The 72,089-nt window shown below is 32.9% G+C and overlaps 4 protein-coding genes and 1 non-coding gene across 12 annotated transcripts; 2 read left to right on the top strand and 3 right to left on the bottom strand.

Moving 5' to 3' along the window:
• The first annotated feature begins 25,173 nt into the window (after window positions 1–25,173).
• TRNAK-CUU (transfer RNA lysine (anticodon CUU)) lies at window positions 25,174–25,246 on the top strand. Its single transcript has one exon. It is a non-coding gene; the product is annotated as a tRNA-Lys (tRNA).
• Window positions 25,247–25,338: 92 nt separating this feature from the next.
• Window positions 25,339–27,121, bottom strand: LOC112698278 (UMP-CMP kinase 3). The gene is made up of 6 exons (XM_025751594.3): window positions 26,984–27,121; window positions 26,782–26,899; window positions 26,213–26,369; window positions 26,030–26,110; window positions 25,819–25,926; window positions 25,339–25,724 (listed from the first exon to the last, which is right to left on the bottom strand). The coding sequence occupies exons 3-6, from the start codon at window positions 26,363–26,365 to the stop codon at window positions 25,656–25,658; spliced, it is 411 nt and encodes a 136-aa protein (XP_025607379.3). The 5' UTR covers window positions 26,366–26,369; window positions 26,782–26,899; window positions 26,984–27,121; the 3' UTR covers window positions 25,339–25,655.
• Window positions 27,122–37,454: 10,333 nt separating this feature from the next.
• LOC112697328 (SNF2 domain-containing protein CLASSY 4) lies at window positions 37,455–42,962 on the top strand. The gene is made up of 4 exons (XM_025750459.3): window positions 37,455–39,582; window positions 40,071–40,223; window positions 40,402–42,317; window positions 42,433–42,962. Exons 1-3 carry the CDS (start codon window positions 37,771–37,773, stop codon window positions 42,301–42,303), a joined length of 3,867 nt encoding a protein of 1,288 aa, XP_025606244.1. The 5' UTR covers window positions 37,455–37,770; the 3' UTR covers window positions 42,304–42,317; window positions 42,433–42,962.
• Window positions 42,963–43,896: 934 nt separating this feature from the next.
• On the bottom strand, window positions 43,897–52,785 carry LOC112697329 (nucleolar GTP-binding protein 1). Of its 8 annotated transcripts, none has more exons than XR_011862613.1 (15): window positions 52,465–52,626; window positions 52,134–52,292; window positions 51,777–51,901; window positions 50,850–50,970; window positions 50,702–50,766; window positions 50,462–50,575; window positions 50,223–50,297; window positions 48,868–48,906; window positions 48,719–48,790; window positions 48,036–48,149; window positions 47,569–47,640; window positions 47,452–47,488; window positions 45,974–46,086; window positions 44,475–44,798; window positions 43,897–44,396 (listed from the first exon to the last, which is right to left on the bottom strand). XR_011862613.1 is itself a non-coding variant. In XM_072197518.1 (15 exons), exons 2-15 carry the CDS (start codon window positions 52,204–52,206, stop codon window positions 44,283–44,285), a joined length of 1,284 nt encoding a protein of 427 aa, XP_072053619.1. In that variant the 5' UTR covers window positions 52,207–52,295; window positions 52,465–52,785; the 3' UTR covers window positions 43,897–44,282. The 8 variants fall into 8 exon arrangements, 6 of the variants coding, with proteins under 6 accessions (XP_072053619.1, XP_025606245.1, XP_025606246.1 ...); XR_011862614.1 differs by having other exon boundaries at window positions 52,442–52,615; XM_072197518.1 differs by having other exon boundaries at window positions 44,592–44,798; window positions 45,974–46,029; window positions 52,134–52,295; window positions 52,465–52,785.
• Window positions 52,786–54,178: 1,393 nt separating this feature from the next.
• Window positions 54,179–62,132, bottom strand: LOC112697327 (phragmoplastin DRP1E). The gene is made up of 15 exons (XM_025750458.3): window positions 61,716–62,132; window positions 61,406–61,469; window positions 61,168–61,275; window positions 60,568–60,669; window positions 57,918–57,968; window positions 57,766–57,827; window positions 57,041–57,131; window positions 56,444–56,508; window positions 56,130–56,324; window positions 55,925–56,044; window positions 55,765–55,835; window positions 55,356–55,581; window positions 55,217–55,267; window positions 54,759–55,127; window positions 54,179–54,607 (listed from the first exon to the last, which is right to left on the bottom strand). The coding sequence occupies exons 1-15, from the start codon at window positions 61,857–61,859 to the stop codon at window positions 54,479–54,481; spliced, it is 1,848 nt and encodes a 615-aa protein (XP_025606243.1). The 5' UTR covers window positions 61,860–62,132; the 3' UTR covers window positions 54,179–54,478.
• Window positions 62,133–72,089: the final 9,957 nt, after the last annotated feature.

Here is a 72,089-nt window from a genome sequence, read left to right as displayed (position 1 = left end):
CCATGACCTAAGAGTTCCACTAATAGGCTCGCCATCAATGGGTAGCCCTAACTGCATAGCCACATCTTCTATTGTTATGGTACACTCACCCCACGGGAGATGAAACATGTGCGTCTCGAGTCGCCATGTTCAACAAATGCACTTATCAACGGATTGTCATACTCAAAACGCCTTATTAACAACGAATAATAGAATCCTGCTCGTCGTAAATAAGGTTCAAGTCTCTGCCGTCTGAGATCCATGCTTGGATCCACCGGCTCCGACGTGAAAACATCAACAAGTGTGCCATGCGGCGTCAGAACACGTGCGGGCTGCAACATCGAAACCAAAATACCACACTTAAGTTTACACTACCAAATATTAAATAATGATAGAGACTAATAACAATATTAACCACACATGACACTTACCTTATGAATCAAATGCACGGCAATATGCACTTCGTCTAACCGATTCAAATTTTCTTCCACGTTCATGCCACTACCATCGCCCATGTCACACTTTTATATTCAACCCACAATACAAAAATATTAGCCAAAAGTCACTTTTTTTTCCAACTCTCTTCCACGGTTTACATTACCCAACCCTCTCTTCCATTATTTTTCCCTGCATGAAATACTTGGTCCCCAACCCCCCTTTAAATACACACACCAATTCATCAACCCCAACCTTGCCTCCCGAATCACCCAATGCATGCATGTACGGGGACTGTCGCACTGAAAGTTGCAGCCTTCACCAAAAACCCATGCATTTCGTGCCTGCCTCCATTGTATTGGCCATTTCATTGGCGCCGCAACCGAGGTGGTCCATTTCGCGTCTGCCACCTACGCCTTGGCTCATTTCATGGTCGCTTCACCTGGGATGACCATTTCGCTGCCGCCACCGTGGATATGACCCATTTCGTGGCTGTCATAGGTGAGATGGCCTGGCATGCAGATTCGTCAGTCTGTCTTCTTCCATTTCGTGGGCAGTGTGAGTGAAATGGTGGCAAAATCTATTTCGTGTGTGACTACCATGAAATGGAGCTGCGTAATCTGGTAAATAATTTCATGCATGCGTATTTGAGGAAATAAAGTATTTTTTTACTTATTTTAATAAAAAAACCATAGTTTGATCATTTAAATTTCAAAAATTCAAAATTCACATAATGCTTTAAATATAAATAACGTTTGATAAAAATGGTTGTCAAACTCGCGAGTTAACTCGTAAACTCGTACGAGTTTACGAGTTTAGGTAGTAGAATCGAGTTAACTCGGACACAAACTCATTTCTGGGTAGACTCGGATAGACTCGGGTAGACTCGAACAGAATCGGTCAAACTCGCGAGTTTGAGGGCGAGTCAGCGAGTTTGATTTGGGAGCCCATTTTTGCCAAAACGACGTCGTTTTGGGTAAAAAAAAAAAGGGAAATGGCTTCATTCATGTAAGGAAACCCTAATCCCAAACGGCCAAACCACACTAACACACAGAACAGAGAAACACTCTCTTCTCCAAGACTCCAAGCCCTCACTCTCTTCTCCAAGCCCATCGTGCCGCCATCCATCGTTGTCTGCGCCACCACGCCGAAGGCTGGACGGATCCCGCGCCATCTTCTTCCTCGTGGTGCAGCGCTGCCACCGTCGTTCATGTCCACTCCTCAGTCCTCACTTCGTCGATGAAGCTGAAGGCTGACGGCGACGCTGAAGGTTCCTCGATGCTTCACGGCACTTCTGTTCTTCCCCTCATTCCTCACCTTTGGTTTGCGTTCCGCGCCCTCTGTTCTGCACTTCTGTGGTTCTGCCTGAGCTGAAGGTTGCCTGAGCTGCCTCTCTTCTTCTTTGGTTCTGTCTGAGCTTCTTTCTCCAAGGTAATTTTTTTTCCCAAATTTAAATATCAATAATTTCGGTTCTGCCTGAGCTTCCATCGGTTCTGCCATTTTGGTTCTAACTTCTGATATTAATAGTTTAATTTTTTTTAGTTTAAATTCTAGTCATCTGGTATGATGAATGATGAAATTGATTATTGAAATTTGATGGAAAAAAATTAAACATGCTTTAATAAGTTAATAATGTATCAAAAATTAAACTGATGCTTTAATAGTTTAATTAGTGTTAGATACTTCGACTGGTAGTTATTTAATTAGTTATTTTTTGTTAAAGAATTTGAATATCTGAAACTGAAATACTGAAACTCTGAAATGTTAGGGTTAGTTTAGTTTGTTTTTAATAGCTGCTTCTTGTAATTTGTAATTTGTTACTTGTTTTTCGATGTTCATGTTGTAAAGTTGGCTCATGATTTTGAAAGCTTTGAGCTTTTCAATATTTTAACTTGTTTATTAGCTCTTAACCTTGTTGGGGTGTGCAAATTTGACTGTGCTTACACAATAGTCCTTCCAAATCCAATTGGTTGAGTTCTTAGATAATGTTTGTCTCATATTCCTTATCATTGCACTCATCATGCTTCTAGTTGCTGAATTTGCTTTGCTTTTATGGAAAATAGGTGGAAAGAAGAACTTTATTTGGAGGATGCATAGATTCGTGTTTAGAGTTTAGATGCCAGTTTGCTTTAAGTACAGTTGCTCAATCTTTTTACTTGTCATTACTCATTCCCAATCAAAGCATGTTTGTGTAACTCATATAACTGATTCTACGTAGAATCAGTTTTACAAAAGCATACTAAAATATGAAGGTTCACGTGCATTTATTTTCATATAAAATTTATAACTAAGAATTGTTAGATAATTTGACAAATTTAACTAAATTTTTATTTATTGATTCTCAATTATTAATTTCACATGAAAATAACTGTTTGTAAATTTCGACCTTAAAAATATACCAAGTTTTATATGACTTTGTTCCTTCTGTTATGGAATTTATTTATTTTTGAAGCTTCTCTTTTCTTTTTTCTTGTGAATTGATATGCTATGCTATGCTTGTATTGCAGGTTGTCAGTGCACATGCCTCACATAGATGCAGATGCTAATCCATATAAGCATCAATTGTTGGTAAATAGTTAATGATTGGAAGGAAGCTAACATGAATTGTATTATATTACAATACTTAAAAGAAATGAGATAATTTTAGCTAACATCAATTGTATTATATTTAATTTGTAGTTTAGTTTATTTTTAATAGCTATATTGGTTATAAATTTATCAACTTTGATAGTGCACTACTGGATAACTTGGCAATTGAATCCTGAAATCTAAATTTGTTATTTATCATTTATTCATTTTATCAATTTTGATAACTTTGCAACTGAATCTGAATGTTGATTTAGGAACAAAAATACAAAATGTCTTATGAAGATGGTGAAGGTGATGATGTTGATGCCATAAAAGATGAAGATGTTGGAGGATTTCAGTTTTAGTCTTTTATTTTATTAGAACATTTAATTGTTATTTTGTTATTTTCTTTTGTTTTTAGTTGTGTTATATGAAGTTTTAATTGTGTGATTGTGTGTTTTATGTTGAACTAGATGCATATTTATAATTTCTGAAGGATTTAAATGTATGATTTAGAGTACTTGTTATAAATTATAATTATAATATTATGTTAATTTATTATGTTTTTTTATGTTAAAATTGTTAAGTTTCGGTGCCTATATTTGAGTATATATATATATTTTATAAAAAATTTATAACAGGTAAACTCGTACGAGTCTACGAGTCGAGTCTAGGTCAGCTCCACGAGTTTATCTAGACTCGTGAGTTTGATAACCTTAGATAAAATATTCTAAAATATCTTTTTTAGTGTTTAGATTTTAGATTATTTTGTTAAATAATTTATCTTCAAATGAACACCAATATTTTTTTAAACTAATTAAATTGTCAATTTTAGAATATTTTAATCACTAAATTTATAGATTAACCTGCTCAAAGAAGAATTTATGTAATTAGGAAAGGCCACAGGTATCAGGAGAATTAGCTACACATTCTCAAATCATTCGCTAATCGCTATCAAACAAATATCAAAAGAAAGTTTTAGGTTTAGTGTGGTAAAATTTTTATTTTTTGAAAATAGTTTATAAAAGTTGTCTGTACTTCGTAAAATCAAACTAAAATTGATTTTTAATAAGTATAAATATTATAGTTGTGTTTGATAAAATAATATTTTAAAAAAAATTATAATAGACATATATAATAAAAAATAATTACTTTTTTATGCTAATAATTAATAAAAATAATTTTAAATATTTATTATTATAAATGTAGGATTATATTAGATTTTTTTATTTTAATATGTTTTTATATATTTTTAAAAGCACCTCTAACTTTTAAAAACTGTAAATATAAACACAAAAATTTTTAATTTATCAAACACAAAACAAAAAATACAAATATATCTCTCTAAAAAATATTACCAAACTAATCCTTAATTATTTATTTAAATTCGCTCTTACTTCTTTTTTCTTTTACCTTAATTTCTTCTGATGGTAATAAGGCAACGCGGATCACTAATAAATAATATTTATATTATTTTTATGGTATTTTAAGTGTATAATTTTTTACGTTAAAAAATAAATTGTTTTACATTATTCTTTTTTAATTTTTACTTAAAATACTAACAAAAAGTTATACATAAAAATAATGCATAATAAATATATGAGAAGTATTAGAAGATCAGCCGAATTTATAATATTTAGTCATCGATTAATTATCATCAATATTTTTAATAGTGTAAAATAATATCTAATAGTATAAGATTAATTATTTTTTATAATTAAATAATAATAGTATATGATTAATATTTTTTTATGATTAAATAATAACCATATTTCAACAAAAATACTGACCTTTAGAGTTTCTCTAAATACATAACATTCTTCTTTACGAGAATTGGTCCGTAAAGATTGAGCAACATGCAAGACTCTATATGATATTGTTGGATAAAATAAATCAATTTATATCTATTTTTATATTAAAACTATCAGAATGATTATAAGATAAATAAGTTGTTAAATTAAATAAAAATATAAAAAATTAAAAAATTTCATATATTGCCAAGTTATTAAAAGATTTAAAATTTTATAATTTTTATAATATTTTTTACAAAATTTTAAAAGATTAAAAAATAATACAAATTACTTATAATATATTAAAAGTGTTTAGAATGGAAAATCAAATATGAGTTATAAAGTTTAACTACATGCTAAAAATAGTTAATAATAGTGACTTAAACTTTCTATAAGTTTCATCATCTCCATTATAACTCATGTTTAGTTGTTCATAGCCAACAATAACCTTTTTTATTAGCAATTAAGTATGTTATCATACTTTACCTACATAAAGTATTAAAATTCATGTACTTTAATAATCTCTCCATATGAATAAAAAAATGTATTGAGTTTTTAGAAATTTTTTTCTTCTTTGTGAGTGTGTTGATGAGTTTAAAAGATAAAAAATATGATAGCACTATTAATGTGAGTGAGTGATCTTGAGACTAATAAAGTGGAGATATTATACTTACATTTGGTATCAGAACTGATTAATCCAACACCTCCTGGTGTCTAAGAGTTTATGAGGTGTGAGAGGGTTCTCACATAGTTGTTTGTTCATAGAGTCAGTATGGCAAGCACTTTCAATGTTGTGTGGTCCAGTCCCAAAATAGATGAAAAACTCGACAATAGTTATTGGGAGACTTTGATCTCTATCCATTTGAAGAATCAGAACCTGTAGAATTTTAATGAACCAGGTTTGCAGAAGGGGCTGATGCTGCCCAACAGAGGATAGATTAATTGGTACTGTCTCAAATTCACCAAGGTATAAATTATACGATGTTTGGCAAAATAGCAAATGCCAAAAGTACAAAAGAAGCATGGAATACGTTGAAGCTGTCATACAAAAGTATAGATAAAACCCAAAAAGTAAAGGTACAGCCTTTGCAAAGAGAATATGAAAGGTACGAAATATCTAGTTTAGAAACTGTTGAGCAATATTTTACTCGTGTTACAGATCTTGTCAATAAAATAAGAGTTTATGGAGAAGACATGTCTGACAGTAACGTGGTGGAGAAAATTTTTAGCACCATGCTAATAAAGTATGACCATGTGGTGATTATAATACTAGAGTTCCACGATATGAATATCATGACGATTGCAGAATTACAAGGAACAATGAAAATTTACATTAGCAGAATATTAGAGAAGTCAAAAAAATCAAATGAAGAAGCCCTGAAAAGGCAAATAAATTTAAACAATGTTGCATAATTAAAGGCAAGAAGGATGAGGTCGTTGTTTCAATTTTCAAAGTAGAGGTAGAGAAAGTTCTAGAGGTAGAAGTCATAAAAATTACAAACAAGAAAATTATAATAATCTTACACCATCTAATCAAGAAGAGGTGGAACAAATTTTAGATTTATCGACTGAGGAATAGGTCAAGACAATTTTTTATCAAGAAAGAATCAATTTCAACTATTTTCATTGTGAAAAATATGGACATAAAGTAGTAGACTGCATATTCAAAATGATGAATAATAATCAAGCAACGTTGCAAAAAATTAGCATCAAAATACTAATGATTATCCAAGTACTCAAACTTTATTTTTTATAAGTGATTCATGTGCTGAAGATGAAAATATATGGTATTTAGATAATACTTACAGTAATCATATGTCTCGTAGAAAAGAGTTATTTTCTTCACTAGATGATTTAGTTAAACTAGTATTAAAGTTTGAAAATATTACAAAGATCCCTGTTGAAGAAAAATGACGGATACCAATTAGAATGAAGGATAGCTCTCTGAGTTATATTTTTAATGTTTTTTATACTCTTGAACTTAATTAGAATTTACTGCGTATTAGGCAGTTATCTGACAAAGGATATAAGATGATAACTTATCGTGGATATTACATTGTGTTTGATAACAACAAAAAGTTCATAGATAAAGCAAAGATGACTTCAAACATAATGTTTTCATTGAAAATTCAACATGTTAATCCTTTTTACATGAGTTCTATGATACTTGATGATAGCTAGATATGACATATGCGGTTTGGATATTTTCATTTTTTGACCTAAACTACTTGTCAAGAAAAGGACTTGTTTCTAGTCTATCACAGGTACATATTTCCAATTGAGTTTGTAAAATTTGTCAACTGAAAAAGAAGCACAGAGATCTATTCCCTACAAGAAAGTCATGGAGATCCAGAAGATTACTTGAAATTGTGCATTCAGATCTTTGTTCTGTTGAGATTCCAAGCAACGGTGGTAGCAGGTACTTTATCACTTTTATTGATAATTTTAGTAGATATACATGGGTATACTTTCTGAAGTAAAAATCAGAAACATGTGATGTCTTTAAGATAGTCAAGGCGTTTGTCGAAAAATAAAGTAGTTGTAAAATCAAAATTCTCAGAACAACAGAAGAACAAAATATCTTAAATGTTCAAATTACTTTAAGCAACATGGAATTCAACATCAAATAACAATTAAATATACTCATCAACAACATAGAGTTGCTGAAAAAAAGATAGAACCATCATGGATATGATCAGATGCATGCTTAAGTCAAAACAAATGCCTAAAGAGTTTTGGACAAAAGCAGTCACAATAGTAGTTCATATTTTAAACAGGTGTCTAACAAAAAATGTTTCTAATAAAACTCTAGAAAAAGCTTGGAGTGAAAAGCGGCCTTCTATTCATCATTTCAAAGTCTTTGAGTGTATTACTTATGCCCGCGTACCAAATCAATTAAGACAGAAGCTAGATGATAAAGGTGAGAAGTGTATCTTTATCGGCTATAGCACAAACTCAAAATCATACAAGTTGTACAATCTAGAGAATCTAAGAAAGTGATCATCAGCAGAGACGTTACGCTTGACGAGAAAGTCATGTGGGATGGGTCACAAAGACAGAAAAGTAGCTGATTGTAATTTCAAATACATGTAATGATGAAGAAGAAAGACAACCGGACACAACTGAATAACCAAAATCATCTAAAAGATTGCAAAGAGAGCGAAGACTGCTTGCTAGATTCGCAGATTATGAAGTTGGCAATGACAACGATCCTTCCGATGAAAAAATCATAAATTTTACTCTATTTTAAAATTGTGAGCCGTTAAACTTTGAAGAAGCATCTAGACACAAAAATTGGAAGAAAACAATGGATGAGGAGATTCATGCCATTGAAAAGAACGACACATGGGAGCTGACAGATTTACCAGCAGATAAAAAGCCGATTGGAGTAAAGTGAGTTTACAAAACTAAGTACAAGCCCAACGGTGAAGTTCATCATTTCAAAGTAAGATTAGTTGCCAAGGGATACAAACAAAAATCAGGTATTGATTATTTTGAAATATTTGCTCCTGATGCTAGATTAGACAATATTAGTTTGATTATTTCACTCTTGGTCCAAAATAAGTGGAAGATATATCATATGGATGTTAAGTAAGTATTTTTAAATGGTATTTTAGAAGAAGTGTATGTTGAGCAACCTGCAAGATATGAAGTTGAAGGTTGTGGTAGGCTTAGAGAAGGGGGTTGAATCTATGCCTTCCTTTTTGGTTGCTGTTATTACCCTTTTAAAATAAATTTGCAGTTTTGATTCTGTTTGAACTCAGCAGCGGAAATTTATGAGACAATTTATTTTTGTCTCATGAATATCAGAAAACAGAACACAGCAGAGAAGAGAAAAACTAACACCAGCATGTATCCTGGTTCGGTTGCCTTGTGCTATGCAACCTACATCCAGTCTCCTCCACAACTATGGAAGAATTTCACTATAGTTAATAGTATTACATACACCAATAACACAGGATTGACCCAATCCTTTCACACTCAAGTTCTAACCTAACTTGACATTGGCTATGCTAATACCTAACTATACCTCTTAGTGCTAACCCAACTAAGAAAGGGATACCTTACAGGTACAAGATACAAGACACTTAACCATCCTAAAGAAATCTGAAAATAACTCTAGGCTTTTCTCTCAAGTGTTTCACTCAGCCTTTTTTCACTCATGGCTTTTTCTTGAGCTTTCTCACAATGCCTTTTCTCACAAGAAATTACAGAAAGATAAACTTAGAAAAGTACATTACAATCAGTAAAAACATGAAGGAGATTGACTTCATCAACAGCCTCTGTGCTATGCGAAAAACCAGATTAGCAAGCCTCTGATTCAGTTCTTCATACTGGCAGAATGCACCTTTGATTAGGTTACACTGTCCAGTTAGTTGAACTTCTTCAAAGAGCTCTTCTCAGAACAAAACCTCAATTCACTGGTTTTCTCTCCTTGGTTTCTGAATGAATAGCAAACCTCTTTTATCTCCTTGCATGTTGATGGGTTCATCTTCCTAGGTCAACTCCTTAAGCACTGAGCTTTACCAACCCACAAGCTCACTTTTTCTTCTCAAACATCAAAGTAGGACCTTTGCTTCTGACTTTTCCAACTTAACCGAAAGCCATGAAGGAGTAACCGAAATTGTCTTCCAATGGTCAACCAAATCTGAACCATAGAGATGCAACTTGGTCCCCAAGAATCTCTTGTGACCGTGGATTTGTAGCAATGAAGAACAGAGATCAACTTTTCTTTTGAATGCCATTTTCGGATAGAGCAGAGAGTTGGGAAGAAGGGATGAAGATCTGATGCATGCAAGATGAGATGGATTACCTTTCTTAAGCTTCATTTGGTTTGGAATTTCTGTTTTTAGCTTCTGTGCTTCAAGCTTCAACTCTCTCTTTCTTGCTTCTTTGGTTTCTAGCTTAGTGAAGAAGCTCTCTCTTTCTTACTTTTCTGAAGTTGATTTGACTTAGTCAGAAAGTAGAGGAACGTTGCACTTCAAGAGGGAGAAGACTTCAATCTTACAAAAGAAGCTTTGTGAGATGGATACGGGTTTGGATTGAATTTCCATTAAGCAACCCGGTTGGCCCATCAGATCCTTTGGCTTTGTTTCTTTTGGGCTGAGTTTGTTTATTTACCCATCAGCCTTGCTAAATTATTATTATACCATTTGGGCTGCTTAAAATGAATTTGGCCTGCAACATGAAATAAATAATTAGCAACATATACTTATTAATATTTAACACTAATTATTTATTTTGCCCAAAAATAATGTTTGTCATTATTAATTAATTTAGTTAATTTCTTAACTCAACAGAAGTTTCTAGTGAAGAAAATAAAGTTTACAGGTTGAAGAAAACCTTGTACAGATTGAAACAAGTACCAAAAGCGTGGTTTAAGATGATTAATTCTTATTTCACTGAAAATAGTTTTAGAAGATATCCATTTGAGCATACTCTTTATATAAAGTTCGTTGAATCCGGAGATATTTTGATTGTGTGTCTTTATATTGATGATTTAGTCTTTACCAACAACAATTTGAAGATAATTGCAAAATTCAGGGATGTTGATAAAATACTTTGAAATGACAGATATGAGGTTGATGTCTTATTTTCTCGGCATCGAATTTGTTTAGAAAGATGATGGAATCTTCATTTCATAGAAGAAATATGCAAATGATATTTTGAAAAAAATTTAGATAGAGCATTCAAAACTGGTTCCTACTCTAGTCGAAGAGAAGTTCAAATTGTTGAGAGAAGATAAAGGAAGATCAATAAATTCCACATGTTACAAAAGCTTGATTGGAAGTTTGAGGTACTTAACTACAATCAGATCAGATATTGTGTTTGGAGTTAGTTTGCTTAGTAGATTTATGGAGGAGCCTTGTACTAACCATATGCAAGCGGCAAAATAGATTCTTCGATATATCAAAATTACTTTAAATGATGGTATTTATTATAAAAATACTAATGAAGTGAATCTTGTCGGTTACACCTGATGGTGATTGGGCTAGAGATATTGAGACAAGAAAAAGTACTTTGGGAATTGCATTTCACCTTAGTTCTGGTGCAATTTCATTGTGATCGAAGAAAAATCAATAGTAGCACTCTTTACAACAGAAGCAAAATATATAGCAGCAACAAGTTGTGCAACGTAAGCAGTTTGGTTAAGAAGAATTCTTGAAGAATTGAACGAGAAATAAAGTACTCCAACAACGATATTTTGTGATAACAAGTCAACTATTATACTTTGCAAAAACCCAGGATTCTATAGAAGATCAAAGCATATTGATATACGATTTCACAAAATTAGAGAGTTGATGAATGAGAAAAAAGTTGTGATCAAATTATGTCCAACTAAAGAACAAGTTGTAGATATATTTTAAAAGTCATTGGAGACTAAGTTATTTTACAAGTTGAAAAAGATGTTTGGAATAATAAATTCTACAAATTTAATTTAAGAGAGGTAATATTGGATGACATAAATCAACTTGTATCCACTTCCATATTAGAATCATCATGAATGATCATGAGATAAGCAAGTTACCAAATTGGATAAAAGTATAAAAAACTAGTATATTACCAAGTTGTTAGTAATTTAAGAATTTACAACTCATATGATATTTTCTACAAAATCTTAAAAGATTCAAGAATGCTACAAATTGCTTACAATATGCTAGAAGTATTTAGAATGTAAAGTCAAATATGAATTGTAAAGTTTGATTACATGCTAAAAGTAGTCAACAATAGTAACTTAAACTTTTTATAAGTTTCATTACCTCCATTATAACTCATAGTTGTTCATAGCCAATAATAACTTTTTTAGCAATTAAGTATATTATCATATTTTATCTATATAAAGGCTTGAAACTCATATACTTTAATAATCTCTCCGAATGAATGAAAAGATATATTGAGTTATAAAAAATTCTCTTAGTTGGTAAATTTGAAGATGAAAAATATGATAACGCCGTCGTCAGGAGCAAAGCTACATAGTGAGGAAGGAGGACAATGGGCCACTAATTTTATTTTAATCTTATTTTATTATATAAATATTTTTAATTTCCTCTAATATTTTATCTAATTTTATTTCTTATAGTGCTATTTATGTAAATGAGTGATTATAAGACCAATAAAATGGTATTCTATTTACAGATATTGATATTAATAAAAGACAACTAATGTTGATCAATATTCTATTTATTTTAGGATTGAATACTCTAGAAGAAAATTGAATATTTTAGGAGAAGATAATATGTAAAATAATTTAAATTTTTTTCCATCTTCAAAAATAGCATTTTTTCTTAAAGTCTACAAAAATCTTTTCTTTTTCTTTTTCGGCTTTTGCAATATGCAAGAAACTTTTTTTCACATACTAAAATAACGGATTTAATTTTTTGAAATATAAAAAAACATGCTTTTTAGATTGAGTTGCCGAATTCAAACATTTTGCACTGTGAGAAATACATACATATCAGCTTCTCACAATATCATTTTTGAGTTCTATTATTTTATGTTAGATATAAAATTATTTATATTATTTTTTATTATCAATTTAAATTTTAAAATGAATGATTTTATGACATAGTATTAAAACTCTATCTTTAAAAAGTTTATAATTTAATTATTGATGAACTCCAAAATTAAAAAAAAACACAAAACAAATAAATAGAGAAAAAAAAAGCATATGCAAAAATCAAATAAATTCAAAAGAAAATCTTACTTGAGCAAAAGTATTAGAGATAAAATCATTCATATACTCCTCCCATCAACTTAAATTTTTGGGATGAGTGGTTTTATTATAATATTATAAAATTAATTTGCAACATATAGCTTGTTAGAATATTCTTAAATTTCCAGTGAAAGCATCACTCTTTCCCTTAAAGGTAAACTACCTAAAATATATTCGAATAATTTTATTGTTAATAAAAATATATTCGAATTTTGTTATCGATAAAAATGTTTTTAAATAATTTAAAAACGCAACAAAAATGTTCAGAAAAAATATTATCTTTTGCAAATAACAAACACCTTTTGTGTTTGACAACTCAATTATGCATTTGATCCAAAAATTTATAGAAATATTTAGATAACTATTTAAAAAATACACAAAAATCAGATAAAAATTTGATCTCTATATTTTTTATTTTCTAAAAGTCTTATTGGTTGATGACAAAAAAATCACAAAAAATATTATTTAACAAAAAATTACTAAATTTTAATGATAAAAATATTTTATTTTTTTAATAATTTTTGTAAAAATTTACATCAAAATTCAATCTTTAAAATATTTTTTAAGAATACATATTTAATGTTAGATATTTTTATCATATTTTTAAATTGAGTAATGCTAAATAGCCAAAAAATTATAAACAATAAATAAAAATAGATCATCAATAACATTTGCACTTATAAGAGAGTGTGAATTACTCTCCAAACTTAATTGACACAATTAATTTCTTTCTATAACTATATATTTCCTCTCATTTAATTACACTAAAAATTAATTCTAAATTTAATGTGAATTAAATCTCAAAAAATACTTTTATTATTATTACATTCATAATTTTATAATTTTTTTCTCAAATAAAAATGTTAAATTTTGATATTTTTAATCCTAAAAAATGTCAACTCACCTAATAGATTTTATAAAAAATAAAAATATTTTAAATTTGATTAATCTCTATTTATTACAAATCATAAACATCCAAAATGATTAATTTTTGACTTATAAAATAAAATAATAAATAATAAATTAACACTAGTTTATTAATTATAGAGATTATGTGTTTAGAATTATAGATGTTATATATATAAAATTATATTTGGATGTTAAATTAAAAATTTAACAAATTTTACTATACAACTCATATTTTAGATATAGACTAGAAAATAAAAAATAAAATATAAAATATAAATATAAATAAAAATTAAAAAATATTTTTTAAATAATTATTATTAACTCGTTATATTAAAATCAATAAATAAATATACATATAAATATTAAATAAAAAATATTAAAATAATTAAAATCATGACCTATTAGTACATATATGAGGTAATAATTTAAAAATTATAATAAGACACATAATTTGAAATTTAGTAATATTAATTGTAAAAATTTATTAATTATGGACATCATATATATGAAATTATGAATGTTATTAATATGAAATTATGGATGTTATATGTATAAACTTATGGATGTTATGAATATATCTTTCAATTGAATAAATTAATTTAAGTATTTGATATTTTTTTAATCCAATTATGATAAAATTTAAAAATATGATTTAAAAAATCAGAATGAATTATTATTCCACTTTAAAAAAATATGAAATAAATATTACGTAAGTGAGACAATAAATCAGTGATTACAAAAAAATAATTAAAATTAATGACAATTAAAATTTAAATTATTCTAACTTCTATAATATTATGTAAGTACAGTGAAACAATGAAAAAAAAATTAGTGATTACAAAAAAATCAATTAACATTAATAACATTTAAAGTATATTATTATGATTAGTCTTTAATGTAATATTATATATGAAAATTAAATTATAAAAAGTCCTATTAATATATAATATATTTTATTCTAATAGTTAGAAATATAAAGTGATAAATTGAGTGACAAAAAGGTGAGATAAAAGATCAAAAAGTAAAGAAGTTATATAAATAAAGTCAAATTTAAAATTTTTTTGCTAGTTATCACTGAATTATTTTGGTTTTTAATTTTTTTAATTATTTGCATATATTTTTATCTATAACAAAATTTAAATATATTTGTTGTGAACGACAAAATTATTTAAATACATTTTTAGTGATTCACGAATTACTCACCATATCATAATAAGCGAAAACTTTAACGAGGTATACACGCAAGTTTTTTTGGACATTCTGTCATCAAACAAATAAAAATATCTATTTATACAACTAAAATTTATCAAATAACTAATCATTTTTATTGAAAAGTAAAAAATGTCCATTTATACATTAAAGGAAAAAAAAGTAGTTGCGTGTATTTTCAAATTTTCCACAACAATCATTAGTTGTCTATACATTAAGGAAAAAAATTACATACTTGCATGTGTGCAAGTCTGTTTCGGCCTTTGGCCTACTTCACTCACATGGTGAGTCGTACATCATATATTTGAGTGTGTACAAATCACACTTTTGTGTAGCATTTTCCTTAACTAATTATGCATCTATATAAAAGTTTAAGAGAAAAAGAGAGATCCTAACTTTTTAAATTTTTGATAAATATATTTTTGACAAAATTTAAAAACAAAAAAAGTCTCTGATTTTAATAAACGGAGGATAATTTAGTCCTTCCGTTTATTTGCCTCTCATACACCAAACGGAATTGGCTAACGTGGCTGAAACGGTATCTAGGTGTCCATTACGGTGTCACGCTGGAAGGAAAATAAAGTTCGAAGGACAAATAAGTCATTAACGTCATTTTACAAATAAAGTTCGAAGGACAAATAGGTCCTTGAGAATTTTTTTTTCATTATGCTTCTATTATGTTTCTATTATGAGAATTTAGTTTATAAAATTATGCTTGTATTTTGAAATCTAGTTAACTTGTTGTATTCTGCAATTTAAATTATTTGTATTAAAATTGCAGAAATTGGGCTTGTTCTGTTTCTACTTTTTTTCTTAAATTGTATTAGTTCAGTTTTAGTGCATTGTGTATTATATTAGAATTTGTTAAATTACATTAGTTCATTTTTCATCATACCAGTGGCATTAGTTAGCATCAGTTCATTTATGCATCAAGTTAGTATTAGTTCATTTGTGCATCATTCATGTATTAAGTTAGCATTAATGTATTTGTGTATTATATTAGGACTAGTATTTTTATCCATAATAACATTACGAGAATATTTTTTTCTTTTAAATTCTAGTTCACTTTGTTCTAACAGTATAAATTATGTATGACACAAAAGATTTATAAAATCAAACTACTTTTACAAAAAAGTCGTAAGTTGACAAAAGTTTCTGACTAAGAAAACCAAGATATCCGCAGATAAAAAATTAAATAATAAGATTTTTAGTTATTATTTTTATATGAAAAGTCTAATTTTTTATTAATAATTAATTTTAACATTCTTTATCTAAAATTTAAAATAATTTAATGGGTATATTTTTACATTTAAAATATTTTAATTGTAAAAAATATCAAATGACATATTTTGATTTATCAAATTACTAATATAAAATATAATTATATATAGAGTAAAAATAGTAGAGAGGAATATAAAAATGGAGAAAGGTAAATGAGAGAATTTAGGAAAGGAGTTTATTAATTTTGAAAAAAAAATTCTCAAGGACTTGTTTGTCCTTCAAACTTTATTTGCAGAATGACGTCAAGGACTTATTTGTCCTTTAAACTTTATTCTCCTTCCAGCGTGGCACCGTAACGGATACTTGGACACCGTTTCAGCTACGTCAGCCAGTTTCATTTGGTATATGAGAGGCAAATAGACAGAAAGACTAAATTGTTCTCTGTTTGTTAAAATTAGGAATTTTTTGTATTTAAATTTTGTCAAGAATGTATTTATTAAAAGTTTAAAAAGTCAAAGATGTATATGTCTTTTTCTTAAAGTTTAAAAACTAAAAATAGGAAAAGGAAAAGTTCCATCTAGAAAGTATTTGGCGTGGGTTATTTAAACTCAGCCTTTTGTCTTTTTGTCTCTGTCCGTTTACAATCATAAAAACATGGCAACACGTAACTTATTGTTCTCTTCTATGTGACTATGTGCACAAAGATAGCACGACTCTAATAATTACGAGGAAGTATAGGAAGTCAATGAAATATTTATATAATGTATGTAATGAGAGTATAGGAATGTTTGATTCAGTAGGATATCAGATGTTTATTATTTCTGATAATTAGATGGTTATTCTGGATAATATAGATGTATTATATTTGAGAAATTATTAATATTTTATTCTAAGATGTTTATTTTTAATTCATATTAAACTAAATAAATAATTTATTGTACACATTATACAAATACTCCATTAATTCCCTAGCAAAATTCAATAATTATACGTTTGCCATAACCCAAATTAATAATTGAAAGATGACAAATTATGTCATAATACTATTCTTAAAAGATATCATGCTATTAGGTTGTTTGTTCATATAGTTGGACATCATCCAGATAATTGCATTTCTCAGTATTTTTTAAATAAATTAATTAAATATTTTATTTAGGAATATAAATAATTTGTAGCGTCAAATTTTAGTTTCGGTCCAATTTTTAAAACCATGAGTAAACCTTTCTGAGGATTTTTTTTACCTACCTTTATCTGTTCAAGAATTGCCTTATTTGTAGAGAATTGTGATTACAGATGGAGTCGTTTTACTTGAATGCAATTACGTAGTTATAAATTATCATAATTAGAAATGGCCGTTTATATATTTTCTAACTATAGCTAAAACCAACTTTAGATTACTCTAATTCACTAATTTGTTTAAATAAATATTGAAAGTTAAAATTCTGTCTTTATACCGTAACCTATTAACATAGCCAATTTATGATTAATTATGACCGAATTATAATGATTAGATCGTATAATGTTATATTTGTAAGAAACTACTCTCTAGAAATTGATAATCTCTCCCTTAGTCTAAGTTAAAACTACGATAATATATATAGCCATTTTTAACTATTAAAGACATAAACACTCACAAAATTAATTACAAAAAATTAAAATTAATTTTATATTTATAAAAGATGATTTTTTTAGATAAAATTATTCAAATCCTAAAAAATTAAATAAAATTTAAATTTTAAAAAATCAAATAAAATTTTTAAATTATCCTCTAATATAATATTATCTTAACTTCTGATTTTATTTTACATTATCACTCCTCCAATTCCAACTCTACCGCCCCTCTCATCCGTAGCTACTGTCATTCCTCCTCGCCACAAACAACCGTTGGATCCTTATATGCAACCCTTCTCGTCCTCAGATTCCAGAACCTCATTTCAACCACCACCGTCCTTGCCGCCCGCATTAATATTAGTCATTGTCGTCGGTTGATGCGGTATTTTATAACCCACAACTTACCGGCAAGTGCACCGGGTCGTACAAAGTGCACCGGGTCGTACAAAGTAATATCTTACGTGAGTAAGAGTCGATCCCACGAAAATGAATGGATCAAGCAACAATAACGTTTGATAGGATTAGTTAGGTAAGCAGAAAATGGTGTTGAGATATTCAAAGAGCATTAAACAATACTTTAAAAATTTCAGAAAGCAAGCAGCAATGAGTTGGGAATAAAATATTTGAGAAAGCAGTTAAGGTTTCAGAGTTATCTAATTTTCAGATTAACTTTTATTACTAATTAATCTAATCATGCAAGATTTAATTCATGGCAAACTATATGTGACTAGATCCTAATTCCTTATACCTTCCTAATCTCCTCTAAAATTCATTAATTGCCAATTCCTTGGTCAATTAATTCCAATTAGAGGGTAATGATCAATTTCTAGTTTATATGCCAAAAGAATCCTAATTATCCAAAAATAAGGGGATTATATGTCACGTATCCCGTTAAATACAAACAATTAGAAATTCAGTATAATATGTTTTCCAGCTGTTGTTCAAGTAAAGAGCTTTTCCAAGTTTTACAACAACTCAATTAGAACATGAGTCATACTTCCGTTCCACCCATATTCATAAAATAAAGAACGAAAACAATTATTAAAATATAAATCAAGACATGAATTAAATTAAAAAGATCAAATGAATCAATCCATGAAAATAGACAGAGCTCCTAACCTTAACAATGGAGGATTAGTTGCTCATGGTTCAGAGAAAAATAAGGGTTCTGGTAAAAATGTGTGTGTCCAGTCTAAATGTACAGAGTTCCTATTTATAACTAATCCTAATAAATTTAAAATCTAATTATCTAAAAATAATATCTTTTCCTAAAAATCAGATTAAAATTTAAATTTGAATTAATTAGCAAGTCTTCAGCTGATGGGTGGGGACCACTTGATTTGTCCATTCTGCAGCTTCTAATCTGTATTTTTTGGGCTAGAAACTGGTTCAAAAAGGCGGCCCAAAATTCACGTCAGCGATTTCTGTAAATTCTGCAGATCGCGCACGTCACGCGTACGCGTCGCTGGTCTTCTTCGCAAGTCACGCGGACGCGTCGGTCACGCGGACGCGTCGCTGAGCAAATCTTTAATTCACGCGTACGCGTCAGTCACGCGCACGCGTCGCCATAGATACTTTCAGATCACGCGCACGCGTCAGGCACGTGTGCACGTCGCTCCTCGCAGCCATCTCCTTTGATTCTTGTGCTGTAGAAACTCCATCAAATCTAGCCGAATGCTACATGAAATAGATGAAATTGCTCAAGACTCAAAATAGCATCCATAGTGGCTAAAATATAATTAATTCTTAATTAAACTCAACAATTTAAGTGCAAATTCACTAGGAAAAGATAGACAAGATGCTCACGCATCATCGGTGCAAATTATTGCACAATTCGCTCGACCACTAGGTCGACATCGTCGTTCTCCGCAGCCACCGCCACCGCCACCGCCTCCTTCCTCAAAATCGCATCTTTCATCCTGTCAGTTTCAGTCTTCAAATCAAGCATCAACTTCTCCCTCAGTGCATCGATCCCATCATCTTCGGCATGAATCCCCGACCGCGGTAGGGAATGCTTCAACGCTGTAAATATAATACCCACAATTTAATTGACCCCAATATTACTTACTCACATAAATGACGCTATCATATTTTTCATTTCTCAAATTTACTAACACTCATATTAACAGAGAGAGAATTTTACAAAACAAATACTAAACATTCTTCTTCATATATGGAGAGATAAAATACAAGAGATGCACCACCTATTTATAGTTATATTTGGCAATTTAAACAAAACAACTTGTAACTAAGCTTAACGGTTAAGTTTGTATATAAGGCAGTAACTTATTGAAAGTTGTATAAGAAACTCAACTTGTCATAATTGTTATATGTTGATGTCTAGAATTATCCTGCTGTAAATTTTTGAACATTTGACCATGATCCTTTGTAACTTTTCTAGTTGCTTCCCATAGTCATTGCAAATTTTACTTCCTTCAATTTTTGACCAAGTTTTGACTGAACTTTTGTATATAATGGCGGTGAATTATTGTGCAAGTTGATTTAATTATCAACATTGCCTCCCTTAAATCAAACTTGTAGAATTTATCATTCCAAGCATCTTCTTCAACTTGTAAAATAATTCGGTCTTCAATGGCTTTGTAAATATATCTGCAACTTTTTTTCAGTTGGACAATACTCGATCACAACTTCTTTCTCATTTACCAACTCTCTAATTTTGTGAACCCAAATATCAATATGCTTCGATCTTCCATGAAATACTGGATTTTTGCAAAGTGCAATAGCTGACTTGTTATCACAAAATATTGTTGTTGGAGTACTTTGTTTCTCGTTCAATTCCTCAAGAATTTTTCATAGCCAAACTGCTTGTGTTGCACAACTTGCTACTACTATATATTCTGCTTCTGCTGTAGAGAGAGCAACTACTGGTTGTTTCTTTGAAAACCAAGAAATTGCACCAGAACCAAGATGAAATACGAACCCTGAAGTACTTTTTCTTATTTCTATATCTCCAGCCCAATCACTATCAGTGTAACCGACAAGATTCACTTCAGTAGTATTTTCATAATAAATACCATCATTTAAAGTACATACCTTTGATATATCAAAGAATTCTTTTTACCGCTTGCAAATGGTTGGTACAAGGTTCCTCCATGAATCTGCTAAGCAAACCAACTCCAAACACAATATCTGGTCTAGTCGCAATCAAGTACCTTAGACTACCAATTAAGCTTTTGTAGTATGTGGGATTTACTGCTCCTCCTTTATCTTCTCTCAACAATTTGAACTTCTCTTCGACTAGAGTAGAAACTGGTTTTGAGTGCTCCATTTGAAATTTCTTTAAAATATCATTTGCATATTTCTTCTGAGAAATGAAAATTCCATCATCTCTTTGAACCACTTCAATGCCAAGAAAGTAAGACATCAATCCCATATCTGTCATTTCAAAGTGCTTTATCAAAGCCTCCTAGAATTCTATAATTATCTTCAAATTGTTACCAGTAAAGATCAAATCGTCAACATAAAGGCACACGATCAAGATATCTCCAGGTTCAACGAACTTAATATAAAGAGTATGTTCAAACAGACATCTTTTGAAACCATTCTCAATGAAATAAGAATCAATCTTCTTGTACCACGCTCTTGGTGCTTGCTTTAATCTGTACGAAGCTTTCTTCAATTTATAAACTTTATCTTCTTTTCCAAGAACTTCATATTCTACAGGTTGCTCAACATACACTTCTTCTTCTAAAGTGCCATTTAGAAATGCAGAATTAACATCCATTTGATGTATCTTCCACTTATTTTGAGCTGAGAGTGAAATAATCATACGAATAGTGTCTAATCTAGCAATAGGAGCAAATGCTTCAAAGTAGTCGATACCTGGTTTTTGTTTGTATCCTTTTGCAACTAATCTTGCTTTGAAACGATCAACTTCACCACTGGATTTGTACTTAGTCTTGTAAACCCACTTTACTCCAATCGGCTTCTTATCTGCTGGTAAATCTGTCAGCTCCCATGTGTCATTCTTCTCAATGGCATGAATCTCCTCATCCATTGCTTTCTTCCAATTGTTGTCTTTAAAGGATTCTTCAAAGTTCAACAGCTCACAATCTGAAAATAGAGCAAAATTTATGATTTCTTCATCGAACAGATTGTTGTCATTGCCAACTTCATAATCTGGTAATCTAGCAGGTAGTCTCCTCTCTCTTTGAGGTCTTTTAGATGATTCTGATTATTCGGTTGCGTCCAGTTGTCTTTCTTCTTCATCATCACATGTATTTGAAATTACTATCGGATGCTTTTCTGTCTTTGTGTCCCAGTCCCACATGGCTTTCTCGTCAAACGTCACGTCTCTGCTGATGATTACTTTCTTTGTTTCTGGATTGTACAACTTGTATGCTTTTGAGTCTGTGCTATAGCTAATAAAAATACACTTTTCGCCTTTGTCATTTAACTTCTTCCTTAATTGATCTGGTTCGTGGGCATAAGCAATACACCCAAAGACTCTGAAATGATGGATGGAAGGCCACTTTCCACTCCAAGCTTCCTCTGGAGTTTTATCACAAACACTCTTTGTTGGACACCTATTTAAAATATGAACTGCTGTTGCGACTGCTTCTGTCCAAAACTCTTTAAGCATTTGTTTTGACTTGAGCATGCATCTGACCATATCCATGATGGTTCTATTCTTTCTTTCAGCAACTCCATTTTGTTGATGAGTATATCTAGTTGTTAGTTGGTGTTGAATTCCGTGTTGCTTAAAGTATTCTGAACATACAAGATATTCTGTTCCTCTGTCTGTTCTAAGAATTTTGATTTTACAGCCACTTTGTTTTTCGACAAATGCCTTGAATATCTTAAAGACATCACATGCTTCTGATTTTTGCTTCAGTAAGTATACCCATGTATATCTACTAAAATCATTACTAAAAGTGATAAAGTACCTGCTACCACCATTACTTAGAACTTCTACAGAACAGAGATCTGAATGCACAATTTTAAGTAATCTTCTAGCTCTCCAAGACTTTCCTATAGAGAATGGATCTATGTGCTTCTTTCCCAGTTGACAAATCTCACAAACACAATTGGGAATATGAATCTGTGGTAGACCAGAAACAAGTCCTTTTCTTGACAGGTAGTTTAGGCCAGAAAAATAAAAATGCCCAAACCGCATATGCCACAACCAATTATCATCAAGTATCACAGAACTCATGCAAGAGGAATTAACATGTTGAATTTTTAATGGAAACATTCTGTTTGAAGTCATCTTTGTGTTATCTATGAATCTTCCGTTGTTGTCAAACACAGTGCAATATCCACGATAAGTTATCATCTTATATCCCTTCTTAGATAATTGCCCCATACTCAATAAATTGTAATCAAGTTCAGGAGCATAGAAAACATCATAAATATAACTCAGAGAACTATCCTTCAATCTAATTGGTATGTGCCATTTTCCTTCAATAGGGATCTTTGTACTATTACCAAACTTTAATAATAGTTTAACTGAATCATCTATTGAAGAAAATAACTCCTTTCTACCAGACATATGATTACTGCAAGCATTAAACAAGTACCATATATTTTCATCTTCTACAGATGAATTACTTGTAAAAAATAAAGTCTGAGTACCCGGATTGTCATCAGTATTTTTATGCTGATTTTCTGCAACGTGTGCTTGATTATTATTTATCACTTTGAATATGCAATCTGCTGCTTTGTATCCATACTTTTCACAATGAAAAAAGTTGAAATTGGCTCTTTTTTGATAAAAATTACCTCGACCTCTTCCTCGGTTGACAGGCCTAAAATTCGTTCCACCTCTTCCTTGATTAGGTGGTGTAAAATTGTTGTAAATTCCTTGGTTGTAATTGCCACGACCTCTACCTCTGAAACTTTCTCTGCCTCTACTTTGAAAATTGAAACCACGACCTTGTCTTTCTTGTGTACGACTTGATTCTGCAACATTGTTGAAATTCACTCGGCTTTTTAGGACTTTCTCGGTTGATTTTTCTGATTTCTCAAGTATTCTACTGATGTGACTTTCCATGGTTCCTTACAACTCTGGAATCGTCATGGTATCCATATTGTGTGACTCTAGTATCGTAGTCACCACATGGTCATACTTCATTGGCATGGTGCGAAAAATTTTGTCCACTACTTTGCTATCGAGCATATCTTCTCCATAGACTCTCATCTTATTGACAAGATCTGTAACACGAGTAAAATATTGCTCAACAATTTCTGAGCTCGACATTTCGTACCTTTCATATTCTCTTCTTAAAGACTGTAGCTTTGCTTTCTGAGCTTTATCTACGCCTTTGTATCACAGCTTCAACGTGTTCCATGCTTTCTTTGCACTTTTGGCATTTGCTATTTTGTCAAACACCGTATAATCTACTCCTTGATGAATTTGAGATAGCGCCAATTGATCTCTCCTTTGTTGGACAACATTTGCTCCTTCTTGCGAACCCGGTTCAATGAAATTCCACGGGTTCTGTGCCTTCAAATGGGTAGACATCAAAGTCTCCCAATAACTATAATCAAGTTTCCCATCTAACTTGGGACCGGACCACACAATATTGAAAATGTTTGCCATACCGACTCTATGAATCAACAACTATGTGAGAACTCTCCCACACCTCACAAACTCTCACACACCAGGCGCTGGATTACCCAGCTCTGATACCAAATGTAAATATAATACCCACAATTTAATTGACCCCAAAATCACTTGCTCACATAAATGACGCTATCATATTTTTCATCTCTCAAATTCACTAACACTCATATTAACAAAGAGAGAATTTTACAAAACAAATACTAAACATTCTTCTTCATATATGGAGAGATAAAAATACCCACCACCTATTTATAGTTATATTTGGCAGTTTAAACAAAATAACTTGTAACTAAGCTTAATGGTTAAGCTTGTATATAAGGCAATAACTTATTGAAAATTGTAGAAGAAACTCAACTTGTCACAAGTGTTACATGTTGATGTCTAGAAATATCCAACTGTAAATTTTTGAACATTTGACCATGATCCTTTGTAACTTTTCTAGTTGATTCCCATAGTCATTGCAAATTTTACTTCCTTCAATTTTTGACCAAGTTTTGACTGAACTTTTGTATATAATGACGGTGAATGATTGTGCAAGTTGATTTAATTATCAACAGACGTTGTTTCTGTCGCCGCCGCCATCGCCACCTGTATCCTCTTCTCCAAACCCCTAGCGACGTCGGTGCTGACCGACACATCGAACTACCTCTTTCTTGGCGCGTGCAGCGCTGGAGATCGACGATCTTTAGCAGTGTCAATGGAAGGCACCTTCATGCAGCGTAGGTGGCACTGACTTTCCCACATCAAGCACGGCAACATAAAATTGTGAAAAAGGCCTACTCAGATGGAGGAAGAAGGGTGGTGATGGGTGTAGCGAAAGTAGTAGTTGGGAATGAGATGAATGGTAGGATTTGAGATTGAAAAAGTAATAATGTAAAATAAAATCAGAAGTTAAGATAAAGTTATATTAAAGGGTAATTTAAAAAATTTATTTAATTTTTTAGAGTTTGAATAATCTTTTTCGCAAGAACCCATATTTTATGAATATAAACTCAATTTTAATTTTTTGTGATTAATTTTGTTAGCATTCAGAATTTTGGTGGCTAAAAATGGCTATTTACTTTATATATATTCATTCTAATATACCTTTTTCATTGAAATTTTTAATAGACATTAGAATTGTTAGAAGTTTTGAAATTTTTTAATCAAAAGCCCGTCTAGCTCAGTTGGTAGAGCGCAAGGCTCTTAACCTTGTGGTCGTGGGTTCGAGCCCCACGGTGGGCGTTAATGTTTTATATTTTTTATTTTTTCCCCTACACTTTATACATATAAGAGAAAGCATTGATATGTTATTCAAGTAGAAACAAGCGATGCTAAAAATCAGTCAACCATGAAATACCATAGAATTGAAGTCAGCCAACCATACTAATTACTACGTTTCATCATTGATCAATTGTGCGAATTCTTAGCAATAATAATTTCACTCTCAGGGCACTATCATCCTGCATTTTCTTTCTGTATCCGACACCCACCACCTTGCTGATCACATGTGTATCCTGTTGTCACTTTTAACGAATTTAAAAGCAGACTTTATTCCTAACACACAATAGACTTCCAATAAAATTATATTATTGATTTGCGAAGCTTCTTTTCGGTAACCAAATTTTTACATCTAAAATAGTGGTTTTACCATCTAATCTTGTGCTTCGAATATTGTCTTGACTGACTCAAAAACCTGATCAATCGACCTTGCTGCATCAATCTAATAAGAATCAAAATTTTATTCCATTAGTCCTACAAAGCATTTAAAACTCAATTATCAACACTTGTAGTTGCAGCACCAAGATACTAAATACCTTGCGAACTTTTCCTTTCTCGCCATAATAAGAAATCACGGGTGGATTAGACTCCAAGAAAACCTTAAATCGCTTCTTTATTGTTTCAATCTTGTCATCCTCTCTTGCCTTCATTATCCAAAAAAAAAAAGATGAATTTGCTGATAACCATAAGAAAATTAGAAGAAACAGTTCTCTGTTTTTTTTTTTTTTCTGGAAAGACAAAACTAACTTGGTTCCTATTAAGAAGACGTCGCTCCATCTCTTCCACGGGACAATCGAAATACAGAACAAAAGCTGGCTCTATTCCAGTCTGCAAATCAAACAAATTAAAAGATGATAGAATTATATATATCCGTTTTGGAAAACAAATCAAACAAATTAAAACATTTTTAGAATTTAGAAAGGAACTTACCACATTCTCAAATGCTGCTCGATTTTCGTCGTTGCAAGGAAAGCCATCAATGAAAAATTTGTCCTTGCCAATTTTCCACATTGATTGTTGCAGAAGCTTCACTGTCACCTCTGAAGGAACAATTTTCCCTTCTTTCATCACATTCTTTATCATTATTCTGTTAAGTGTCAAACACAAGAAAATAAAGGAATTGAAAAGATAAACCCAAGAGAAAATTAACAAACTTGAACAATAGAATTTACCTGTTGAAATTGACAAGGAATAATACCAAGTATAGGGAAAAAACATAAAATTTGTATAGAAAGAAATATGAATTTGGAAAGTATGGCCAAAAGAATATACTATCATAATGAGTTGAAAAAGAAGAATATATGAATACAAATCACAAAAGATGATACACATGATAATTAGGATTTTAACAATTTTATTAATCCTAATCATGCTTCATTGATATTGAACACATTTTATAACCTTGAGATCTAAATGGCTATAACAATGATATCATACTAAATTGAATTCAAACGATTTTAAGAGAGACAAAGAATGGTTGAATGACTCATAAGTCATACCCATTTTCCGAATCAGATTCGGACTCTGCTCGCAGAAGATCTCCAGCACTGAGGTGAGTATAACCAAACAGTTTGGCAATGTTTGTACATTGTGTTCCTTTCCCACTGCCTGGGCCACCTGCATCATTTTCAATGGAGCAGAATATCTTGTGAGAAGAACATGAAAAACATATTAATTTGAATGTAATGAGTCAGGGCTCACCTAATACAAAAACAACTTTAGGATTTTTCTCTAAAATGCTTACACTTGAACCCTACAATCAGATCATAAAATGAGAGAAAAACAGTAATAATGTACTATAAATCTATATATGTACGTCTTCATATAATAAAGGCAAATTCTCCTATTCAGTGTCTAACTTTATATTTCGAAAAATATCACTCTTTTAAAAGAATAATATTATATGCACCATCTTTGTATACACTATTCTTGTACACATTTTATTTTTAGTATTAATACTTTAGTAGTGATTGATAAGAAGCGAAAGAAGATAAAAAGTTTCTTTTATAACGTAAAAAAAGTTGCATCATTTCTCCTTTTTAAAAACTATCCCAACCTCTCTTTTTGATACTAAGGATACTTTTGGAAAACACCAAAAAACTATTTTTTTTTACTTATAAAAAGTTATATTAATAGTGTTTGGTACAAATTTTTAAATAAACTTTTAACTTTTTAAAAGTTATTTAAGAGCTTTTAAAAAAGTTAAAAAATACGACTTTTCTTATTTTCAAAATCTATTTTATCACTCCAATTTAATGCACAACTTTAAAATAAAGACTTCTATAATAACTTTTCAAACACAAAATAACTTATTTAAAAGTTATTATTAATAAAAGTTCTTATATTTTAAACTCCTTTTTCAAAAGAACTTATTTAAGAAGTTTAGTCAGTTTAAGTAAACAGCTTAAGTTCGTTTTTTAAAAATAGCTTAAAAGAATAAATGGCTGCATTAAAAGTAGTTTATAAATAAGTTATTTTGTATTTGAATTTTTAATTCTAAAAGTACTTATTTTATAAAAATGTGATAAAAATTAGTAGTATTATGAGAGAAGTTATTTTTTTAACTTCTCTATAAGCTTTTAAATATCTTCTTAGAAAGCTACAATTTAATTTTAAAAATTGCATCAGACATTAATACTATTTCTTTTCATAAGTCAAAATCTCAAAAAAGTTACTTTTAGGACCCGTTTGAGAAGTTTCAAAAGTAATTTTTTTTAGTTTTTAACTTATGAAAAGTAGTAGTATCAATGTCTGGTACAATTTTCAAAACCAAATTATAGCTTTCAAAAAGTTATTTAGGAGTTTATAGAAAAGTTAAAAAAAATGACTTCTCTCATAATACTATTACTTTTTATCACATTTCTATAAAATAAACACTTTTAGAATTAAAAACCCAACACAAAATAACTTATTATTTATAAGTTACTTTTAATATAATCATTTATTGTTTAAACTATTTTTTTAAAAGAAGTTTAATTAAGTTATTTATCTAAACTGAATCTTAAAACTTCTCAAATGGCCCTAAGTTTTTGTTTTAATAAACTACATTTATTTTAAAACATTAGAAATACAAATTATCAGTCTTTTAATTTGCTAGGGCTGCATAAGAATTTAAAATCTTAGCAAACAAAAGATAATGGCTCACAGTATATGAAAATACTTTTTCTTCATGGTTAAATTATATAGTTGGTTTTTATATTTTTAATAAATTATATAGTTGGTTTTTATATTTTCAATGAAATTGTAAATTGATTTTTACATTTTAAAAGTTTGTAAGGGATTCTTAAAGAGAATTAAAATTTGTAATTTAGCCCCATCGTTCAAAAAATGTTTGATTTAACATAATATTCTCAGCATATTCTCTATTTTAACAGAATATTCTTAGTATATTCTAAGAATATTTTATAAATCAATATTTTTTTATTTGTGAAGACTAAATTATAAATTTTAATTTTTTTTAGAGATCCAAATACAAAATTTTAAAGTGTAAAAACCAATTTACAATTTCACTAAAAATTTAGAGATCAATTGGTGTAATTTAACCTTTCTTCGTGAAGGAACTAAATGGACACTACTGCTCAATTGATTGAAAATTCACTACTCAACCTTTAGGATTTGCTTTAACTCAGAAGATTTCAAATGTTAAAAACTTTCATATTCTTTATGGCAGTAAGAAAAACATTAAAATATTTATATTAAGTGATTTCCAAAAGAGCAAATTTAAACGCAGAACATTGAACACCAAATAAGTAACCACCAATACCTGGTTTCGAGCTTCATCAGCTGTTTCCATGATTGCCTATTTAGTAGTATCTACAATCAAAATAGTAGGATCTGGACAAATATATCTCACAGGCTTATTCATATAACAATAAATATTAAAATTTGAATCCTCTAAAATGTAAAATAGTAAAGTAAGGAGTTAATTATTATTAATTTTTTAAATTTAATGAAATTTACCCCACTTTCTTAATTTACCACTTCACCACTTTCTTGATCCAAAATATTATTCTAGAATTATCTACTTATTTAGAGTTAGTTATTGTATTTAAATTGAACCAAAAGAAAATTAGCCATTGCAAAATATAAATTACCTAGAAAGTGCATTTATCAAAGAAGAAACTAAAATAGAAATACAATAAAAGACCTCACAATGGAAGAAAATTAACAGTGTAATAGATTTATTATTCCCACAAACTTATAAATCTTTTATTGCTTCTGACATTTTTAATATGATAAATAGTCATATAACAAATAAAATTTAAAATATATATAATTTAAATTTAAAAATTAATATTTAAGAGAGTGTATAAAAAATTTTAAAAATTTAATTTTTTATATATTCTCTTAAGTATTAATTTTTAAATTTGAATTAAAAACGTCAAAAAAATAAAAAATTTGTAGGAAAAATTAACCGTTTAATTAATTTTGTTAAAAAATTAACTGTTAAATATAAAAAAACATATTTTTTATTTCATAAATCAATTCAAATCATACCATGAATATTATTTTAATCGTAATTTTATTTGTAATAATATACATATATTGTTTACACTATAAACGAAATATATATTTTTTCAAATTTCATATATCTCATTTACACTATAAACGAGAAATATAAGCAATTTTAATTCGTTTACCGTGTAAATAAAATATGTAAAAGAAATAAAAATTGGTAAATATATTATAAATTATTTATATTCTTTAAATAAAATATTTAAATTCTTTATTTAGAAAAATCCGCAAAAAACAACAAGCGAAATTCCCAAAACTGAAGCAAGAAAATTAATGAGAGTTCCCAAATCAAGTGCAATTCTAAGAAAAGCTCAGCTAATAAATGTTACACTTTAAGACAAAGACAAAATAAACCATAGGTTCGCAACACTTTACAGGGTACGAAAAGGTTAGAAATAATTGTTTTATGGTAAAAGAAATAAATGTTTTCATTAAAAAAGAAAATATTCCGTATCATGGCATCATGCTATTATGATCTAATCAGAGAAATCTTTATGAGAGAAGGTGAAAAAAGACAGTTGAAAGAGGAGATTGAGATTTGAGTGCAAAGAGGATACAAGCCATTGCTACTATTGATGAAATTGAAAACGCTTTTATTGAAGACTCGAGGTACGGCCAAAAACAACGACCAAAACCAGGTGACAAATTCGAAGTGTAAATTGTGTAAAAACAAAAGGAGATATTTCAAGAAAAATAAATTTTTTATTCCATAATTAATAATATATTTTTTGTTTGATTTTTCTAAATTATTATCTATTCTTATTAATTTATTTTTAGAGCATTTTTCATGTTTAATTTTAGTTCCATTTTATTTTAGATTTCCTAAATAACTACACAAATATTTATGAAATTTTATATACTAAAAATTAATTTGAGACTCAAGCTAAAATTTATATTCTAATATTTAGTTTCAACTCAATTTAAATTTTATATTATTTTTAATTATTTTATTCAATAAATTATACAAATAGTAGTAATTAATTAGTCTTTTTTAAAAATAATACGATTTTTTTTAATATCAATCTTATTTTAAATATTATATTTAATATAAATTTTAATTTTAAATTAATTTAATTACTATAAATATCAGAAATGATACCCAAAAAATAACTTACAATGATAAAATAGAAAAGTGATATTAGTAGGAAGTGTCATATTATTACCGTTCCCTAATTATAATAATGAGATTCATTCGTTATTTTTTATGTATTTTAAATTATTTTATAGTAATTAATTAATGTGAGAGAAGAATTCTTTTTTCTACTATGATCTATATACAAAAATAAAAAAATTTATTAATAATAAGTGGTAAATATAATTTACGTAAATCTTACAAATCTTTTAATAATAAATGAAAATTTTCATTTAATAAAATATATTTTATGCTAAATTTTAATATTAATATAGTCTAAATAAGAGTAAACTATTAAAATAGTATCCAAAAATTTACACTGCTGACAAAACAAATCCCAAAAAATGTTACAAATAAGTTTTTGATAAATTAAAAAATACGATAAAAAGAATTAGATATTAAATATATATTCTAAAAAATGACTTTAGATATTAAATTTTGATATAAATTTTTACAAACATTATTAGAAAAATAAAATCTTTTCATCTTTAAAATTTGATAATTTTTTGTCAAGTAAATTTTTTTTTTAAATTATTGTGAATGACCACATTTGTTTGTTTGAAAAATAAAAAAAAAAGCTAAAGATCAAATTTTGCTTCGATTTTTTGTGTACCTTCTAAATATTTATTCAAATGTTGCTATAAAACTTTAGATATAACAGACAAGCCGTTTGTTAAATATAAATTTTTTTTATTACTTACAAAAATTATAATATTTATTAGTTCTTTTTGTTATATTTTTAAATCATTTAAAAACTATTTTAATTTGTTGATAATATCTTTCAAAAAAAATTTTGTCTATTATTAAATCTTTTAGATACCAAATTAATAATTAATCCGTCTAAATAATTATATTGTTTCACTCCCCTCTCCCTCTATTCTTTAATCTATGGTAGAAAATTAAATAAAATTATTATAAATATTTTTCTATTCAATTAAAAAAATATATTAAATTACTAGTATAATTTATTATTTTTTTATTAATAATTAATTAATAATATTTAAAAATATGTATTAAAAATATAATATTAGATTATTAAATTAAAAAAAATTAAATTAATAACTAAAAATACTAATAAAAAGTTGTAAGTTCTATTCGCATTGAGTTTCTCTTTTCAACTAAACAAAGAAATGCCATAACACTATTCCCTTTTATCGTGAAAGTATTGTTAGTCACAAATAATGATTGATAAGTACTTTGATTGACGCATTTATTTGTGAATAAATAATTATTTTTTACCGTAAAGATTTTGGAGTTAAAAAACCTAACCACAACAAAAAATTAAATTAATATTATACTCACAAAATATTAGTATTATTCTATGAAACATAAATACGGATACAGAATACGATACGACACGCGATACGTAAATTCTAAAAAGTTGTCGGATACGGAGACACGTATATATTAATAATATAATATATTCATTAAATAGAGATATGTCTTAATAGAGATATTTTCAAAAACAACCATATAATATGCATTTTTTCCTTAAGTGTATAAGTATTCAAAAGTTAAAATCCTAAACTCCTATGTCTTAATAGAGATAGTAAGAATTTTGTACAACACATGTACACAAAAAAAAAAAGTTATTTAAAGTCATATTATTTCTCCATCATATATGGTTGATACCTTCATCATTAGAAAAAGTCACTCTTTCCAACTCCAGTTCATCAAGAGAAAGGTGAGCAACTTCAAAAACACCATTTTCTTCATCAATTGGTGAAAAACATCTCCAGCAATATCCCACATCATAGTGTCTCCTTTATTGTTTTGTGGAATTTTTCTTGAAAGAATACGAAAATTAGTGTGGACAAATACTAAATTTTTTGCACGTTTAAGCTTTAATTTGTTTCTTTTTAGGGAATGAATAAAAGATTATGTGCTCTAATTTCTTTCACAATAAGAAGATGAAGATGGTTGTCCTAGTAGCCTAAGAGCAATTGGTTGAAAAATTTTTTTGCTTTACCACCATAAATTAGCCACCAAGATTTTGCATCAACTATGCCTCTATCATTCAAAGAGTCATAATCATCAAAGACACCTCTACCATCAGAATCACAGAGGCCAGAACAAAATAGAAATACAGAACTAGAAATTGATTGATAGAAAAATAAACATTCTCCCTTACTTAAAATGGAGGACGCAGAAGAGCACAGCGAAAGAGTACGGAAGCAGCGCAACGGTCACGGTAGAAGTGGCGACCGGGGAGGCGGCGAACACGGCAGGGAGAACTGGAGCAACGACGACAACAAGTGGTGGCTGGAGAAGCAACGAACACAGCAGCGAGCACGGGAACAGCGACGATGAGTACGGCAGAAGTGGTGACCAAAGAGGCAGCGAACGGCAGCGAATAGGTATCGCAGAAGTAACGACAGTGAAGAGGAGATGCTGAGATTGAAAGTGAGTGGGTGTGGTGAAGGACGGCGAACACCCACGATGGCGATGACAGGAGGTGGCAGCGACGACTGGAGGTGGAGGCAGACTGGCGGTGAGGAGAGGATGAGTGGGTGTGGAGCCACTGAGCCAGAGACGGTTTAGGGTGGAGGTGAAAATTATGTTTTTTTTTTTGTTTTTACAGAAAACGTTTGAACATGGGGGACACGCGTGTCGCACGAGTGTCTTCGTGTGTCGTATTCGAAATGTGTCCGACACGCCGACACGGCAACTAAATAAAGTGTCCGGGCTTCATAGGTATTATTTGACAAAATTATCTAATCGTAAAATTTTAAATTGACCCCGTTAAATTTTTTTAAAATTCTCAAATTAACCTCTCTATCATCTTCTCCACTCAACCTCTTTAACCTAACCTCTTCAAAACTAGAATCAACCCTAGTAACCTTCAGTTCCTCACCCACATTTTTCTTCATTCACCTAACTCAACCCCTCATTCTCACCTCTCTTACTCTTCTTTACTCACTTAACTTAGCCCTTCATCCTTACATTTCTCATTCTTCCTCACCACCTAATCACTTCCCTCATCCTCCCTTACTCGCCCCTCTTGCCTCAGCTCAACCTTATTTAATCAATCATAGAAACAAACTCATTTTTCTTTACTGGACTACCTGATTGCTACTCTCGTTGCCGATAACTCCTTTTTGTCGTCTGCATCGTCCCCGCCAGGAGGAAGAGGAGGAGCGCCACCCAAATTTCGAGCATAAGTCCAATCTCTAATTTAAAGTTTGGAAAAGAAAGTTGGTGATTTAGATTATCAAAGGGTGTCGTAAGAGATTTTTGCGATTTAATTACAAACAAAGGGTTGGGAGAGACAATGCCTTTTTGCCGAGGAAGCATTCTTGATCATATTGAAGATGGGATCTTGGCCAATCAAGAAAAGATGCTGACGATGGAAGAGAAACGTCGAGCAATGACAGTTAGGACATTTCTCCTTCAGGCATAGCAGTCAACGGCGCTCCTCTCTTAAGCACAAATCATACGACAGAAAAGTTCAATGGCTCAAGAAGAAGGAGTGGTTCCTCAAGCAATGCTTCGATAGCACAACAGTACTCCTCTCCCCAGGTGCAAATCAGCGACTCAGTTCCCTCCAAATTAACCGCAGCAATAACGTGGTAGGAGGAGTAAATTTTGAATATTGATAGGATTAGAGGTAGTAAGAAATAATTAGGAGAGAGTTAGTGTATGTATAGTTATTGTTTTGAATTTAAAAATTGTAATTGAGTTTGTTTTCGGGTCGAATATAACAAAAAAAATAAAACAGAAGTTGACAATGATGATAAAAGTAATTTAAAAATTTAATATTTTTTAACGGATCAATTTAAAATTTAATTATTGGATATTTTTATTAAGCAATATTATTTTTTTATAGATATAACGTTAATTTTATCGGTGTTTGAATTTTTTATAATAAAAAATAATTATTTATTCTTTATTTATTGCACAATTTTATTTTCATGTGTGATGTCATCATGTCAACAAAAGTAAATTTTGAAAGTCGAACACTCCATACCAAATAAAGTACGTACTTATCCAAGGTTTAAGCATTTTTTGGGGAACAAAGTTGGATAACTCGATATTAAAAGAAACGGATCTTTTTCTATTTTTTTAATATTTGAGAGAATAAAGTGTATTTTTTTATTTTTAATTTTATAAATGAGACTAAAAATAAATAAAAAAATAATAAAAAATGAGATTAAACATTTGTACGTTATTCAATTTTTTTTTATTAAAAAAGATCCCCTCCAGTATTAGATAACCTCCCACTTAAGTTAATTAATTAAGAAAGGTGTTGTATTCTACTTATGGTTTATTAGTGAGCAATTATCCAAGGTAGACTAATGCACTTGTTAAAGATAAACCTGAAAAATCCTAAAATCAAAAAGGGGGCAATGATGCATAGTCTCATTTATTCTTGTTAAAAAATATATATATAAATACTAATATCTTAAATTCTTAATCAGCCATTTTATATGGGAATGATTTTATAAGTTTCATCGTATATTCAATAATTTATTAATATTATTGAAAAGTCGCGTAGTATTTGCTTTATTTTTATGGATATAATATTAATTTTTTTGTTTAATAAGTATTTTTATTAATATTCACAAAATTTATAAATATAGATAATTGTTTTTCTTTTTACTAAATATTTCCGTTCTAAATCACTATAATTATTAATAGGTCTTTAATTATAATTTTAATGCTTAGTAGAAAAACTAAATTAAACCTCCACTTAATGCACTAAGTATTTAAGGTCTCACTAAACATTAAAAATGCAATTAAAAAATCTACTAGTGATTATAGTAACGTAAGAACTCTTAAACATTAAAACATACATAAAAATAACTAAAAATCTTTTAAAATATCTATCAAATAATCTATACGAATTTAACAAAAATAATATATATTATTCTTTAATTTTACACCCTTTATGCTCATCTCGTAAAGAAAGGAATCAATCTTTTTCTATTTTGTTTTAATAAATGGATTAAAAGTTTAAACAAAAGTTGGGTGAATAAATACAAGATAATATATTAGTTGGCACTCACACAAAGCTTATTCATATGACTTCTACCTCACAAACATTTTTAGTAAAACGTTTTAATAAGATAAAATTGGTATTTTTTGATACTGTCATTATAGTTTGATTATACGTTATAATTCAGCTATATATTATAAGTCGGTTATTAATAACTGTCATCAAAATAAATATAAAAATGCTAAAATATAATATTACTCTATGTTTAAAATAAAATTATTTAGAGACATAATCATTATTTTTTATTTCAGATATAAAAAAAAAGTAAAAAGATTGTTTAGATTATTTTAATTTGTAAAATTTATTATTTAATTGAAATGTTTTTTTAGATATTCACTCTTTTATTTTTTTATTATCGACGTATAACTCATTCCAACAAAAAATTTATAGATATTCATTAACAGATAAATTATACAACGGTCAACCTTCACAAAAATATTTTTTATAAAGTAAAAAAAGTACAATCCCCTACAAGAATTAAAGAAAACAAAATTTTAATGTTGAATTAAAATAAATCCAAACATTTAAATAATTTCTTCCAATATCATCATTAGATACCAATTTGACTTCACACCTTATAATTTCTTGTCATTGCATATGCATGGTTCATAACTTAAAATATATGATGAAATAACGTTTTAACAAATAAAGTTAACAACAAAAAATGATAAGATTTTTTATTAGAAGATAGTCTAATAATGATATTAAAATAGATATTAATTAGAAGATGATGTTATATTATTTTTTATTTTATATACAAATTTTAAAAATTGAATCTTGGATAGATTTTTATAATTTTTTTCTATCCCTCATCCTATAATCTATAAATAAAAACAATATATATATATATATATGTATATGATGATTATGGTCCAATTTAAATAAACAACTTAATTAAACTAAAAAAATTTAAATAATAAATACTTATATTAAAAATAATTTATAAATAAATTATTTTATTTGTAATTTTTTAATTTTAAAAATATTTATTTAAAAAAAATAATAACAAATTTTTTATTATAAAAAAATTTATTTCTTTTAACTTCTTTACAAGTACTTGAATAACTTTTTAAAAAGTTATAATTTGGTTTGAAAATTACATCAGATATTAATAGTACAAATTTTTATAAATTAAAAATAAAAAAATTACTTATAAACTTATCAAAATTCGCTTTATATTACAGGGGTTATAATATGTTAAAATATATTGTTAAAATTAAACTAATATTTTCTTGTCGTTTAAAAATATATTTTTTTAAAAAATATTGCTTAACAGTTAAAAGATATATACATAATTATAATCTTTTTTTTTTCTTTTATATTATATTTGAGAGAGAGAGTATTTCTTTTGGTGACTGAAGAGTGAGAGTAGGAGAGGTCACACTTCATACATGCCAACCTTATCAAATATAAAAAATTTTTGAAAAGATCGAGTCCGTTTTTATTAGTACGATTTGGATTTGGCGTGAAACAAAATAAAAACCGAGACTTTATAAGACTACTCTGTGCTGCCAGTCAAGTTTGCTCTGACTCTGACTTACCAAGTTACCATATTTGGAACACCATTACAACCCGATTTGCTTTCTCTTCTTGGCGCCTTTTACATTAACACACAGTAGACAACAAAGGCAAAAACTTCATAGCTTTGCCATTGCCTGTCTTCTGCCACCTACTCTCTCTTTTTTTTTTTTTTTCTTTTTTATTCTCCCCATTACTACGTTCCTTCCTCCCTAAGCTGTTCTTTTTATGCAAATAAAAAGAAAACGCTTTTTCCGCCGAAGGTGAAACGGAGCAGGAAGAAGGAAGAAAAATTAACGGAAAAAAAGGCTTCTTTTTCGTTCAGCCATGGTGATCGTTAATGGTGTTGCTAGCAGAACAAGGAGCAAGAAGAAAGAGAGGTCTTTGAATCCGTCACCGTGTGTTGGATCAGGATCCCGAACATTGTCTTCCTCGTCATCAAAGTCCAGCGAGAGAAAGAAGGGGAAAAGAAAGGCGGAAGTTGATGTTGAGGTTGTGGAATTTGACTATGAGGCTTTCCATGAAAGATGGATGATGGAACCTCGGCAACCTCTTGAGATGCCTCCACCAAGAGACGTGATTGAACTCAGCGATGATAGTGATGATAATGCAGCTGCTGAGGGATTGCAGAAGCTTCGTCGTGGGTATGTTAATGAAGAGAAGAAGGAAGAAGTTCAAGAAAGAAACGTGTTTCCTATTGATGGTGCTGGAACTTCTGCCAACGATCCTATAATCGTTGGTTTGAGTGATACTAGTAGTGATGAAGGCACTGATGACAGTAACGAGGGCCGTGGAAGAAGTTTGGACTGGGATTTTGGATTATCAAGTGAGTCAGAGGACACTGATAACAGTGATGATGAAGATTTCAGAGTGGAGGATGAGGGAGAAGGTGAAGGTTCAGCATCAGCTTCAGCATCAACTTCAGCTTCAAGCAGTGATGATAGTGGTTCAAGTTCTTTTGATGATGAGGATGAAGAGGAGGAAAAGGAGAAGAGGAGATGTAAGAGGAGGAAGAAGGAGAAGAAGAGAAAAGAGCCAACTTTTGAGTCTCATAGCAATAAAGTTTTGCGCTGCGACGAGGTGATTGTGGAAACTGAATGCTCTGGAATTTGCAAGAAGAATGGTGAGAATAAGAACAATTCATCGTCAACCGAGAATAATGTATTTGATCATCAGCCAGAGAAAATGCTACCAAAGGATGCAGATTGTGCTAGTGTTCTCTTTGGAGAACGCAATACGGAGGGTTGTTCTTCAGAAAAAAATGAAGATAAGGAAATTAATGTAGCTAAGAAACCACTGGAGGTTTGTTCTTCAAAAAAGAATGAAGATAAGGAAGAGAATGTAGTTAAGAAACCAGTGGAGGGTTGTTCTTCAAAAAAGAATGAAGATAAGGAAAAGAATGTAGCTAAGAAACTAGTGGAGGGTTGTTCTTCAAAAAAGAATGAAGATAAGGAAAAGAATGTGGCTAAGAAACCAGTGGAGGGTTGTTCTTCAAAGAAGAGCGAAGACAAAGGAAAGAAGGTGGCAAAGAAACCAATGCCTGCGGGGAATAGAGCACGGAAGAGAGTGGAAAGAACAGGAGAAAATGTTGGTGCTGATATTGAAGCCTCTTCCCAAAAGCGTTCGCGTCCATCCCCACCTGAGGAGGATGATTCAGAAAAGGATGAAAAGAAACCGGTAAAACAGAAGGGTCGTGAAAGTGTGTCTGATTTTTTGGCAAAGGACAAAGGGGACTCGCCGATGATCGATGAAAGAGTGCCAATGAATGATGAAAGAATGGAGAGTGCAGAGGAAGAGAGGGTGAACAAGAAGGAAGGAGAGGCTGAAGGGAAGCATAAGGCCGGGGCAGATTGCGAAAGTAGTTACAAAGAGAGGGAGCAACATAGAGTGACAACAAATCCATCTAGGCCAAAGGAGGCACCGTTGATTGAACTTCTTGCTGAATGCTTTTGGATTAAGCATAATCCAGATAGTGTTCATAAGCAAGATACAATCTCAAAGGAACCAGCTCTCGATGTTCAAAGAAAATTTTTTTTTCAAAAGAAAGTGCCAATTGAAAAAACTGAATCTGAGAAGGAGAGGGATATGTTGTGGGAAGAAATGGATGCTTTGCTCAGACTAGGTGAAGTTGACTCCTTGGTAAGTCATCTTTCGTTTGCTGAAACACTAAATAAAATGTCTAACTTATAATAATATTGAATGTTGGATTTTGTACGTATGTTTTTATGTGCAACAATAGTGGTAGGCGCATTGTATTATTTTCAATGATTGATTAATTTTCTGAAATTTTGGTGAGTTGTTAAATGTTCAAAGAGTTGATGTAACTAGTAACGAGTTGTGTTAGGAGTAAGAGCTGGTGTGGCACTATTAGTTATGAAAGTTAGTTTATATATCAATCATATACTGCAGTGTAAAAAAACAATTAAGATCACAATCTCATTGATCACATTTTCATTCTTTATGATTTTCTCATCTCATAGCCTTAGGCCTGATACTTTTACAAGTTGATGAAGGCCATTCACTAAATAGCCATTTACATTGTAATTAAAATATATTACAGTCATAAGCTTCTTTTGATCTTTGATGTTCTAAAAGATATATATCATAATTTATGTTATGAACTGCAGGTTGGCTGTGTTGAGAATGTCGAAACACAACAGAACATAGAGGCTCCGGCAACCAATTGTAAGCACAAGTTTGTCCATGATGAAGAGACTGGAATATATTGCATACTCTGCCATTGGATGGTCATAGACATAAAAGGCATGCCGGTACCCTTTGTAAGTAGAATTCCTTCATTGATGAACTAGGAGATCAAGGTTGATGTGAACTATTATCTCTTGAACTATAACACTCAGTTCATCCAATAATCAATGCTTAATTTTGTTAATTGATGCCTTGTGTTGATTTGAACTATGGGATGAGCTTGTTTGCATGCTTCTGTTGTACATAATACAGGTGAGTGAGTATCCAAGAGAAGGATCAAGAAAGAAGCTGCTATCTGATGGGCCTAATGGCTTATGCTTTGATGAGGCTCCATTTGGTGTCCGAGAAGGTGGTTACTCTAACAAGGAAGGCACAGTTTGGGACCTGATTCCAGCAGATACTAAGCAAAACCTGTATGCTCATCAGCTTGAAGGTTTTGAATTCCTTTGGAAAAACTTGGCAGGAACCATGGAGCTTCCTAAATTGAAGAGTTGTGACTTGAACAGCACGGGTGGATGCATCATTTCTCATGCTCCAGGGACTGGAAAGACGCGGCTGACCATCGTGTTCCTCCAGACATACTTGGAAGTGTTTCCAGATTGCCATCCCATGATTATTGCTCCTGCTAGCTTACTGCTAACTTGGGAAGATGAGTTCAGAAAGTGGGACAATGAGATTCCGTTCCATAATTTGAGCAATCAAGACACATCAGGAAAAGAGCACCGAGCTGCATGGAGCAAAGTTGGAGGGTCTGCTCCAAGCCAGGAAGATATCCGGATGGTGAAGCTGTATTCTTGGTTCAAAGAACGAAGTATTCTTGGAATCAGCTACAGCCTATTTCAGAGGCTTACCGGCTTGAAGCGTGATAAAAGCTTGAAGGAGAATGCTGCCAGAGGGGTCATGGGAAAAATCCTGCTTGAAGTTCCTGGATTGTTGGTATTGGATGAAGGACACACGCCACGAAATCAGAGTAGTCAGATTTGGAAGGTTCTTTCTGAGATTCAAACTCACAAGAGAATCATCCTTTCCGGGACTCCTTTCCAGAACAATTTTCTGGAGCTTTACAATACAATCTGCGTGGTCAGACCGTCCTTTCCGGATACCATACCTCCTGAGCTTAAAAAGTTCTGCCAAAGAAGATTGATGCAAGAGAAGAAAGAATCTAAAGGTTTCAGTTGGGAACCAGTTTCTTCAATCAGAACTGAGAATCTAAATGATGAGAATATCAAGCAGTTGAAGCAGCTGATGGATCCATTTGTGCATGTTCACAAAGGCAGTATTCTTCAGAAGAATCTTCCTGGCTTGAAAGATTGTGTGGTGACTTTGATGCCGGGTGATTTGCAGAAAAAACTTCTTGAGGGCATTGAAGGACATCCGAACACACTGCCTTTTGATAGCAAGTCGGCCTTGGTGTCCGTCCATCCATCCCTTTTCCTTTGCTGCACTCTTTCACCTAAGGAAAGAGCTCTTGTTGAGATGGAACATTTGAAAGACCTCAAACTGAATCCGAATGTTGGCGTCAAAACAAGATTTTTGGTGGAGTTTGTAAGGATCTGTGATGCAATGAATGAGAAAGTGCTTGTGTTCAGCCAGTTCCTTGATCCTTTGACTTTAATCATGGAGCAGTTAAAGTCAATTTTCAATTGGACTGAGAAAAAAGAAGTTTTCTACATGAGTGGAAAGCTGGATAAGAACCAAAGGCAGTTACTCATTCATTCCTTCAATGATCCAAACAGCCAAGCAAAAATCTTGCTTGCATCCACTAAAGCTTGCTGTGAAGGAATCAGTCTGGTTGGTGCTTCCAGGGTGGTGCTGCTAGATGTGGTTTGGAACCCCTCGGTTGAAAGGCAAGCTATCAGCCGTGCTTATAGGCTGGGGCAAAAGAAGGTGGTCTACACTTATCATCTCATAACACATGGGACCACCGAGTACACAAAATACTGCCATCAGGCCAAGAAGGACCGGTTGTCTGAACTAGTCTTTTCAGCAAAGAACACTGAACAGGATGAGCCCAAGAGTTCTGCCGTGGAATTCGAGGATGAAATTCTCGATAACATGGTGCGCCATGGGAAACTGAGGGACTTGTTTGGTGACTGTGTGGTGCAGCCAAAGGACTGTGATTTGATTGATAATTTGGATCCTAAAATTTCCTGAAATTCAAGCTTAAGGTGGGAGTGGCTTCTTTGATAATGTTTATGTTGCTTTGCTGATTTTGTGCTTATCTTATACGTGTTCTATTATGGCTATTTTTCCATTATCTAATTCTTATACTCGAAATTGCAGTTGAGAGTTTCCAGTACCGAAGAGTGCAGCCATTGTGAACAAGTTGTCACGGAGGAATAGGAACAGCCGAGCAGCAATCCAAGATCAAGTGACCAAATGGAAGTTGGATACAGAACCTGATTTTGAGTACAGTAATTTCAGTTGTCTATAATACTTGCTAACTTAACTATATCATTTGTGTATAGCAGTGTTAACTCCTAAAGGTGTAATTCAAAAGGGGACTTGTCTTGTTTTGTTTTTGCATGATCATGCCACTTGGGTGGAGGAAGTCAATTTGTAAATTTATTTACTTTCCTATCGCCTAATCAGTTTGAAAAAAAATATTCTGATCCAAGTATGCTCTTCAAATAGTTTTCTGTTTTAGTATCAATGCAACTTCAAACATTAGGAGTCCCAAAACCTTAGTGCAATTCTCAGTTCTGCAGTCATAGATTATTCAGCTACAATCTTTGATAAGTTCTATATTAATACCATATGTTCAAGTCTTTTGTTTATTGTATATAATTTCATCACAGTATGTTCGTGCGCAATGCTTGGTGCCGTCAGTTACTAGTTGCAAAATTTCTGTGCAGGATTGTGTTTTGAGATGATTTATAGTTATGTTTGGATGTGTTAGTTTCTGTCATTGTTTTGAGATGATTCTTGATACACTGCTGGTTGCTCTTCATTGTTCATATGGGTACAATGGATTGATATTAGGTGCGAAAGAAGGAGTTTATGAATTTAAAAAAGAAATTAGCAGCAGGTTCTCTATGCAGGTGTGAGACTACAGCAGATTCTTAGTGCAGGGAGGTAATTATGGATTAATCTTAAAGTGTGACTGTCAGAGTCATTAGTCTTGCAACTGAGGATGAAGGGGGAAACCATATTGTCCTACTTCTTGAGCTATTTCCTTCTTATTCTTTTTCTTTTGTTTTGACTTTATGTAAGTTGTGATTTTGCTGGTTTGCTGTGCTTAATCCACCTTCACTACCATTGTTGGGTGAAAGTGAAGTTTGAAACTTATTATTGAAGAGACAGTGATGCATTTTACATAAAGCAGGAACTGGTTACTCATCTCAGCAAAAAAGGAAGAGGACTTTAATTTGTCTTTGATAGTTCTGCTTTACCATGTTTCAAGTAAAGAACAAAAGGCAGCCAACAAAGTCCATCAAATTACCACCGTTATTGCTGCCTAAATTAGCATTTGATAAGAATGAACTGAACAACAGCATTTTTGCATTATTATTTTTCTGGCTCAAGCATTCTCTTTTCTTCGTAAATAGAATGTAGAAGCTAACCATGACGTTTGGGAGAATGTAAATTCTTTCATCAAATGAAAAACATTCCTTTATATATGCTGTCTTCCATACAATATATCTACTTTTCAAGCAAAATTAAACTTTTTATAATTATTTATGGGGCAAAAGTAAAACTTTACTCTCACCTACATGACAAACAAGAATGGAAAATAAATTATCAGTGTTTTGTCAAACCAATTTTATCATTATTTCTGACAAGATTTGAGTTTTGAGCTCATCAACGTTACAACGAAATGATAACAAAAATTAATGCCGTGGCCAAATTGATTGAAAGTTCAAAGGCGACGAACAAACAAGCTTTCATTGTATCTCCAATGTGAATGTAACAATAAAGATGTCAAAGATGCCAAGGTACATAAGCACTTAAGATTCAGCTCTTGTTGCTACGCTCAATCAATTCTGTGGTGCTTAATTGCTTAGTGGAGCCTGTAATGAAGCTTTTGCTGGTTTTTGAGTATGGAGGTGCGGCGTAGATGGTGCCTAACATATTTTACAAAGATTTACAGGCTTTATGAAGACTTCAACTTCCTCTATTTTAGCTGAGTTTCTTCACAAATTTGGTGTTACGCTTTGAGTGGTACCTTTCACTTCTGTTGGTTGTTCCATTGTATCTTTTATCTTCGCCATCTGCAGGCTAAGCAGCTCATGCACTTTTTTCTTCAGCTACACAGTAAAAGCAATGAATTTTAGTAGTTAATTTAGTGCCAATTCCTATTCAAGAAGATCTACACTTAACCCTACCCATTTTCATCGACAAAAATGTTACTTGCTAGTCACTGCCGTGGCTTTATTCTTATATAACCCGAACCATGAAAGATTCTAGCTGAAATATGAAATCTTGAAACAGATTTGCCTGACCTCATTTAGTCCCTGTTGTGTTTTGACAGATACATGAATAGCTCCATCAGGACCTGATTTCCGATACTTCTCCAGCTCAAATTCTGTGAGAGATGGCTTTTCTGTTGCATAGACCACAGGTGATGACTTCAACAGATCAAATTTGGATACAACATCAAGCCACAAATGTCCACTAAACCTTTCTTTGATCTCTTTGTATATTGAAAACTGCATAACCAACCATCATCAACTGATGCTTTGTCAATATACATGGGAGTAAGAGTTACAAACATATGTAACATGTTTGATGCATAAAATATACATGCATGCCTTGAGGAACGTTGCTTTGATGTAAATAAATTTGACATGCTACAGAAATAGGATAGGACATAGGATACGTATTAATGTCAATTTGTTCGTGATTCTATAAATTTAAGGCACTTGATTATGTACACACACTGATTGGAGTCTTGGGGATACTCCTGAATAAATTTACACTCCGATTAGTCCCATTTTAAGTTTCTTCAATTCTTTTTTCCTCGAACACCCAAATTCTACAATAAGACAAGAAGCAAGCCGTCTCCAACAAGGTGGAGTCGGGATCAAATAACATCATAGTGTTCTGTCTGGAATCACATTCATATTTAAACTATTAATATTTAATCTTTTAATAATATCTCCTGTGATTTTCTTAGGTCTCTTGTACCTCTAGCTACAGGATGACTGCCCAACAATATAAATTTAGTCCTCTTTCTAGTCTATTCAATTACACAAAAGTCTCATATCCTTTATTATTAATTTACAAATTTTGCATTAAAAAAGAACCCCCAAATATTGAATTAACCAGGACAGTCTAAACCAGTTTTGATTGCATTAGGTTGGTTTAGTTTTTTTAATTAAAAAAACCAATCTAATCCTGAGAAAATAATTCTAATTGGCTGAATCAGTTTAGTTGTTACATCAAAATTGATCCAAACCAACTCAAAAACACCATTAATAAAAAGCATGACTGGAATAAAGTAACGCTTAACAGACAGACAAAAAAATCTGAAAGATGAACATCAATTGGTCAATCGCAATATCTTTATCATGTAATTGTAGCTTATCATATATCAATATAGACCAAAAAGAGCCATGATGGACAATACTTCAAATACACTGGAAAATCTAAGGTAAAACTTTGAATTGTACATCCGAAACAAATATTCAAAGGATCATGAATACAGAAGCAATAAACATCTTAAAAACAAAATAAAAGGCCTTCACATACATCTAATTTAAAAGGAACCTGATGAGCTACATACAAGGTACATGTTTCAATAATATTTGTAGCCAGTAATTGAAAATTAAGTTTAAGCCTTAATTTAGTTATTTTATCAACTCAATTGTCATAAAAAGCACACCTGATCAGATGGTGAAGTGCCACACTCCCCAGAAAGGTCATGAACATATAAAACTGCTGTTGGAAGATGTGAAAGGACAGCAAGAGTCAACTTCTCTAAATTATTCCTGTCCTCTAAAAACCAGGTAAATAAAAGCATATAAATCATTAATTGAAGGACATAAATCATTTAAAACCACATTAAAACAAGGAGAATCAACGGCAATTTATAAGAAACAATGAGAAATCAACTAATTATTACAGTACTGGATGCCAATGCCTTTGTATACTAGATAAGGAAACACCAAGAAACATACATACATTTCAGGATTTTTTTAATTAAAAAAGATTATACAATAACAAAGATCTTTGCACCTTTATGGGAGACAATCTCTAACCATAATCAGGTGAAAATGATTATAGGGAAAACCCGAAAAACTTTTGAACATACCAAGCCTGAAGAATTAAGGTAGAATGTCCAGGACACACTAGAAACAAAAGCAGCAAAATGCACACCATACTCCTAAACAATGATCTGCAGAGATGCAGAGCAGAGAAGGCATTGAAAATCATGAAACCTACCAAACTAAAGAGGACTAACTAGAATTTGAAATTAGATAGTGATGGGGAGGGGTTGGCAAGCAGGCTGGCCCACCCTGCCCCCCTATCCCGCCCGACATAAAAATATGGGCCAAATATGCCGATCCATTCCTTTTTTGGCGAACTAGCAAGTAGCCTACCAAAAATTATTTTTTAAAAATAATATTAAAAAAACAGTTTTCTAAAGATATAAGCACTAATATTTCTTTTTAAAATGAAAATATTTTGAAAAAATGTTTTATTATTATATAATAAATTAGCAATATATAAAAAAATGTTTCATTGTTTCATTAATTTTTTTTTTAAGTTTTAATTTTATAACTTTTGTAGCACAAAAAGGTCACAAAAGTGGTGGCTGGCCGCCCTACCCTACCAAAGCCAGCGGATTAGGTAGTGTGGTTTAGGCGAGCTGTCTTTCGGGCTCAAATTCCATGCCCGACCCGCCTTTTATGACAAGTTGGCATGGCAGGGTACCTTCAGGCATTATTCTCCACCTTTATTTCTGTTCTTTCTCTGACTCACACTCTCTCAATGTGGTATCTTAATTGTTTCATTTTGCTCGACTACAATCCAGTCAATACATTTTAATTGGAGTGAGGTTTTATATGATGGCAGCTCTCTCTTTTTCTTTTATAAGCCATGAGCAGCCTGGTTTCCTGTCTCTACCCAATGGAGACAAAAATGATCTACAGTTGCAGGAGAACTTGCCATATCCAGTTGTACTCATATCCTTAACTTTTACAAAATAATCTATCGTCTTTCCGTACTTGTTCATTCTAGATACTTGTTCCGGCGTCCTAGTATCATAAATTCTTTTGGAAGTCTAGCAGATAACATTTAGAAAATAAGATAAAATTATACTACTTAGAAATTGGCAAAAATAAGGGAAATGTTAATTACCATCTTGTCTCTTCAGCAGGCCTGGAGTATCTGTTACCTACAGTCATCATTGCAAATACATGTGGTTGAAATAGAAAAACGCAAAATGGCAAATAAAAACTCGAATAAAATGCTAACCTGAAACTTCTGGTAGTTTAGAACAATATGACCCATAAGAATAACTCTTGTTGTAAACGGATAATTACAAATCTGGAATATTAGGTAGAAAAGAAAGGGAAGAGGAGGGAAAAATATTACATGGCTGATCATATGTTTAAATCTTCAGAATTACTTTTGCAGAAGCTGTAGTAAAATATTTATTTTCCTTTTAATAGTAAAAGAATTTAATTGAGAGCTCATAGAAAATATAAAAGACGTTCTTGAAGGCAGATAGTTTATTTATTGATTCTACTAACAATGAATAGATATAAATTATACAGCCATCATCTGCCCTAACCAAATAAGCTTTTTGAGAGTGTTAACTCATGATAGACATGATAGGAAGATCAATAATTCAATTCAAGCTTAAGCTTTTCAAAAACTCAAACTGTATAGTACATAATCAGGATTTGAACAAAGAACTTTTAAAAGATTCAGATGCATACCTCAGGCTTGCCAGTAGAAAGTACATGAACCAAACTAGATTTGCCAACATTAGGAGCTCCAACAAGGCATAGTGTTGGTGTTTCCAAATTAATTACAGGCATTGCCCTCAAAGTCTGTAACATTAATCAGCAATCAGGTAGACAATATGATATGGATTAAGATCAGATGGAAAATTATTGAAAAATCAAAGAAGGAAAGAAGATTCCCAAGATGCAGATGGAAAACCATAGAACTCAGGTGCATTTATGCATATACGATTAAAATCAGATGGATATCGTATATGCATATAAAAATCAGATAATATCGCTGCACACAGTTTACTAAGACACTATTCATGTAGCTAACCTCTATGGAAAAATGCATGGTGAATAGTTTCAGGATTCTGAATGATATTTGGATATTACAATCAATTCTGATGTTTAAAGACTACATAAACATAAGATAATGTGAGGGGCTTTAATATCAAAGTGTAACTACTGTGACAGAGTAATAACTTCTTAACTGCCTATAACATCCTCTCACAGCCACCGACTCAGATATGAGCAGCAGCTCATTAATACTACAGCTCTAGAGAGTAATTAATTACTAGAATAGGACTCATACTAAAACCCAACATATGCAGTAAGGCTGTCAATGCTTTATAGAATAGAACTATATCTGTGAATGCTGAAATGCAGAATACCTTGGCTATGCCTAACAAATCATCGACAACTTTCCGTTCACTAGCAAAGATCTCTTCAATTTTCTTAAGACCCTGTATCACACCATCGGATTAAAGAAACCTTCAGAAAAACCAAGAAAACAGATTTCCATGTGGGGTTTGCAACTTACCCCATTCAATCGTTCCTCTGCTTCTCTCTTTGATGAAGACTGTTGGAAGATGAAGTAATGTCAACCATTTTAGGAAAGGAAATTATAGCATGTGGTATATACAAACAACAAAATAATATGATGGTTATATGAAGCAATATATCGGAACTCTACATCTGATAGATCTTGTAGCTGTCAATCTTGGACGGCAACACATAACAGTCAATTCCAAAACCACTATATTGGCAAACAAGAAAGCGGGATAGCTGCTACATCAGAGAGACTGTAGAGAGGGCGTAAATAATTTGTAAAACACAGAAGTTTTCAAACAGAAAACCTACTCAAAACTTGAGATATATTCATCAGTAATATTTGAAGCAACAGCATCACAGGCACAGCCATCATTAATAAGACATGGATCACAATAAAATGTTGATAATAGTGATGATGGAATGGTTCTGGAGGCTAGAGAAGCAGAAAAACATAACTAGGACCGTAAAAATCTCATTAAAACATAACTAGAATGGTGAGCATGGAATCCTATAGAGCATAACAGAATGGTGAACTGGTGGAGAGAGAATAGTGAACGAGATTATATGTAAGGGGTGGAGAGGTTAGGAGAGGAAGGCATATATTGGATTAGAATGTGGGAGAGACTGAGCTGTTACTCAAAACCCATTTTACTAATTGCCAATTGATCACCTCTGTTTTATATAATCAATATCTAGTCATTTTCTTCTCCAATCACTACAATCTACAATATAACTAGGTAACCATCAATGGATTTGGCTTGAAAAGCTTGATAAATCTTGAAAGAGAAAGAAAAATTACAACAACCTTTGCAAGGACAAATAGCTTCCAAACATCATAGTCTATATGAGGACAGAATGCGACATCTTAGCTCAGACTTGGGTAAGATAGTGCATAGGTTGGCCTGTTTCATGAGCATGAAAAGCTGCTATTGACCCAAAAAAATTGGTCTGCTGGTTCAATAAGTGAGTTTACGAGATGGCAAACCAGAAACTTCATTGGTTTGAATGAGCAAAAATAGAACTTTTTACAGTTTAAGTGAGCAAACAGAGAACTTCACCCTATAAAATCAGAGACTGAATTTTACTAGAAACCAAGGGTTGCCAAATCGGGTGTTTCGTTCCCAATTTCATAAATTAACAGGTTTGGTATTTTCATATGAAAGTAACTGAGGCCAATGCTTTCTACTTTAAGAATAAAAGATTACACCTGACAACATGCTTGTTGAAGTCCAGAGTTATCTCTTATAAGTTTACAATCTTACCATGCAAATTAATACTTTCATGACAAACAGCAGCATTCGCAAAAAAGAAATATGTCAAACAATTATGTAAATGATTAGATACCTTTGCACAAAGTGAAGCATGTTCCTTTCCAACAGAGACTACCCTCTTCCTTAATGTATCTACTTTTCCTAGTACCTGTTAAATAATTGTAAATCTACAGTAGAAAAATTATGTCTAACATATAACAGATTTATCTCAATATAACATATAGTACTGTACCCTTAATAATTATGGGAACATGCAAATGGAAGTCTAAAAGAACACGTGTCCAGTGCTGCAATGCAACTCTTTAAACATACCTTTTCATAGTATCCGTCTCCAAGTGTCAACTCAATAAGAGACCTTTCATAAGGATGAAGATATGCTTTATCAGGAAAGCTCTCCACATATGTCCTCAAAGGAACAGCAAGTTCCTAGCAAGAACTATAGCATTAACTTTATCTCTATTCACTTTATGATTTATAAGACATATTGCAAAAAAGCCTAAAATAGGCATTATATAGCTCTAGGCATTGAATATGTGGAAGTTAATAACATACTTTCATTAATGCATCAAGTTGCTTAGCACCCTTGTTTTTCTCTCTTTTTGCAATATTTGCAATTCCTACAGTTTATGCAAACCAAAATTTAATGTTGATAAAAGAGATTAACATGTAACTAAATTAAGTACAAATTGAGGTCAATAACCTTTCGTTGGAGAAATCTTCTTCGCCTTTCTTAGGGCTGACCCAAGAATGTCAATAGATGGCATCACTATTGGCAACTTTTGAAAAGCTCCAATAGATTCAATTTTTTTAGATTGTTTCTCCTACAGTTTGAATAATTATATTTAACATAAGCAAATATTTCCATGCTACCAAAACAACACTCATAAGAAAGAATAACCAAGTTGGATATTTAGATAAAAACAAAAGAAACAAAGATTATGCCAAGGTTAAAGAAAATACTAATGACAACATGCTGGTTTTCAATAGGAGAATATCCATTGATAAAAGAAGAATATAACCCAAAAAAAAATTTAGAAGAAAGGATCCTCATTACAAAAATAAGACCAGACAAAAGAAGACTCAACAAGGAAACCCCTCTAAAATTGCCATGCTCTTTGGACCAAATAGAAGCCAAATGCGTAAATCCTTCCGACTGAAACTTGCCCAAACATCTGCTCTAAAAAGATGTTGAATATAAAGGAGATGATCGAGTTACATAAGTTCACCATAAAATAACTCTTATACTTGCATTAAATAACATTTTACTGATTTGTTTACTCACAAAATCCATCACTGAATTGGAAGTTTTAATCATATAAAATTTTATACAACCACTAAGTCTTTTCCAACCATTTTAATAGATAATCCACTACATCAATTTAATGATGTAACAATATCATATGCCATAAATATCTGATCCGCAAACTTCACATTCCAAATGGCTATTGCCTAGTGCTACAGCGATGTGGAGGTGTTAAGTCTACTAGGCTATTGGCCAATATTGCCCTTTATTAATAGCTTCACTAATCCTCCTCCTTGAGCTAACTTTTGTATTTAGAAAAAACCAATCATGATAAACTTTCATGATATTTGCCGGACACGTGACAGTTATGGGAGTAACACATACCATCATACTCTTTTCTTTTGTCTGCTGTACAGTGGGATTGTAGCTTCCATTAGCAATTTCATATGAATTAGTTTGCATGCTCTTACAGAAGTAGAAGATGGGATGCTTTGTTGCATTGGGTGCTCCTGCATTAATACCCAACTATAATCAACTACAAAGTAAACTGAAACTTCATTTGAATGGGAAAATGTAAAAATGAAAAGCTACCGATGGAAGGAATATCAAAGTCAACAGCCAACAATTGCAGCTAATCATATAACAATACAGCCGTGTGCCAAGTAAGAAAATTGATTATTGGAAAGCGATTTTTGTGGTCACACTTGATAAGAGTTGAGAAATGAGGGAAGTGGATAGAACCTTTGTAAGTAGTGAGGAGTGAATTGGCGCAAGGAATGTGGCCCCTCAGGAACAGAGAGGAAGGGGATTTCATCTCTCTTCTTTTAGATTAATCTTTATAGTGTTACTCGATGCTTAGGTGGCCAAAGAGACTTGAACACAACGATGAACGATGAATTACTGCTGCAGATAAACACGCTAATAACTAACTGCTAGGGCATCGTAATAACATAAAGCATTAACAAACTTAGTGAGCATGTCATGGCAAGTTTCAGAGAGCATATCAGAAAACACAAGCAAAGAGCGAAAACATAGAAGATTTGCACAACTTGTCACTTGGGAGAAGTCGCACACAAATAAAGAGATGGTGGTGCACAGTGGCAGTGGCGCACTGACGAGCGGGCGAAGACGCACTGGGTCGGGCGGCGAGCGGTGGCGACGGCGCACTGCTCCAAGGACCTCAGCTGTTGTCACTGCTCAATTACAGTTTACACTAATGAGTTGAAAGGAGAGCAAGAGCGACATGGTTAGATAAAGGCAAGGATACATTTGGAATATTACAATTTGGACAAGGATGATTTTGAAATTTCACGCTTTAACAGCAAAATTTCATAAGAATTGAAAAAACTTTTTGAACACTTGTGCTTAAACCTAGGGCTGTAATCAAATATTTAAGTTAGGTGATAAAATAGTTATTAATAGATTAGAAAATAAAAAAATTAATTTTTAATTAGTTATAAAAATAAAAATTGATTTTAAAAAAATAACTCAATTACAAAAAAAAGAAACAGACAATCAATTTGAAATAAGACTATAAAAGTTGCATAAAATTTAGTTTTTGTTAATCAATTAAAAATTAATTTTTAAAATTTAGTTTTAGTTAACCAATTTTTAATAATATAAATATAATTTTTAAAATTATTTTATTAAATTAGTTAGTCAAAATTTAGTTATGATTTTTTATCCAGTTAACTATATTTTAGATTTTAAATATACATAACTCGTTAAATCTCATTTTGTATTTGATAAATTAAAAGAAATGTATTTGTATTTGGAGTTTTTAAAATTATGGTGTTTTTTAAAAGCATCTAAAGAGAATTTTTTTTAAAGTTGATTTGTGTTTATTAAATTTAAAAAATCAAATATAATCTCATCTATTAATTAATATCTAAATTTAATTATTATATTAATTTTTATTATAATATTTTTAAATTTTAAAAATTATTTTATCACACATATTTGTTATTGCTTTGATTTATATTTGACAGGGTGATCAAAATAAGTTATTCAAGCTACCATTTTAAATTCGTACTATTTTTGCGAATTAGACAAATAGATCTCGAATAAAATTATCATAAGACAATTATAATTAATCTTATCTTTAAATAGAAGAGAATAAGGGTTTACTTGGGTTCGATTTTACGAAAAAAAAGTTGTTAATTATTTTTTTAAAGATCTTTTAAAAAAATAAAAGTAATTTAATGTTTAAATATTTTATGTAAAAAAAAATATTTTTTATTTAACAATTATATTTTTTGTTCTAACAATTATTTTGGGTACGAAAATATAAAAATATTTTTTATTTATTTATAATATTAAAATATCTTTTTATAAATAAAAAACTTTTAAAAAATATAAATTATAGCTTCTAAAAATATTTATCTTTCTAAGTATCTTTACTTTTATTACTAAAAATTTTTGCCCAACATATTAAAAAATAAAAAAAATAAATACCACCCAAACAAGCTCTAATTCTATTGAAAAAAAAAATTGATAGAAAATAAAGTGTGCTATTTAAAATTCTTTTTTTTGTATTTCTTGTAAAATAAATATAACCTACGAGGTTAATGGATATATAGCCCGAGGGAAGATGAATGTAAATTGAAGAAATCTAACGATTACCAATATGACTGCACATTCCGTACACCATGGTCTTCATCATCAAAAAAATTGTTACAATTCCTTTTCCCTGAACAGGATTATATTAACACTAAGAAACTACAAACACCCCCACTGTTACCTAACAAAACCGTGCCTGAATTTGCTGGACGCAGAACATAATAACATACGGTAATTTTGCTGCCTTCTATATATATACAAACAAAAGAATGGACACATTCACTTGTACTGTTTGAGATGAGTTCCTCTGGACTCGGTCTGTCTTCTATTTCTGTAGTGATGTCATAGAAAAGAAAGCAAACAAACAAAAGAATGGACACATAATAGATACACAATGAATACAAATATCAGTTTTACATATAGCCTGAGATCAGTCTGTACGGATGTATATCACACCTTCGGATAACTGGACAAGAACAAACTAAGAAAGTTACAATATGAGGCAGACAATCACCAGGCGGCGATGCTCATCGTACAAATGAAACTGAATCAATTTCGTCTCTCGCAGCTTTATATAGCTCAAGCCTTTTCGCACATTGTTGTCTCCTTTCCATCATTGCAGGGTCTTCATCTAACATTTGCAAAAGCTGTTTACCCTAGAGAAGTATCCGCCCAAAAAGAAGTTCTAATTAAGGATATGGCGTATAATATTACTACTAGAAGATTATCTCATTCTGGCATGGTATAATCATCAGCTCCTAAAAGATTTAAAATCAAGAATTTAACAACCAACTAGAAAGTAAGTACCTCTTTCTTCCCTATTTGTGTATAGAAATGGTTCAGCAACGACTGCTTCGCTTGTCTAACCTGACAATAGACCACAGCCTTCGGAATAGTGTTCTTAAGCGTATCAGACACTAGTCCTATATATGATGACACATTAGATCCAATTCTCCTAAAATGCCCCTCTGCATATCGATCACTGTTTGAAGCAGCAGGATTTTCGGCTTTTTCTACTTCCTGAGGAAGTCTTCGGAAGAACTCCACTGTGAGATAAGAAGATTCCATATCTACAAGCCGAAGAGTTGTCTTTTTACCCTCTTCACGGAATCTTTCTAATGCCTGATATGCAGCAGCGGCTAATTCAGCTTGAAAAGTTGGGAAGCGCTTTAGTTCCTGCTTAAATGCACATATGAATACCTTCATACAGAATCACAGCACTTCATGAACGGGCTAACCAAAAGAATACAGTTCTTGAATGTTACCTGAGTTTCAGCTATTGATTTCCTCACAAGTTCTTTTAGAACAAAGTGAACCTACAGAAAATCCAAGAATAGACAGCTTAATCCATTTTGTGACTAGCTCAAAAATAGTAACTGTTGTGTACATAGCAAGACTGCTTACAGCATCTACTGAAGCTTCAGCTGGTCCTCTAAAGTAATTGAGAGCCCCATCAATTAGGCGCCGGTAACCTTGCTCTGGGGCAATTAAGTGAGGCTGATAACCATCGGACTCTGACACCACTTTCCTTACATTCTGGAGAGAAAGATGCCGGTCAAGTGGAAGCTTGCGTAAAGCAGCTGGAAGCTGATTATCAAAGACATTATATATCCTATCACCTCCAGGCCGCCTAAATAAAAAAATAACTCGGTCATAGACATTTTACCATGAAAAAATTCTGAAAAAAAAAAAGTGAAAAAAAACTCAGCATCATAGTAATATTCGAAAGGTATTGATTGCATTTTCCTTCATTTCCTCCTCCCTATCTCCCAATCAAATACCACAAAAATGAAACTTCATATAAGATATTTACCCTCCGTCTAAATGCTCCTTGAATATCCGTTCAAATGCTCGACAAAGTTCTAGGATGGTATATAGTTGGGCCTACAACAAAAACAAAGGCTCAAAAAATATTCGGAAGGATGACCCAGCTTCAATCTTGAAATAAATCATCACAATGGCAAACCACTCACCCCAGCATCAAGAGCAATAGGTCTTCCAAGATGATCCAGCTCCAACTCAAGTTCTTCAATGCTTTTATTTATCAGAGACGTTATACTAGGTATCCTTGCCCTAATTACTGACTCCAAGTGCTACAAAATAAACCCCCATGATAAAAAAAGACAACATATCAAATATCATACGAAAGATATAAAAGACAATAACCAAAAGGCAAACCTGTGAAAGCAGCTTTGCAAGGTATTCTGAGCCCATTTTATTGGCCAAATGCCCATAATCAGGACTATTCGCAAAATACTCACGCTCCTTGCGCCTAGCAATAATCATATCAACATTTTTGTTGATATCCGCTTGGGACCGATTTACTATACCAACCCACGGATGTTGGAGACGGTAAGATCTTCCTTCAAGGACCTTGACGTGACAAAGTTAGGTAAGAAGACAAACAAATCATATAATTTTCATACGCACACTTCAAACTTAAAAGAACATTAAAGGGACATGAGTCAGCTCAGAAGAGAAATGGAAAGTACATCCAAAGCATTAGTTCCTTTGTCCATCAAATCCAGCTTTGTCAACACCCCAAATGTCCTTTCTCCTACATATGTAACAAAAGATTTTAGAGCTAGACTATCACACAAGCAAATGACATAATCTGAAATTCTTTGGAGCAATTAGGGATGTCCAAGACCCGCCCCGCCCCGGACCCAAGGCATATTTTGCCGGGTTCGGATTTGCCATTTTCCCTTTGTTATTTTCGGGTCCAGGGGGGAGTTTTTTTATACCGAAATTATATGTTTTAGAGTGAGATTAGTAATATCCTATTACATTTTTATACTTCATTCAAAATTTTTTATATTACACAGTATTGTTTTTTCTTTAAAATAATTTATTTTGGTATAAATATGATATATTGGTTAAATTAATTTTTAAAAATAAAGTTTTATTACTCTAGTATATAAAATTTACAAATTTGTATATACTAATTTTATATCAGGTCGACCCCCCCGGTTTATTTCATGTCACTTTTGGGTTGGGCCAAAATAGACCCGTCATCTTTTAGGACCGGGTCCGGGTCTAATTAAACCCAGCCCAACCCATGAACATCCCGGGAGCAATAAAAAAAATACCTGTGGGATCAACTTCTCGAGCAAGTTTAATAGCATCGGATGTTGCTATATCTTGATTGGCTGGAGATATCGCTAGGATGATAGAATTAGGCTGTCAAGACTCAAGAGCATAAGTAAATAGTCAACAGTATAAAGCATGAGCGGGGTAAAAAAAAATGGACCTTGGGCGCATGCATTCTACAGTCATTTATTTTTGAAAAATGCTTCAACAGGCAAAAGGAGGCCAAACCATCACCAACAGAAACATAGAGAGAGGATTGTTCACGTGTGTGTGTGCGCGCGCACGAGAGAGAGAGAGAGAGAGAGAGAGAGAGAGAGAGAGATAGATAATGATATGCCCAGCTGCCCACACAACAATAAATACATTAAAAATGACTGTGTGTGTGTGGAGAAAGAGAGAGAGACAGAGAGACGGATAACAATATGCCCAGCTGCCCACACAACAAATAAATTAAAAATGAAGTAATGGGAGTATTAAGATATATAATCCACTTAAAAATATGCAATCAGAAGAAACAGAAAAAGACAAAACATGGCATGCTCATTTAATCAAAGTTAAGTCAAACTAGAGAAAGAAGTTCAGATCCATCGAGAAATCTAGTTATAGAAGTTGCTTAGATGAAATGTTCATTATTTTAGTTGGCCTACAAAAACACAAGGCGGACTGAAAGCAAGCATGCCACAATATGTTTGATGCAACAACGACATTATTACTTCTTATTTACCTTCTCAACATAAGATCGAACCATAGTTTCAATTTCTTGAACAATACTCTCAGGCTGTCCCTCTGAAAATGATAGACACAGTTGTTAATGAATAAAAATTAGAAGTATCATTCCCCCAAGGAATATAATTAACAATTGCATAAAAAGCATACCTACAGCAACTTTAGTCAGACCAGGCAAATCGATCAAGGTTAGGTTGACAACTGTTCAAAAAACAAAAACAGAAAAACTAAGACATTTGATTTGTAAGCACAAGAATTATTACAGCTAAACAACTTGAAATTACACTGAAGTAATAGTTTCTTTCTATGTCATGATAATAATTCAACGGAACGCAAAGTCAACTACACTTTGTCAAACAATCACAAATGTAGTCAATCCTAAATGCCAAACACACTAGAGGTGTAGCAGATAGTGAGACGGCAGCTACTTCTCAATAAAATATAAAGTATTGTTATTGTTATGGTTATGTATTTATATCTCATAAAACATATATAGAATATAAGTATGTTCAAAAATAAGAAATTCTCCACAATCAAACCCAATGTCATTAATATTTAATAATCAAATCAAATGCCACAATCTATACTTCAACATCAAATACTACATCTTAGAGATAAAGAATGCAGAGAGTAGTAGGGAACATGTATATTGTACATGCTAAGCTACCTAACAAATATATAGTATGTGGGAGAATTGGCTTTGCCAATAAGTGATTTCGGTACGCAGTACATTCTAACACAATAATATGCACGCTCTCAATTTGTGCTCTTCCCTTTTAGTTCTTTAGTTTGGCTCTACCCCCTACCTTCTACCTCCTTTTCTCTTCACTTATTCTTTCCTTAATTTCCTAGATGAGTTTATGGTTCCAAAATCCAAACATCTTCCATGTTGAGGTAGGTTTGGAATTTCTATGCCTTAATTTTACCTTGAGTTTTAGTTGAGAACTAGTACCATGACCCTCTCTATTGGCAATCCCATAGATGATCCAATTCGCGATCCATAGCGTTCCAATACGTGAAAGAACTGCAAATTGGAATGCAAGAGGTAGAACAAGGTACATCACCTAATTGGTGATTTCATATAACTATGACCTGGAGTATTTCAAATTGATCAAAACTTTGATCAGTATAGTTAAGAGTAACTGTGAAAAAATTAATGAATGAGAATGGAGGGTTCTAATCCCACTCCATAAAAAGAAGTGGTAGTCACCTAGTTAAGTAATTTTCAGCTTCTTTAGTTGGAATAAATAGATCAGGAGGGGAACAAAAAAGCAGAAAGAATGGAAGATGGCCCAATTCTTTACTTCCAATAGCCTATATGCCATCAGTGCTCCTTGGGCATCCGAGAATTCGTCGACAAGATGATTTACCATACCCAATCTATCCACCAAATCAACAAACTCCTCTGTTCCTGTCGTTGTTCATGATATTTCTATTATTTTGCAACTTTACAAGCTCCCCAAGATCTTGGGAGCTTTGCCAATTTCAGAATCCCTACCAGTGAGAGGAAGAATTGAAAGGAAAATACTAATTTTAAAATACTTGTTGAAAGGAAAATACTTATTGAATAAGGAAGTCGTTTAAAATGGGCACGAGAGCCCTCATACAGTGCTTAACTAATTTGAGGAAGAGTTAGAGCTCCTCTACTCTCTAAAGACTCCTCACTAGATAATAAAAGACACGTTCTTTCTTCTGTGTTCTCTATTTACTCTAATTCACTACTAATTAGTTCTAACTCACTCTCTTAACTAACCTCTCTCTTAACTAACCTTTCCATTTACTAATGCCACATTCTAGTAAGCATCAAATAAATTGTGATCCAATTCGATGCAATTCATCACAATATCAATACTTATAGCGCAATGTATCATGTATTGAAATGGGGTTTGTATAATTTGTGAACCAGGCATATTGGAGCTGTATCTTAGATTCATAGGATTCATGCTTCATCTTGCATTTGCACCATACACATTGCATATGGAATTCTGCATCATTCACCAAGTTTGGAGCCAGCGCTACCTTGTATGCAAGCCATTCGGACCTGTGGTAGAGAAGGCAACTACACAACCCTTCACAGCCAATAAACAAGTTGTGTTATTAGCACCACTCTTTTTGTACACCTTTGTGTAGACCTTCCTTTTTTAGGTATAAAGTGAATATGATGAAAAGAATCAAAAGCAATAAATGTGTACCATTTCCGAAAATGGAAAGTATACACTTTACGGTGTACCAAAAGGTTGTGCAAGTATCAATTCTAGAAGGAGAAAAGGAAGCAGGCAAACCATTTGTGGAATCAGTTTTGTGTAACTAATCAAAGTCAAAACGCTGAAAATATAGGAATTTTTTACTTGAATGTTGTTTTATTTGTAGTTTTATCGGACTTCAATTATACTAATATATAGCTGGTTTTTGTATAATCATTTAAATTAAGAATATTACTGTGTTACTTCCTATATTGATCATGATTCTAACAATTCACAATACAATTCAATTCACGGTTCAAACAATAAGCCCACAGATAAACAATTCATATCGAAATTTGATTTTATAACCTTGCTAATGGTAACTAAGTCATAAACTAATGGAATCCTAACATATACACTAGCCTATTGTTATTATTACAAATAACTATAATAACAATAATAACTTTATCAGACCAAGCAATATTATAAATTCAAATTGTTCAAAGAACAAACAGAATATGAAAGAAGTTCAAGTGTATATCATATAATTACTTCTTATCTAAACCAGAAGCTACCCAACTTAAAAGATATTAGAAAAGAGAGAGACAATAGCATACCATTTGGTGAGTAGATGCTAAGATGAATTGGAATGGGAGATATTTGCTTTGTCTTTCCTGTTACTCTATCAGTTTCATCCTGAATTTCCTGGCGGACCAAGGCTTCAAAAGCAAGATAGATAGTTTAAAAGGATTATCAACCTCCTTTACACTTTATGCAACAGGAAAATACAAATGCATACAAAATCCTTCAACCATCAAAACTAAACAAGTAGCTTCCGATTTATATCAATCTCATTCTAAATTGCTAGTCAGGAGTCCGCTAAAACTTGACATATAGCTCAAATAAAATAAAATAATGAACTTGAACATCTTGAAATTGAACCTTCATTACCAGAGACAATACAATTGGACATCTCTAATATTATCAATTGTTTTCTCTAAAAGATGAAAAAAAGAGAAAGCAGCACCAGGCATGTAATAAGAACCAAAACAGGGGGCATCCAAGAATTAGTCAAAGCAAGTTTGCTATTGTGAAGTGTGAGCAAAACCAACCATTCCCACATATTTATGCACCAAATGTGCAAAAGATGGTATCAAGCATTCAAGTTATTTTATGAGCAACCGGAATACAAAATGGCAAGTTGGTTAGAATCATACAAAAATCAGTGAATTTTCTTCTTGGCAGGTGAAGAAACTCAGCATACTCTTGTGAACCACCTTCCAACTTATGGAGTTGCAACACCAATGGCCGCCTTGTCACAATCCCTGCAATTCATTCATGCCACGAAAAATATTAATCAAATCAGACTTAGTAAATTATCAACATAGACCAATCAATAAATTAACCCCTAATCACAACAGAGAAAAGAAAATAAAATAAAAACCTAAGACCAACCTGATCCTCTAGGCAGAAAGTCACGACCAACAATGCTCTCCAAAACTGAAGACTTCCCCGAACTCTGCAAAACCGAAAATAACATAAACAAGATAAAAATTTGTGTTTTTTTTTTGGGTAATCGGTACCATAAAGGCATAATATAACGAAAGAATCATTTTTCAGATATTCGAATTTTTCTCCACCACAAATTTCAAGAATTCGGACTTACAGCGAACTAGAAAATACAAAAGAAGAATACATGTATCCAAAATTTTCTCTACAAAACCATATACTTTCTCAAAAAAGTTGGAGAGAGCAGAGAACGAACCTGGCCACCGACAACAGCAACAGAAGGAAGAGCTTCCCAGAGAGAAGAGAAGGTGTTGTTATCATCGCCTCCATAGTCACCAAGAACAGTGCAAGCACGCTGGATTCTGTTAACGAGCCCAATCAAGCTCTCCATGGTGGTCATCTTCTTGTTTTTCGCTTACCCTAAAACGACGATCGTATAAGTATAACACAACGTAGGTAATGAAGAGACAGAGGAATATCACTGCGTTTGAGTTTGAGTGTAATTGAAACTTGGAAAGAGTGATAGAGCAGAGCAGTGAATATAGTGGGCAACGAAGCGTGGACCGCTTCTGTCTTTGTCTTTATCCTCATTTTAACGAAAGTGGAGTTTCTTTTCTTTTGAATTTTGAAATTTTCATGTGGGGGCCAATGGTGTCTGTGTTTGTGACTTTGTGTTATTCTGCCAATTGCTCAGTTCCGAACATGAACGTTACATTTTGGTTTTTTGGTCATGTGAACGTTACATTTTATTTTAGATATAAAAACTAGCACGCTCACCCATTTGGGTTTGGGCCAACATTATATTACCCAGCGGGCTGACCCAGAAATAGCGTATTGACGGATTTTTGCCTTATTCGACCTAGTCTCTTCTTATAGTCCGTATTAAAATCCACCTCATCCATATTTATTAGTAAAAATTTATACTCTAATTTGTCTATGCATGTACTTGTTCTGCTCTTATTAATTATTAAAATTTAACAAATAAAATAAAATTTTAAAATTTATATAATTATGATTATATATAATATAAATTAAACTAAAAATTTAAAAATGATTTAATATCAAATAATATTATTGACGTATACCCCACAAATTCGGTTATATCATCTAAAGATCATAATCGACCATATAATCCGGAAATACTAAAAGTACGGATAAATTCTATCACAATTTGACTAAGCATTATAAACGTTACCCATTTCTTTCGTTATCAATAACAGCATACAAAATCTCAGAACAAACAAACTGAAGTAAAACACGTCACTCATCTATATAAACAAATTAGATAGCTCAGTGAAGTCAAGTTACAACTACACTTTTCATTTTATATACTCGTATTAACTCCTTAATACTTTCTTCTGACTTAAGCATCGAAGTGCTTTTTGCAGGTGCTCTTGCCGCCGTATTTCGCATCACCGAGGTCCGCCTCCAATCTCCTCAAGTGACGTATAGCTCTTTCCAAAAATCGAGCAGCAGGAGAAGGAGCCTTATAACTCGGCTCAGCCTGAACGGAACATTTGCCGCCCACCGTGGGGCCCAGCATATTTAACCCCACTATTTTTTTTATCTAGTTTTTTATTTCTTTTTTCGATAACAGGATCCCCAGTCCTTGGACATGGTTGACAACGGGGTTCATCCACCCATGCAAGCGGAGCTTCTAGCTCAAATCGCTGAACTTCAGGCGGAAGTTCGGAGGATAGTTGAACTATCCGTCCGTAACAATACCGAAAAGCACGAATAAGGGAACTCCAAAAGCTCGACTCAAGGCAACACAGATCCACTATGTCTAAATCCGCCAAAAGAAAAGCTAATCTTGGACAACCCATTCTCTGAGGAAATCACCAATTTTCAGATGCCCAAGAATTTGGTGCTGCCTACTTCACTCGAGCCATATAAGGGGATTGGTGACCCCCGGACTCATGTCAAAAAATTTCAGTCTATGATGTTTTTTAACGGCGCTAATAATGGACCTATACTCTGCCGAGCTTTTCCTACTTATCTTGATGGTGCTGCATTACTTTGGTTTTCTAAATTATCTGCAAGATCAATCTCCTTGTTTGAAGACTTAGTGAGGTCTTTCATTGACTATTTCGCAGCTTCAAGGATATACGTGCACGGATCCGATTACCTCGGCACCATCCGACAGGGACAGCACGAAAGCCTAAACGAATACATGACCAGATTGTTGAAGCGACAATGGAAATACCTGATCTAGATCCAGCAGTCCACCTACACGCACTTAAGGTCGGCCTCCGACCCGGGAAGTTCCGAGAAACAATCGCGGTGACCAAGCCGAAGACACTGGAGGAGTTCCGAGAAAGAGCAGCTGGACAAATGGAGATCGAAGAGTTGCGTGAGGCTGAGAGGACAGAAAGAAAATAACCTAGAAAAGAAGAAAACAAATCTATCAGATCACCAAACAGTAGGGAGCCAAGGAAGCCATTTAAGCTCACCCCAAAGTTTTACAATTACACCAGATTCAACACAAAGAGAGAAAACATAATCAAAGAAATTCTCAACGCCAAAATTATCAAACCTCCAACCCGAGCAGGCAATTATCAGGATCAACGGTTCGTAAACAAAAGTAAACATTGTGCTTTCCATCAGAAGTATGGACACACAATGGATAAATGTGTGATCGCCAAAGACTTGCTAGAAAGATTAGCTCGGCAAGGCCTCCTAGACAAATATGTAAAAGGAAGAAGAAGCAAGGAAGATACTCGGGACCGAGAAGAGAGCCGACAGACATTAGAGGGAAAGAATGACAACAGATGGTCCAACCTTAACCCAGCGAAAGGGATCATAAATTGCATATCGAGAGGATTCACAAGAGGAGGTGAAACAAACTCGGCACGCAAACGAAGCTACCGAGCAATGCTATCAATTGAAGGAACAGTACAACAAAGCAACAAAGAAACAACCGACCTCAGAATTACCTTCAGCCAAGCAGACATATTCTCGGCCATCCCTAATTTAGACGATCTAATGGTGATCTCCATCCAAACAGGCGAACTATTGGTAAGAAAAGTCCTATTGGACCCAGGTAGTAGTGCAGACGTTCTCTTCTATTCTACCTTTCAAAAAATGAATTTATCTGAAAAAACCATGCAACCCTCATCGAGAGAACTGGTAGGGTTCTGAGGAGAAAGGGTCCTAATAAAAGGATATATATGGCTAAAAACGACGTTAGGGAACACCCCATTATCACGAACCATTGACATACAATATCTTATAGTTGATTTTCCTAGTCCCTACAATATTATCCTCGGAAGACCTGCTTTGAACATGTTTAAAGCAGTAGTGTCTACATTTCATTTATGTGTTAAGTTTCAGGCATAGGACAATAAGATATCAACCCTACATTCAGATCGCCAACAAGCTCGGCAATGCTACAACACAAGCCTAAAAAGATTGGACAATAGGCGACAATATCAACAAGAGGTCAAATCCATTCACAGCATGGATGAGGTATCGACCTTAGCAGAAATCGACCCTAGGGAGGACAATCAGGAAAAACCTCAACCGGTGGAGGAGCTCCAGAAGGTTCCCCTGACGTCAAATCCGGAACAATTCACCTACATAGGCCAGGCACTCCAATGAGAACAACAACTAAAGCTTATACAAACACTACAAGCCAATGCCGATTTATTTGCCTGGACTCCTGCAGATATGCCAGGCATAGATCCAAGCATTATTTGCCATAGGCTCGCCATCGACAGAACAAGCCAACCTATAGCGCAGAGGAAAAGGAACCTTGGAGCAGAAAAAGCAAAGGTGGCTCTAGAGGAAACTAAGAAGTTACTTAACGCCAACTTCATCAAAGAAATCCGCTACACCACATGGCTCTCGAACGTGGTAATGGTAAGGAAAAATTCAGGTAAATGGCGCATGTGCGTCGACTTTACAAACCTCAACAAGGCATACCCGAAGGACGCCTACCCCGTACCATGTATTGACAAGCTCGTAGATAATGCATCAGGTTTCAAAAGCTTAAGCTTCATGAATGCATATTCTGGTTACAACCAGATCCTTATGCATCCAGAGGATCAAAGCAAGATAGCCTTCATAACTGAACATGGAAATTTTTGTTATAGAATAATGCCATTTGGTCTAAAGAATGCAGGTGCAACATATCAGCGACTAATGGACAAGGTATTTCACCAACAGATAGGACAGAACATCAAAATTTATGTGGACGATATGGTCGCTAAGACCACACCAGGAAGATCCCACTGTAACGACCTCATGGAAATATTTAGTCAGATCTGAGCATACAACATGAGACTCAACCCAGAGAAATATGCCTTTGGGGTGCAAGGAGGCAAATTCCTCAGATTTATGTTGACTTCACGAGGAATTGAAGAAAACCCCAAAAAATGTGACGCAATACTTAACATGACAAGCCCGAAAACAATAAAAGAGGTACAACAACTAGCTGGAAGAGTAGCGGCCGCCCTATCACGATTCTTGCCAGCAGTGTCGAGCTGATCATATCATTTTTTTCAGACGATATCAAAGAACAAAAAATTCGAGTGGACAAAGGAATGCGAGACGGCCTTTGCCGAACTCAAAACTATCTTATCATCGCCACCAGTGTTGCAAAGCCCGAAAGTCGGTAAACCATTATACCTATATTTATCTGTTTCCAATTATTCTATAAGCTCGGCTCTCATCATTGAGACGGAAAGACACAAAAGCCAGTATACTTCATCAGCAGAGTCATGCAACCAACAGAACAAAGATATCCAAGAACAGAACAGCTAGCCCTAACACTAGTAACAACAGCGAGAAGACTTAGACACTACTTTCAGAGTCACATGATTATCGTAAGAACGAACCAACCACTAAGGCAAATATTAACAAAGCCAGAGTTAGAAGGACGGTTGACCAAGTGGTCTATTGAACTTTCTGAGTTCGATATCTGATTCCAGTCAAGGCTGGCTTTGAAGTCACAAATCCTAGCAGACTTTGTCTCCGAACTCACAGCTGACGAACATCAACACAACCAGATCTGAGAACTACATGTGGATGGAGCATCAAACCGAGAGGGAAGTGGAGCCGGGATAGTACTAAAGGAAGGAGACACAGTCATGGCCGAGCAATCCTTACAATTTCATTTCTCAGCAAGCAACAATCAAGTCGAATACGAGGCACTCATAGCAGGACTTAAGCTCGCCCTCAGCCTTCAAGTACAGAGGCTAATAGTACATTGTGATTTCCTATTGGTGGTTCAACAGATCAAAGAAAAATTCCAGGTAAAAGATCCTTTTTTAGAGCAATACTGGCTCATAGCAAAGGATCTAATTTCAAAATTTGATAAATTTACCATATTACATTTCCATGGAGAAAAGAATATTAGAGCGGATATATTATATAAGCTTGCCGTCACTAGGATTAGTACACAAACATCGGCACTATCACAACTTACACTAGAAAAACCTAGCATTGAATCATTATGCATAATGACCATCACTCATACAAATGATTGAAGATTCCCTTATCTTAAGTATATTAATACTGGTGTCATTCCAAGAAATGAGACTAACCCTCAAAAATTCAAATGAAAGGATAGTATTTTTACAACTGTCGCACAGGAGAACTATACAAGCGAGGATTTTCACATCCATTGCTGAAATGCCTCAGCAGAAACGAAGCAGATGAGGTCATGAATGAGATCCACGAAGGCGTATGTGGAAACCATATAGGAGGACGAGCTTTGGCGGCAAAGATCATCAGAATCGGGTATTACTGGCCGACCATGAAGAGGAACTGCATCGCAAAGGTAAAAACCCGTGACAACTGCCAGAAGCATGCCGCTATCTCAATGAGACCCGCTGAGGTATTGCACAGTATGGAGGTAAGCTGGCTTTTCTACAGATGGGGGCTCGATATCCTCGGCCTTTTCCCAATTGCGCTAGGACAGGTAAAGTTCTTTTTGGTTTCAATAGATTATTTTTCAAAATGGATAGAAGCACAACCACTAGCAAGAATAACTGCCGAAAAGGTACGATCTTTTATATGGAAAAACATTATATGCCGATTTGGAATACCGAAGGAAATAATATCGGATAATGGTAGACAATTTACAGATAACAAACTTGCATCATTTTTGAAAAATTTTAACATTCAGCATTATTTTAGGTCGGTCGAACACCCACAAACTAATGGGCAGGCCGAAGCTGCTAACCAAGTAATATTGCAGGAGATAAGGAAAAAGCTCAATGATGCAAAAGGAGAATTGGCAGAATTGATCCCAGAAATACTATAGAGCTATAACACAACGATACAATCTACCACAGGCGAGACACCGTTCAAACTAGTCTACAGGTCAGAAGTACTGATTCCGATTGAAGTCGGCGTTCCCACACTAAGAACCGAGCTATACAATCAACAACACAACATCAATATAAGAAACGCCGAGCTTGATCTCGCCGAGAAAGACAGAGATATCGCCGCTATCAAACAAAGAGCCATAAAATAGCTAATTGAGAGAAGGCACAATAAAAAAGTGGTGCCAAGGATATTCAATGTGGGCGACCTAGTCCTCAGAAGGACAAAGGAAGCAAGGCGACCTCCATCACACGACAAGCTCGCTGCAAACTGAGAAGGCCCATTCCGGATCACGAAAGTTCTCGGAATGGGGGCTTACCAGCTGCAAACACTACAGGGCAACTTAGTATCTGGAAATTGGAACATCTCTTCTTTGAAACTATATAGATCATAAACTGTACACTACACGAATGAAGGTACTATTTTTTTCCCTTAGAGGTTTTTTCCCAAATAAGGATTTTACCTAAGGAGTGTTTTAACGAGGCCGGACGCCCAACATATCAAGTATCAAAATCGATCTGATTTTTACTTCCTGATCCCATCCCTTTCTAATTTCAAACTCAGTAATATGCGGATAACAGATCTAACCCTATCATCTTTATCCTACTTCTACATACATAAAAATCAGAACCAAGATGCTATAATTATATGCATTATCAAAATATCAGAGTACTAAACTAATCCGACCTTGATCAGTACAAATAATGAGTATTTAAAATCCAAAACAACAAACAAAAGTTGTACTACACAAACCATACAAATCAAGAAATATACAAAAAAATAAACTAAGAAAGCAGGACATTCTCATCATGATCTTCCACTGTCCCATCCACAACGAGCTTCTCATCAAAAACTATTTTTGTCACATCCAATCGAGCACAATCAAATTCAGGAACTAAGACAGCAACTTGACTCACGACCCGATCAAACCCAGAGGAAAACATCTCCATCCCCACCTCTTCCAATTCGTGAACTCTGGAAGTCAGCTGTCCCTTAGCAAGAGCACTATCTTTTATATCTGCTTGAAGAAGTCGAATCTGGTCCCTAAGACGAGTAACGTCGTCCTCAGATGACTTCATCTTTGCTGTGACATCCACAATCACAGCATCTTTCTCCTTCAGTAACTTCTCCACTTCAGCATCCTTATCCTTCAGCGCTTTCTCCAGCTCAGCAACCCGTCCCATGGTAACCTGCTGCTCAGCCCCAACCAGCTCAGTAGTACGATCGACACACATCAAACGTGATACGATGATCTACAACAGCAATACAAGAGAATACATGAATAAACGAGCAAGAAAGAAAGTTACAACAAACATGCATACAAACCAACCTGAAGATATCTACCCAAACTCTCCATGCCAACACGACGGGTCATCAGCATATCACCTGGATACTGAGAAACCCTATCTGAAAGCTCGGCAATAGGGAATTGATCGCTCCATAAAGAATGAGGACTTGTACCAGGAATGAAGCCATAAAACGGCTTCTATCGATCAAACACAGACCTACCACTACCTACAACATCCCTATCACCTTCAGAGATAACCTCCAGAGACTGCTTGATTTCATCTCTCTTTCTTTTGTAAGATGACGCGAGCTGAGCAGTGGATTGAGCAGTCTCTCCACCACCCTCCTTTGGTGTCCCTGAGCCACCGGCACCCTTTTCATTTTTCTTCTTTAAAAAAGATTGAAATCGAGAGTGGTCAAGAAGAGGAACTCGCCCACCTACACAGAGGGAAAAGTCAGATAAAGAAAACAAATGAATAGCAAAAACACAACAGCCAAACAGTACCTATATAAGTCTTCAGACCCACACTATCACCAGAATCATAAAAACCAAGTACATCACTAATCGACAAACACTTCCCACCTGTAAAGCTCTCTATCAGAAAATCCAACAACCATTCTTCATCCTCGCTATGCTCAGTAGCCTCAAGAATCTGAAGCGGCTCCGAACACCAATATAAAGGAAATTTCTCTACAAGCTCGTCATCTAAATAAAAGGGATACTCTGACTCCACTGACCGCACTTTCACATACATTGACTTAAAATTCTTAAAAGATAATTTGTACAACAAGAAAAGGGAGCGCCCGGAAAAACTACTTAAACAAACCCACAACCCCTTCCGAACCACCTTTAATTGGAAAAAAGAAAAGAAAACAGACAGAGAACAAAGAACAGAGAGAAAATCCATCAGACACTGAAACGCACGAAGAAACGCCCAAGAATTAGGGTATAATTGTGACGGTGTATAATTCAATTGAGTCAGAACATCACATTCAAATACAGAAAATGGAAAGGTAACACGAAGTTCAATAAAGCAAGGGGTATAAAAATAAAAGTACTGCCAATCCCCCCTCTTTTCATAAACCCTATCCTCGCCAGAACAATAAAGGAACTCAACCTTTGTTCCCAAACCTTCCTTCACTACCTTCAAACCCTGAAGTTCGCAAACTGAGTCGGCATCAACGTACGATGAGGAACGAGTCCTCACGTCGTCATGCACCTAGTGGTACGGGTTATCCTTTTTCTCTTCAACAGCTTTTACCTTTTCTTTCTCTCTCGCCATTTACGAAAAACAAGAACAAAGACCAAAAACAAAGAGAGGAGAGCTAACCTTTGAAAGTCATACTATTTTCAACTTGGAGAAGGAATATGAAAGAAGGAAACGCCAGTTCCAAAATAGCAAAATATTATTGCAAGCCCACTAAGCATCGTGGGTAATGTAACTAATAACCTCTCAATAATATTGAAAAGCCAAACGGCAAACAGAGACAATAATTACGACACGAGTCACCAAGCAAGCAGTCTCTTACACTTCAAAAGCTACTTAAACATTGTCACCAAGTCTTCAACAAACCACAACCCATGAAAAGCCCAAGTCCACAGAAAATGAACAAAAAATCAAAAACAAAACACGTGGGAAAAGGCATAGGAATAAAAGCTTGCCTGCCACCTTTTTACAAAAGACCATACAAGCTTGGGGGCTATGACCTGTACCCCACAAGTTCGGCTATATCATCCAAATATCATAACCGACCATATAATCCGAAAACACTAAAAGTACGAATAAGCTCCATCACAATTTGACTAAGCATTATAAATGTTACTCATTTCTTCCGTTATCAATAACAGCATACAAAATCTTGGAACAAACAAACTGAAGTAAAACACGTCACTCATTTATATAAACAAATTAGATAGCTCAATGAAGGCAGGTTACAACTACACTTTTCATTTTATATACTCATATTAACTCTTTAATACTTTCTTCTGACTTGAACGTCGAGTGTTTTTTGCAGGTGTTTCTGCCACCGTGTTTCGCATCGCCGAGGTCCGCCTCCAATCTCCTCAAGCGACGTATAGCTTTTTCCGAAAACCGAGCAGCAGGAGAAGGAGCCTTATACCTCAGCTCAACTTGAACGGAACAATTATTAATAAATAAAAAGTTTAACACATACTCAAAATATGTTATCTAACTATAACTATAAATATTATACTTTTTAGATTATGATTAACTTGAGAATCGAAGTTTTTTATGTAAGTACCCACCACAAATCCATTGCCGAGATTGTAAGACCGTCATCCTTCTCCCACGAACTAACTTGGCTGGTCTAGCATGGATCCGAGTTAGTTCTTCCTCAATAAGAATAAAATTTTTCAAATATGAATAATATTTGTTCCTGTGTGGTAAAAAGACTCCGAGGTATAGCTCGTTCGGGTGATGCTTGAACGGTCTTCCCTTGGAGTAATCAGTGTGGAACGTTGTCTTCTTCTGGAGAGGCGGCGTTGGACACCTGCAAAGAGACTCCAACACTCAAGTAAGAAAGAGTGTAAAGTGATTCAGAGTCAAACTGAATGTATTGCGTACCCTTCAATTAGCAACTCGTTAGTTCTTATAGTGAGTTGTTTGATCTGTTTGTTATCGTGGATTATGTTTGTTATTCGTATCTTAGTTGCAGGTTTGACGGAATTTGTGTTAGCCGTTGTTCCGGATTTATTGGGATAGTGATGGCCTTGAGTGAGGTGGTTATCTCTTGCCAGCTATACTCGGTTCCGAAGTTGTTGTTGTGGGCCAGGGTTTTAGTAACGGATCATAGCCCCCAAGCTTGAACTATTTTTCAAGGCCGATGTATAACAAGTCGAGCTTTTATGTATAACTCGGAATCGAGTATAGTGGTAGCCCCCAAGGTCGATCTGTATGCTCTTTGGGGTTTATTATGAAAAGCTGGACAAGGTTGAATTTTTAGGCGGGAAATTAATTGTTTCAGGGGAGAGGATGTCGGGGTATGTACGCTT

The sequence above is a fragment of the Arachis hypogaea genome, chromosome 6 (genome assembly GCF_003086295.3).
Source record: "Arachis hypogaea cultivar Tifrunner chromosome 6, arahy.Tifrunner.gnm2.J5K5, whole genome shotgun sequence".
NCBI lineage: Eukaryota > Viridiplantae > Streptophyta > Magnoliopsida > Fabales > Fabaceae > Arachis > Arachis hypogaea.
Note: the sequence above shows the minus strand (reverse complement) of the source record. Positions and strands in the feature narration are given on the sequence as shown.

Coding starts and splice junctions, on each gene's coding strand:
- LOC112697328 (XM_025750459.3), top strand. CDS start 37,771: ATGGTGATCGTTAATGGTGTTGCTAGCAGAACAAGGAGCAAGAAGAAA. Junction 39,583..40,070: donor TAGGTGAAGTTGACTCCTTG/GTAAGTCATCTT, acceptor TATGAACTGCAG/GTTGGCTGTGTTGAGAATGT. Junction 40,224..40,401: donor AAGGCATGCCGGTACCCTTT/GTAAGTAGAATT, acceptor TACATAATACAG/GTGAGTGAGTATCCAAGAGA.
- LOC112697327 (XM_025750458.3), bottom strand. CDS start 61,859: ATGACCACCATGGAGAGCTTGATTGGGCTCGTTAACAGAATCCAGCGT. Junction 57,828..57,917: donor TCTGACTAAAGTTGCTGTAG/GTATGCTTTTTA, acceptor TATCATTTTCAG/AGGGACAGCCTGAGAGTATT. Junction 56,509..57,040: donor TCGAGAAGTTGATCCCACAG/GTATTTTTTTTA, acceptor TTACATATGTAG/GAGAAAGGACATTTGGGGTG.
- LOC112698278 (XM_025751594.3), bottom strand. CDS start 26,365: ATGATAAAGAATGTGATGAAAGAAGGGAAAATTGTTCCTTCAGAGGTG. Junction 26,111..26,212: donor GAGCAGCATTTGAGAATGTG/GTAAGTTCCTTT, acceptor TTTGATTTGCAG/ACTGGAATAGAGCCAGCTTT. Junction 25,725..25,818: donor AGAAAGGAAAAGTTCGCAAG/GTATTTAGTATC, acceptor GATTCTTATTAG/ATTGATGCAGCAAGGTCGAT.
- LOC112697329 (XM_025750460.3), bottom strand. CDS start 52,206: ATGAAATCCCCTTCCTCTCTGTTCCTGAGGGGCCACATTCCTTGCGCC. Junction 50,576..50,701: donor AACTTGATGCATTAATGAAA/GTATGTTATTAA, acceptor AGTTCTTGCTAG/GAACTTGCTGTTCCTTTGAG. Junction 44,397..44,591: donor CACAACAGGGACTAAATGAG/GTCAGGCAAATC, acceptor TTTACTGTGTAG/CTGAAGAAAAAAGTGCATGA.